Here is a 72,089-nt window from a genome sequence, read left to right on the forward strand (position 1 = left end):
AGGATGCTGGGCGCACAAGGCGCTATTCCATGGTATTCAGCATACTGTTGGCAGGGGTAGGTGTACACACCCAAACAGAAGAGAGGACAATGTGTTCTCGAGACTGACGTTTAGTCACACAGAACTGGATAGCTCACTGGTTAAGATTAATAAACATGTTGACAGAACCTGTGAATGCAGTGACAATCAGGAGACTGTGGAGCATTGTCCAAAAATAGACAACTACTGTCCATTCAGCTGCAGGGGACACAGGTAGACGTCAGCTTATAGAACATACTTAAGCCAGAGTCTGGTGGGATCTGCTTCATTTGCTTTTACGACTATCTAAAGAATACAGGATTACTGATAAGGTACAGGTCGACTGTCACCTTTTTTTTGGGGGGGGGGGGGGGGGGTGTTAGCCGCCTGACTTACACTCCTGTCCAGCTGGTGGCGGGAATGCTCCGTAAGATGGTTGCCAACCGCCATTAAACGACGAAGAAGACGTTGCTGAGTGATGATGTCTTCTCGCGATATTTGCGCTTTTCCAGCGCCGTGCGCGGTGGGTCTGTGTTGGCGCTAGCTCAGAGGCTAGCGGGGCTTCAGCGGAGCGGGAACCCGGCAGAGGACGCATCATGGGCGTGTCGAGGCACAGCCAGGCCGCGGAGCATCAGGCAACGAGCCCGAGCCAGACTGACGGTGAGCCGCCGACCGCTCAGCGGACACAACATTAAAGACAAACGGGCTGTCAGAGGACACTCAACTAACCAGACTAACCCGGTTAGCCCCAGACGACGTTAACTAGCAGAGTTTACCCACTAACTCAAAGTTTATTTCACCAACTCTGCATTTGAACAAATATTAACAAACTATCGGTGTCGGAGGCTCATTCAAACTCACCGAGTGGAGTTAATGAGTTAACTAGGTGACTAACTAAAACCAAACTGCTCTGAGGAAAATGAACAAAATATCAACGCAGGAATTTTTAACAAATTTGAGAGAAGTAATTCACAGCTGAGCGTGTTAGTTGAGGCTGAACTACGTTCTCAGACGGATGTATTAGTTATTAAAGTAACTAGTTGTTGAGCTTAATCAGATGGAGAGCAGCTGATGACGTGGGTTTTTGAGCCTGTGTGATGTCTTTGTGTTGATCATAAACAGAACCTGCTGTCAGTCTCAACCGCCTCCTTTAAAGTCTGCTTTGATGCTGACATCAACAGTGTGCTGGTGTTTGTGGTTAACTGTCCATCACCTGCCTTAAGGAAGATAAACCAAACGAGTCTCATAGGTCCAGCCCCTCCTTTCTGACTCTGTGGGTCTTTATCCACACTTTTTATTGATTATGAGGCAATTGATTTATTAAATTGATCAGGTTCTGATCAGCTGACTGTTCCTACATCATCATCGCAACAGAAATCTGCCCAAGCAGGGCAGTGCCGTTTAAGTAATGATGTAAAATACATATTTATTTTAGCAATAAGTTACACCCTTAATTGGAGTAAGCAGTTGAAGATGAGTGAGTGAGTAAGAAGTTACATGAAATTTTAAACATACATTGTTGATATCAGAAAAAAGCAAATTGCTTATTTCCATTGTTGTCCTTATAAGAAAACAACAAATGGTACAACAAAATATAAAATAATACAAGTAATGCTGTAAAACACTAGTTTACACAGGTGGAATGACTAAGTATAATAATCTTGAAAATACACAGATCAAGCAGAAAATATTTAAAAATATATAAAAATGTTAATAGTATATAAAATGTTTTTGAAAGCATCCTTGCACTAATAGAAGCAGGTGGATCATTCTGTAACTGACCACCAGTATGGTAGAAACTAGGGGTGTCGGAAAAAATTGATTCACGTCCGAATTGCGATTCTTATTTATTACAATTCTGAATCGATCCAAAATGTCCAAGAATCTATTTTTTAAAAGCATTTTTTAAACATAATCTTGCTTACTCGCTGCGTGTACTGTTTGTCAGGCAATGGCTTCCGTACTACAGCGTCCCCGCGAAGGGGGGTGATCCGGCGTGCTTCAAACACTTGTGCGCTGCAGAGTTCAGTGGCTGTAGCTTAGCATGGCGGACGAAGAGCTAATTCAGCCAACACCGTTTTTGCTGAAGGCAAATATTTGGGCGCATTTTGGATTTTATTATTTGCTGTGTAAGAAGGAGCTTGACATGACTTATGTAGTGTGCAGAATCTGCAAAATGAAAGTCAAGTACTTCGGAAACACTTCAAATCCACAAGCCCACATGCTACACTATCACCCAGAGCTAAAAGAGGGGAGCAGCGTTCTCTGCCGACTACTGACCAGCGCTTCGCTAACCTGCCAGCCAACTTCGAACGAGCAAAGCAGATAAGTAAATTTACATCTAGAATCACTTGATTAACCTTGTAAAGCTGCATTTTCTTAAACATAAACATTTTTTAAGTAATATAACTATTTCTCAGAGCTCTTTGAATCGAATTGTCACCCCAAGAATCGGAATTGAATTGAATCATGAGTTCTGGTACGATTCACATCCCTAGTAGAAACTGATTTAACTAAAGGAACCAGTATGTTGAACATAAGAACCAAAACTTGATTTTGAGTCCACGGCTGAAAATTTTATATATTGCGATGTGTTGCTGTTAGAGATATTATACATGATTCAGGTTCAGACATAGTCGTTTGGTAACACACCAGTGTTCTATAATTCTTCCACTTTGACATGATTTCTAGGCGGGAGATTGGGTGTGAACCAGATGGTCTTATTTTGTACCACTTGTGCTCTTGTCTGAGATCTTTTGGTTAACAGTCAAAATGACTGAATCAAAGTAGAAAGCAGCAGTCACTGCAGAGTCATCTGCATACAGCTGTAACTTGTACTGAACTGCCAGCTAACATATTCACATATCAGAAATAAAAGAGGCTCAAGTATCAAGCCTCGAGGTGCACCAAAAGTGATAGGAGGTACATCAGAAATGGTATCTTTGACACCAACAACTTGTTTCAAAATGATGGATATGATTTAAATCATCTTGTATGTCTTATATGCCCATACGCTGGAATAGGCTCCAACCTACCCCCCCTGCATGATATTAAATGCATTAGAAAATGAATGAATGAATGGGTGAGTGTACCTCATGTAATCATTTAGCTTTTCTTAACAAAACAACATGATCAACTGTATCAATGGCCTTTTCTTGGTCTAATGTTGCAATTTCTGTGTAACTACCTGTGTGAGATTTTTGTCTAATCATTTGGTTCAGTCAGACATATTTCTGTTGAATGAGATGAGATTCCTAGATTGTAACTCAAATAGGTTTTATCATTAAATGTCATATTTAAAAAAAATTCTCAGGATTTTCATTAAACATAACTAATTAATGAATTCAGTATTATTTGTAGAGTTCGGACTTTATTTTGAATGTACAACCCCTGGCAAAAATTATGGAATCACCAACCTCGGAGGATGTTCATTCAGTTGTTTAATTTTGTAGAAAAAAAGCAGATCACAGACATGACACAAAACTAAAGTCAGTTCAAATTGCAACTTTCTGGCTTTAAGAAACACTATAAGAAATCAGGAAAAAAAAAATTGTGGCAGTCAGTAATGGTTACTGTTTTAGACCAAGCAGACTATTTGCAGGCCATGACATTGACCCTATGTGTCTTTTTGCAAGGAATGTTTTCACAGTTTTTGCTCTATGGCAAGATGCATTATCGTCTTGAAAAATGATTTCATCATCCCCAAACATCCTTTCAATTGATGGGATAAGAAAAGTGTCCAAAATATCAACATAAACTTGTGCATTTATTGATGATGTAATGACAGCCATCTCCCCAGTGCCTTTACCTGACATGAAGCCCCATATCATCAATGACTGTGGAAATTTACATGTTCTCTTCAGGCAGTCATCTTTATAAATCTCATTGGAACGGCACCAAACAAAAGTTCCAGCATCATCACCTTGCCCAATGCTGATTTGAGATTCATCACTGAATATGACTTTCATCCAGTCATCCACAGTCCACGATTGCTTTTCCTTAGCCCATTGTAACCTTGTTTTTTTCTGTTTAGGTGTTAATAATGGCTTTCATTTAGCTTTTCTGTATGTAAATCCCATTTCCTTTAGGCGGTTTCTTACAGTTTGGTCACAGACGTTGACTCCAGTTTCCTCCCATTCGTTCCTCATTTGTTTTGTTGTGCATTTTTCGATTTTTGAGACATATTGCTTTAAGTTTTCTGTCTTGACGCTTTGATGTCTTCCTTGGTCTACCAGTATGTTTGCCTTTAACAACCTTCCCATGTTTGTATTTGGTCCAGAGTTTAGACACAGCTGACTGTGAACAACCCTCACATTTACCCTCTTTTAAGAGTTTGATAATCCTCTCCTTTGTTTCAATTGACATCTCTCGTGTTGGAGCCATGATGATTCATGTCAGTCTACTTGGTGCAACAGCTGTCCAAGGTGTGATCACTCCTTTTTAGATGCAGACTAATGAGCAGATCTGATTTGATACAGGTGTTAGTTTTGTGGATGAAAATTTACAGGGTGATTCCATAATTTATTCCTCAGAATTGAGTGAGTCCATATTTTTTTCCCCTCTGCTTGGTCTAAAAAAGTAACCGTTACTGACTGCCACAATTGTTTTTCCTTGATTTCTTATAGTGTTTCTTAAAGCCAGAAAGTTGCCATTTGAAATAACTTTAGTTTTGTGTCATGTCTGTGATCTGCTTTTTTTTCTACAAAATTAAACAACTGAATGAACATCCTCTGAGGCCGGTGATTCCATAATTATTGCCAGGGGTTGTAATTTAAGATGCATATCAAAAATCAAGAAATACATTGTGAAAATTGTGACATTCATGGTGTTTTTTTTTTTTGTTGTTGTTTTTTTTGGTAGTTGGGTATGTTTGGTAAACAGTCAGATTAAATCGGCAAACTTCATACCTGTTCCAGTTTTTTCTTTATTGTTCATTGATCCCAAGTGAAGTGATGATTATTCAGCCAACAATAAATGTGACAAAGTCGCAGTGATGCAGAATGAAGAGTTTCCTCTCTGTATTTGGTGGTTGGTTGCTCGTTGATGTGTGTTTATGATGGAGACACAGAGTGTCCTTATTTTATCAAGATAATAACTGTTGCTCCTGATCCATCAGTTTGTTGTTCATGATGTCAATGTTCACACTTCACTGTGTGGGTGTTTAACAGCAGAGATCCGTGTGCTTCTTAACCTGTCAGACACATCCACTGGCACTGAACCAGTCTGTCCACATCCTAGTCTGTGGGACAGAGAGAGTCAGAGCATCCGGTAGCTGAATGTGTAAATGAGCCGCAGTGTCCAACGCATTCTCAGACATACGTTTCCTTCCACTGGACACATGGTCATCACATCTTACATGATTTTGTGCAATGCACAATACATTGTTGTAATGTACACACACACACACCCTGTAAACACAGCGTCCTGAATAAGAATGGGCCTGGTCTGAGTTACATAAGCTCACCTCCAAACCAGTTTATGGATTTAAAGGAATGGGCGTGCACTCTATGAAGACCTGCATCGAGGCACATCAGTCCAACAGATAATTGCAATTTAGGTGTGTGTGTGTGTGTGTGCGCGCACGTGCGCACACACTCTGTTGACATTCAGTTTTGTTTTTTCAGGAGTTACTCCATTTTGTACTCAGTAATTATGTACCATGTGATTTATTTATTGTTTTCCTTCATCTGAATCAGCAGACAAAAGTTATATACACACACACACAACCCCAATTCCAATGAAGTTGGGAAGTTGTGTAAAATGTAAATAATAACAGAATACAATGATTTGCAAATCCTCTTCAACCTATATTCAATTGATTACACCACAGAGACAAGATATTTAATGTTCAAACTGATAAACTTGATTATTTTTGTGCAAATATTTGCTCATTTTGAAATGGATGCCTCCAATACGTTTCAAAAAAGCTGGGACAGTGGTATGTTTACCACTGTGTTACATCACCTTTCCTTCTAACAACACTCAATAAGCGTTTGGGAACTGAGGACACTAATTGTTGAAGCTTTGTAGGTGGAATTCTGTTGTGAAAGTGACGTGACATGGACCCACAACAGGGGGCGTTAATGAACGGACAATGGATAAGCCAAAAGTAACAATTTAATGTTGTGAATCGCACAACGACGTACAGACAATAACAATATGGTGGACTGTCAATCATACACCAGGTGACGTGTGGGCAGGCTCGACGATAGAAGACGCCTGGCGAGAGAAGAGCCGGATCCCCACACAGCTTCCACCACCAACGGAGCTGAAGAACACCGGAGCCACCAAGCCCTGCGCCCCAGGTGGCCGCTGTCTTCAGCAGTCAGACCCGGTACTGCTGGCAGAAAACAGAGACAGTCCTGATGAGTGTGAGTTCGCACACTCAGTATTCCCACAGTCAGTGTTCAGTAAAGGAGAGAGAAGCTCCACCTCCAATCACACACTCGTGCAGCTCCTGTTTAAACCACTTATCTGGTTTGGGGTGTGAGGCGAAGCCGTCGCTGTCACACCAAACGCCAATCCCACAGATAAGGTAGAACACCACAGGATAACGGCTGCAAAAGAAGTTCAGATTATCACTCAACGGTTTGAGTCAACAGAGAAATTACCTGAATGGTAGCTGGTTTCTCGGCGGGGAGGTGGAGTTGCAGTCCGGCCTTTATGGTGGTGGTGATGAGTAGTGGATGAGTGACAGCTGGTACGGATGATGAGTGACAGCTGTCACTCCTGGTTGCTCCGACGCCCTCTCGTGCTTGAAGCCCGCACTTCAAGCAGGGCGCCATCTTGTGGTGGTGGGCCAGCAGTACCTCCTCTTCAGCGGCCCACACAACAGAATTCTTTCCCATTCTTGCTTGTTGTACGACTTAAGTTGTTCAACAGTCCGGGGTCTCCATTGTCATATTTTGCGCTTCGTAATGCGCCACACATTTTCAGTGGGTGACAGGTCTGGACTGCAGGCAGGCCAGTCTGGTACCCGCACTGTTTTACTACGAAGCCACGCTGTTGCAACACGTGCAGAATGTGGCTTGACATTGTCTTGCTGAAATAAACAGGGACATCCCTGAAAAAGACGTTGCTTGGATGGCAGCATGTGTTACTCCAAAACCTGGATGTACCTTTCAGCATTGATGGTGCCATCACAGATGTGTAAGTTGCCCATGCCATGGGCAATAACACGCCCCCATACCATCACAGATGCTGGCTTTTGAACTTTGCGCTGGTAACAATCTAGATGGTCTTTTTCCTCTTGTCCAGAGGACACGATGTCCATGATTTCCAAAAACAATTTGAAATGTGGAATAATCAGACCACAGCACACTTTTCCACTTTGCGTCTGTCCATTTCAAATGAGCTCGGGCCCAGAGAAGGTGGTGGTGTTTCTGGATGTTGATGTTTGACTTTTGCTTTACATAGTAGAGTTTTAACTTGCACTTGTAGATGTAGTGATGAACTGTGTTAACTGACAATGGTTTTCTGAAGTGTTCATGAACCCACGCGGTAAGATCCTTTACACAATGATGTTGGTTTTTAATGCAGTGCCACCTGAGGGATCGAAGGTCACAGGCATTAAATGTTGGTTTTCGGCCTTGCCGCTTACGTGTAGAAAGTTCTCCAGGTTCTCTGAATCTTCTGATTATATTATGGACTGTAGATGATGGAATCCCTAAATTCCTTGCAATTGAACGTGGAGAAACATTGTTCTTAAACTGCTGGACTATTTTTTTCATGCAGTTTTTCACAAAGTGGTTTTCCTCGCTCCATCGCCCCATCTTTGCTTGTGAACGGCTGAGCCTTTTGAGGATGCTCCTTTTATACCCAGTCATGACACTCACCTGTTTCCAGTTAACCTGTTCTCCTGTGGAATGTTCCAAACATTCCAAACAATTTTTGAAACGTGTTGCAGGCATCCATTTCAAAATGAGCAAATCTTTGCACAACAACAATAAAGTTTATCAGTTTGAAGATAAAATATCTTGTCTTTGTGGTGTATTCAATTGAATTTAGGCTGAAGAGGATTTACAAATCATTATATTCTGTTTTTATTTAAATTTCACACATTGGATTTGGGGTTGTAATGCAACTCCAAGTCAGCAATGAGAAATAACCTTAATTTGCAGGTTTTTGGAGAACTTGAACTCAGGCCTTTTTCCTGATTTCTTGATTTAATTTTTTTTTTTTTGTATTGATTTTCTACCAAGGTTTTTGAAATCCCGACAAGGAAAATCATAGTTACTACAACTTTAATGTATTATTATTTTTTTAATGTCAGCTGATCCATGTTGCTTTGTGGAAAAAGTCTTGTATTGCTTCAGGGGCATACACGGTGTACGCCAAAACCCAGAAACTGGTGTAAGCACAAAAATATCCAGACGTATCAAAGTGTGCATAAGTATAGACCACTCACATTCCATTTGTACATCCCAGTCAAAGTAGAATTGAGTGCACACGCATCAAACTCTGCCTTGGTCATGCCCTATTTAAATATGAAAATCCATGTAAATAGGCCCTGTGAGTTGGGATTCTCCACACCGTCACATCAGACAAGATGAGCAGAGGCAGAGAGGAACTTTACTGACTGTGAGCAAGCGACACTGCCCAATGAAGTGGATGTTGGGTATTTTCTCCTCCAAACATTTTTAAAACCTTTAACAAGACAAACAGAGTCAAGAAACACCAGTGAGACAGAAAGTCAAATTTTACGCGCGGAGTGCAGTCAGGCTGTACACCAAGGCTACACTAAAGTCTGGCCTGCTTTTCCGCTCTTTTTATTAAGAGACGCCCTCATCACATAAACAAAAAACTTGTCCTAAGGGTGGGGGTGATGACGCAAGACAAGTTTCTTCCCGTAACATAAACGCATACGTCAATAAGTGCAGCTGTAAGGAAGAACACTTTCTTTTACACAGGTCAGCACATCTCGTTCGTCTGTTGCAGTTATCAGCTGTTCTGCATCTGCCTGAAGTGTCCTGTCCTTCACACTCCTTCACACTAAACACCACATCACAACAGTCAAAACGTTCTCTTACTCCCAGTCGTTAGAGGCTGCGAAAACAAAGTTATATTATAATAATAAGTACATCCAGCCCTTCATTCCCAGCTCAGATTGACCCCAGAGTGCTAAAACAAAATTGAATTCTCAGGCTTGGTTAAGACAGGTGCAAAACAGCACAACACCGTTCTCATGAGAAAGAAGACAAAGCTAAAACAAGGTTGAATAACACGTACATTCTCAGGGTGAAGTGCAAAACAGCACAACACCGTTCTCATGAGAAAGAAGACAAAGCTAAAACAAGGTTGAATAACACGTACATTCTCAGGGTGAAGTGCAAAACAGCACAACACCGTTCTCATGAGAAAGAAGACAAATGTACAAATGTTTAACAGTGATAACATATATACAAAATCTTTAACAGTGGAGACATGCAGGGAGATCCTATTTGGTAGCCTGTCATGAGTGTAACCATGAACCGGAAGAGATGTGAGTGGGAATGTGTGTGATGGCGTGAACGCTGTGTGCTCAGAGCAGCACACACAAAAAAGGTCAGACATTAAGGTGGATGTCAAGTGGAGGATTGCTTCCCACTGCCGAAGTGTGGCCACAACAGGTGTGGGGGACCTCAGACTTAAGATGGTCTGTGGTCTATGTCACAGACCCATGACGTCTGTGGTGTGGAGGTCATTGTACCATCTCTCTTGCTCAGTGTTGGGGCTCGTTAACGGGTTTATCAGCTACGTTCTCAGCAGATAGGCACAGTCCCCTGGGGTCAGATGAAGACAGAATATAATACACCACATAAATTGACCACACAGGTAATGAATGCAGAGGTGCGCTGCGCCTGAATGGCCGGTGACATCCACAACTTTACGCACATGTTCATTGACATATACTGAACACCGCAAACCAGTTGGGGGCATGTTAAGGAGCTTTGCAGTTGTAGCATCACGAAACAAACAAACAACATAGACACAACAAATGATAACACAAACCACGTTAGGCTGCACACATGTACAAATGTGGTCGCACTGGTTCCCGTTCGGGACAATGTAATGAGGGAAATATTCGCCAAGCAGCCACCCATCATGCACTGTGCCATCCTGTAGCCTGTCCACAACCATGCTGTCAGTCAGGACGAATGAATCGTGATGAAACCAGGCCACGAGCCACGATGTTAGTCAGGTGCATTTGCACATCACATATGATTTGAACCTTGATGGAATGAAAATGTTTCCTATTAACACAAACAAATTCATCATGTGATGGCGCCTTTATGGCAATATGTGTGCAGTCAATAGCCAATTACATTAGAGAAACTGGCTCTCGCTGCAAATTGTGCTTTAATGTTGGAATGTGATGTAAATATGCGTCCGATCCAATCCAGTATCCGCTTCCGATACCAACGTAATTCAAGTATCTGAAAATACCGATACAACCTGCAACGTTTTCCGATGCTGGAGAGGAGCCACTGGGAAACCTCTCAACTGCTGTGTGCTCTCTGTTCTGTTTGCTGCTGAGCATGAGGAGGGGAGGGGAAGGTTCCTGAACTGAAGCTGAGTTGTTTGAGAGAGGTCTCTTCCACACATGAGGAGCAGTGTTCTAAGCTACTGGTATTGGCAAATTTCCGCCCGGCTTTTGGGTTCAAATTGTCTGTGCCTCCGAGTGTGGATTTTCTGAGTTGTTGCTGAAAATGTGTGCTGAAAAATCAGTTGCTTCAGCATTCTGTAAGGCTGTGAGAGCAGAACAGAGTTTCTGTCCACTGAAGGGAAAAAAATCTCCATCAAAATCCTTCAGTATTAATCCTGAGTTCCTCGCGTGAGCGTTGCTGATGATACATTTAGAAATTTACGGTTCATTTTACAGTTGAAAGGCTTTGTATTTCCAAAAAGTTCCAAGTTTGCTCAGCAGGAAAACAGTGAGCGAGTGACAGAGTGAGTGAGAGAGAAGACTTAATTTTTACTCTTAACACTTGCTTAGACAATGTAAACATATTTCCCATGTCAATAAAGCTCCATTGAAATTGAAAATTGAGAAGAAGAGACAGAATGCGAGAGCGCCATCTTTTCTCTTTAAGACTATAAAAATAAGACTATAAAAGTATATAAAAAATGAAATGAACTTAATTCTTTCACCAAAACATCAAATGTAGGCTTGCATCTCAGATGTACCTTCTGGCAAATTGTAGCTGAACCTTCAGTTCTTTTTTTAAGAAAATTCTCCTCTATACCACTTCATGCTGTATAACTGGGAATACAAAATATCCTCATATAAAATCAACAATAATGATAATATTAAAGCAAGTAGAGCTCTGGTATTGGTATCAGCAGATATTCAAATTCAGTTGCAGGAATCAGATCGGAAGTGAAAAATTGTGGATTGGTGCATCCCTAATGTGATGTACCTGGATGACATTCAGATGATTGCGTTCCACACAGCTGGCATGGCTCGGCTCGACTCAAGGTTGACTGGCACATTCCTGACTGATCGGCCAGCTTCCACTGGAATGCTCCTGTTGCCAGGAAGCCCAGCATGGTCAGCACTTGCATGGGCACAGACGACCCTTGGCTCCTCGCTGTATAAGCGAAGTGCGAAACACATCTGCGCATGCGTGGGTCAAACGGGGGCAAAAAATTCCAGCTCCCAAACTCACACCGCTCCCATTGAATTTTGTATACAGTAGCATTAGCGGACTGTAAAAGTTATGGCTTTTACAGGGATTGTTTCAAGGGCTTTAAGCCTTAAGCGCCGCATACAATAATGACAGGTGCGCATTGTGCTGTTTTCAAATGCTCAAACGGAATTTATAGGCTTGAAAGTTGGCTGAAAACACACGATTGCAAAGGTCCGCCAAGTCCACACAAAGACGGAAAGAAGAAGAAATGTGGTCGTAAACCTCCGTTCATTCTACACAATTTTCGCCACAGAAAAGAAAGATCCAGACAGACGTAAAAGACGGACTAAAATTGTAAGTTTCTTGCACACATTTACTTTGTCAATATTCTGAAACCGTGCCGCCGTTTTTGTGCATCGGCGTATGACTGTAATGTCGCGCCATGAATGACGTGACACGTAATATTGTAAAATTGACATGTTCTATAAACAAACTGCATGCATGCACATATCATTGTATGTCTGTCAACTTATCAAAACAAACGTGACACCAGAGAGGTTATATGTGAGACTCACCGTCATTGTCGTCATTATGAAGCCAGCGGAGTAGCGATTTCTCATCCCTGCTTAGCAAATATTCTGCAATATCCACAGTTTCAGTCTCTGGACTTCATCTAACCATCCCTCAGTTGCCTTCAAGGGGTCAGAAATTTGTTTGTCTCCAACTAATTTGTTTTTTGTCTCCAACTATCAACAAGGACTGGTCATTTTCGACAGCAGCGCGCTCTTCCTCCTTTGTCGGCACTTCTGTATCAATGCAGCACACGCAAGCACAACCAGCTCTTCTTTCCGCTTCTGTCCACTGCCGTACGTAGTCGTGGTTGTAACAGGCAATCCGCAGAGCTTACAAAAATGCTTTAAATCGCCAACTTTCCAGCGGTTGAAATGATCCAAATCACAGCATTCCTTGCTGCTTTCTGCCGCCATTGCTTGTGGGTTGGTAGTCGAAAAATTTAGCCTACCCATAATGCACTGCACGGCCTGAGATGTGCACTTCGCTTATTGAGCTCTGGGCCGGACGCAGTTCTGTGTGCAACTCCAGTAATGGTGGCCTTGGTAATTGAAATCGGCTTATGAGCCAATTATCATTTGTAAGTAAATCCTTGTGTTCCCTGAATACACGCTCACGTTTGATTGAATCATTTGCAAAGTCCCCTAACAACACTAACGCAGCCACTGTTAGTGGCATTTTATGCATCACTTTGCGCATGTTTTTATATCCACCCATATAACTGCAAACACGTGGGTGTGTTAATCGTTCGTCAGTGTCTCGCTGATGTGCACATCACTCTGATAACTTCACACTGTTAACCGTTCCCAGCATCACCTCTACGTGTCGGCAGAGGAACAATAGCTGTAGAAATGTGCGTACGCCAGCCAGGATTTTTGCATGACGCACTGCACATTTCCACGCTCATTTCACTTTTGATACATCTGAGCGTTGCTGTGGAGACGGGGGTACACCAGGTTTTTTGTTTGTTTGTTTGTTTGTTTGCATATGCATGCTTTGTACATGAGGCACCTGTTCTTTTCATGGATTTGATGTGAGGTCGGGTTTCCTTTGACCTCCTCCTGTTGCCAGATTAAATAAATGTGATGGAACTAAACACATAAATGAAAACACGAGTAGCAGGACAGGCAGAATGACAAAGTAATCCCAGGTAGTTCAGATGCTAAGAGTTTTTAAAAAGAGTTTGATGTGTGGCCGGAGGAGGGAGGTCTTTCCCGAGTTCAAGGTCAGGATCAAAGAAAACTCAGTCACATCCAAAAAGACCATCCAACATGGCCTCAGAAATGTACAGGTGGAGGAGTGACAGGCCGTGTGACTCGTGGGGCAGAGTTTTGACCAGAGTTTTGCTCCAGCAGGGACCCAAACTTCCCTTTTTCCTATCCACAAAATACCAGGAAGTAAAAAATGCTATTCTTGTCAGGTGACAGTATCTCACTAGGCATGCTGACAAAACTCGTAATGTCAACAAAAAGCACAACCTGTTTATTTGATCCTATACCAACAAAACTGTTTAAGGACCTGTGGCCCACTCTTGGGCCGACTGTGCTGGAAATGATTAATCTTTCTTTAACTTCTGGATCTGTTCCTAAATGTTTCAAATCTGCAGTTATTAAACCATTACTTAAGAAACCTAATCTTGACCCTAGTGTATTGACAAACTATCCGCCGATATCAAATCTATCATTTTTCTCTAAAATTCTGGAAAAAGTGGTGTCACGGCAGCTCGTAGACTATCTTACTGAGAATAATCTCTTTGAGCCACTGCAGTCTGCTTTTAGAAAATATATTCCACAGAGACGGCTCTCACTAAAGTAGTGAATGATCTTCTGCTTACAATGGATTCGGACACCACTACGGTTCTGTTGCTGTTAGATCTCAGTGCTGCATTTGATACAGTGGATCATCATATTCTACTTGATAGGCTGGAAAATCATTTTGGGATTACTGGGAGTGCCCTTGCATGGCTGACGTCATACTTGACCAGTCATTCTCATTGTGTTTTGTACAGTAACACTACCTCTAACCTTAGTGACATGAAATTTGGGGTTCCACAGGGGTCTGTCTTAGGCCCCCTGCTTTTCTCCCTTTATATAGCACCCCTTGCGCACATATTGCGGCGTTTTGGGATTACCTTTCACTGCTATGGAGATGATACTCAGTTATACATGCCAATAACGTGTCATACATCACACTGCCAAAGTGAGGAACCTTGGGGTAATTTTTGATCCTTCGTTGTCCTTTAGCCTCCACATTAGAAATATTACTAGGACTGCTTTCTTCCACCTGTGAAATATAGCGAAGATTCATCCCATCAGCTGATGCTGAGACCCTGATCCATGCATTTATCTCTTCTAGATTGGACTACTGCAATGTTCTATTTTCTGGTTTACCACAGTCTAGCATTAGGGGTCTCCAATTGGTTCAAAATGCTGCAGCCAGACTTTTGACACAAAGCAGAAAGTACAACCACATTACACCCATTTTGGCGTCTCTTCACTGGCTTCCTGTCCCAGTGAGATCAGATTTTAAGGTTCTGCTACTAACCTATAAAATTATTCATGGACTGGCACCTCCCTACCTAGCTGACCTAATTAAACCTTACGTACCGGCCCGGGCTTTATGTTCTCAGGGTGCAGGACTACTTTGTGTCCCTAGAGTGAATAAGAAGTCTGCGGGTCACAGAGCTTTCTCTTATCATGCCCCTGTTCTGTGGAATGATCTCCCTGCGCCAATAAAACAGTCAGATTCTGTGGAGACTTTCAAATCCAGACTTAAGACGCACTTATTTTCCCTTTCATATGGCTAGCATATTGGTACAGTTTTGTTTTACGCTTTTTACTCTTTTAATTCATGTATTAGTAATTCGAGCGGGCCGCGGCCTCAACTTTACCTAAATTCTGGGTCTTTTAGTGAAGTTTAGGGCTAGTGGCCGGCGATCATCTTAGTATTTCTCTGTTTTTCTTGTTGTTTAATGCTGGCAAATTATACAGTATTTTTTGTCTTTCTGATGCCTGATTCTGTTTTTTCGCTGTTTAAGGTGCAGCTCCATCCAGAGATGGGAGTTGTATTCGTGTTGGCGATCCTCCTGTCCTGTGCGCCAGTAGCATTTCTTGTATATTCGTCTGTGAATTGTTCTGTAATTTATGTGTGTAGCATGGCCCAAGCAGAGGGTCACCCCTTTGAGTCTGGCCTGCTTGAGGTTTCTTCCTCAAAGGGAGTTTTTCCTTACCACTGTTGAGTGATTCTCATGAAATCAGACTTACTTGGTGGCATGCAGCATTTTGACAAATAAAGTAAATGCTATCACAATTATAAAGATATAGTTATGAACATATCGTTATAGGCTATGTTGCACATGATTTAAAGTGTACATCATTAAAATATTTTTTGTTTTTTCACATTTAATAGTATAACTCTCATTACCGCAATGCGTCCATTACTGAATTTAGGTTCTTCGAAATACTAAGTTTAATATTTAATAAAAATAAACATGATAAACTTTCAGTGCATGTTATAATACAAATAGTTACAGTAAATAAACGTGGTATCTGGTATTAATTTGTAAAAAGGGAAAATTTTAAGAAAAAACTTTGTCCACCACCAATTTTCTCATCCTCCGCAACAATTTTTAATAATCATTTAAGTCCACAAGGAACTTTTATAATCAAGGAATTGAGTGGGGGGACATCATTTCCAGTGACACCCAAGATGGCCACCAGGTAAGCACCTCATTTTATTTCTCTCTAGATAAAATTTGAAAGTTCATTTGTCAGAGTGCCAACACGACTTTTCATGTCTCATTACCGATACGCAAAGTTTTTAACATTAAAATTTTTAAATGTTTAAAAATTCTTGATTAATATTTACCTCATCATGGTCTCAATATAAACAGCTAGCTAAAGTTTAGCTAGGCCTCATAGTGCCTTGAAAGAGGGCAGGAACGTTCAAGGTCACTCATACTCCGCAACATAATTATCATACACCGCAACACTTGAGGACAGGTTGCGGTAGAGAGTCACTGTTTCGGTAATGAGAAATAGATGTATACATGTATAAACTTGTGTGTATTTCTGGTATAACATGATATTTGTCTAAAAAAAAAGTAAAAGGGAACACAAACTCTCCAGCAGTGGTCACTAGTGTTCCCTTTTTATGCAGCACTGGCATTAAATGTGATATAGTATCAGGAATTGATTATATATTATATTTAAATTATTACTGTGTATTGTATTATATACGTAATATATAATTATATAATTATATCGTATTATCAACAATAAACATTATTGTTTATGAAATGTTCAACTGTAATTTATTTCCTTACAGAATGCAAACTGTTGAAGGAAGAAAGGCGTCAGCAAAGGTTAGACTGACAAAGTTCAGGGAGAAAATTTACAATAATCCTGAACTTCTTGAGGAGTACAGACGGAAAGAGAGAGAGGTTAGGGAACAAGGTTATAATAGGGACTCACATATGTACACACAGAAAGTCACAGAAACACAGGGCACAGCCTTTACACACACACACACGCACACACACGGGGCACAGCCTTTGACAACCAAACAGAGCATACAGCAGACGAGCATGTGTGTGCACTCACACTCACACAGTGAGTGAGAGAGAGAGAGAGAGACTCCATAGACTATGAGACTAACAATTGTTCCATTCCATTACTTGCTTCCATTTGTGTAAAGTCTATACGTTCATTAATCTATTCTTTCAGAAATTTGTTTTTCCCTTTAACTTTTCTTTTCAGGTATCACAAACGTAAAGAGGATGGAAAAATAAAGACAGTCCAAAATATGACAAAAAGACAACATGAGAGGAAGAAAGTTCAGTGGAGGAAAAACTGCCAAATATCATCAAAAGAAGAAACAAGCAGAAGTTCTCCTAAACTTGACTCCAGCATCTTCACTAAGTGAGCCAGACAATTTAATGAATGAAGAAGTCCCAAATTCAGAGAATCTTACTGAGTCCCAAACACCAGCAGAAGAAAGGTTGGACCTGACAGGGCCTGTACAATTGTGTACACCTAAAACTACACCTGTAACTAAAAAAAGACGGCATACATCAAAAGTTACAACTAAATTAAGAACAAAACTGAGATATGTTGAAGAACAACTGCAGAAAAAGGTCAAAGAAATACATAATCTCATCTGAAAAATGAAAAGACTCCAGGATCGAAGGGTGACAATGGAGAAGAAAATGGTGAACAGGCTTGCTTCAAAAGCTAAGAACAAACAGGAAAGGAAACGCAACATGGGTCTTCCAAACAACAGCAAGAGGAGGCTCATGTTAAAAGCTGTAAGCGCTTTCCTCCGTCATGACGATGTTTCCAGAGTGGTCAATGGCAAATCTGGAGAGATACGGCGAAGAGGAGTAATCTACAGAAAGCGAGCCTTGACTGATACAATGGCAAATCTTCATCAGAAATTCTGTAATGAAAACCCCCATCTACGTGTCTCCAAAGCTCAATTCTTCAGGTTGAGGCCGTTCTGGATTATCAGGCCCAAAGTCACAGAAAGAGATACATGTGCTTGCAAACTCCATGAAAACTTCATCTTGAAAATAAAAAAACTCCATCATCTTGGGATTACTGAAATGTCAAGCACAGGAGATATTGTGGAGTCCAGTGTGTGCAACACTAACAACATTGCCTGTATGTATAACAGATGTAAATATTGCAAAGGCAAGGCATTTCCTGCAATGCTGGACCCATTAATAAAGGGTAACATTGTTACCTGGCAGGAGTGGGTGACAAGATCTGTGAGCGTTGCAAAGACAGCAAAAGATGGATCGAAAGAAGAGAAGGAAATTAAAAATATCTTCCTTGAAAATAGGAGCTCTTCAATGGAGAAGTTGTTAGCTCTAACAGTTGAACATCTCCCGATTTTTTTTGTGCACGTGTTCAACATCAGACACCAATATTTTACATTGAAATCTTTGAAAGACACCTTCAGTGACACTGATGTTGCTGTGCACATCGACTACAATGAGAATTACAGTTGTAAGTATGCACGCGAGATCAGGGACACACATTTTGGAGGTGGGAACCAGCAGGTGACTCTCCATACTGGGGTACTCTACCTCAGCAGGGGAAGGGTGGAGGCATTTGCATCCATTGCGGCTTGCTTGCAACATGATGCAATTGCAACATGGGCTCATCTTGAGCCAGTTCTCAAAGACATCAGAAAAAAGCATCCAGAGGTCCTCAATATTCACTTCATCTCAGATGGCCCAACCTCTCAGTATAGAAACAAGACTTCCTTCTATCTGGCCTCCACTGTGCCGTTCATGCATGGGTTTCAGTGGATAACATGGAATTTCACAGAGGCATCACATGGAAAAGGTGCACCAGACAGCGTTGGTGGGGCCTTAAAAAAACCTGGCAGATAGAATTGTCTCATATGGAACCAGCATTCCAGATGTCAATTCTCTATTTGACAAACTACAAAATAATTAATCTGTGACTCTTTACAAGGTGTCAGAGGAAAAAATTAAGGAGAACAATGAATTGGTTCCTCCACAAATTAAAGCAGTTCCAAGAACCATGAAAATACATCAAGTAAGTCAAAGGTTGATAAGTTAAATATTACTATAAATAAATAAGTTTGATAAGATAATAAATACACTCAACAAAAATATAAACGCAACACTTTTGGTTTTGCTCCCATTTTGTATGAGATGAACTCAAAGATCTAAAACTTTTTCCACATACAAAATATCACCATTTCTCTCCAATATTGTTCACAAACCAGTCTAAATCTGTGATAGTGAGCACTTCTCCTTTGCTGAGATAATCCATCCCACCTCACAGGTGTGCCATACCAAGATGCTGATTAGACACCATGATTAGTGCACAGGTGTGCCTTAGACTGCCCACAATAAAAGGCCACTCTGAAAGGTGCAGTTTTATCACACAGCACAATGCCACAGATGTCGCAAGATTTGAGGGAGCGTGCAATTGGCATGCTGACAGCAGGAATGTCAACCAGAGCTGTTGCTCGTGTATTGAATGTTCATGTCTCTACCATAAGCCGTCTCCAAAGTCGTTTCAGAGAATTTGGCAGTACATCCAACCGGCCTCACAACCGCAGACCACGTGTAACCACACCAGCCCAGGACCTCCACATCCAGCATGTTCACCTCCAAGATCGTCTGAGACCAGCCACTCGGACAGCTGCTGAAACAATCGGTTTGCATAACCAAAGAATTTCTGCACAAACTGTCAGAAACCGTCTCAGGGAAGCTCATCTGCATGCTAGGCGTCCTCATCGGGGTCTCGACCTGACTCCAGTTCGTCGTCATAACCGACTTGAGTAGGCAAATGCTCACATTTGCTGGTGTTTGGCACGTTGGAGAGGTGTTCTCTTCACGGATGATGCGAAGGAGATGTGTTGCACTGCATGAGGCAAATGGTGGTCACACCAGATACTGACTGGTATCCCCCCCCCAATAAAACAAAACTGCACCTTTCAGAGTGGCCTTTTATTGTGGACAGTCTAAGGCACACCTGTGCACTAATCATGGTGTCTAATCAGCATCTTGGTATGGCACACCTGTGAGGTGGGATGGATTATCTCAGCAAAGGAGAAGTGCTCACTATCACAGATTTCGACTGGTTTGTGAACAATATTTGAGGGAAATGGTGATATTGTGTATGTGGAAAAAGTTTTAGATCTTTGAGTTCATCTCATACAAAATGGGAGCAAAACCAAAAGTGTTGCGTTTATATTTTTGTTGAGTATAAGTTAATTTCCCTTTTAGGACATTCTCACAAAAACATCTTTACCTACTTACATAGCCCTCTACATCCCATTATTATCTAGTGCTAGATTGATAGACTCCCTTTGGAGTTTTGTTCATGGCCTTGCTGTTGTGGCAGGCTCCCTCTTTGCAAAGATAAAGCACTTAAAGTACTGATTGCTGGTCTTTGCTTTATTTTATTGTGATTAATTGTTGTGACAAAATTTCTCTGACATAGTTAAACTGTTCTTTCTTATTTCATGAAACAGCTGACATCCACAACCCCTGGGGTCATTAACACAAGGGAAGTGTCATGTTTTTGTGACAAAAACTGTCCATGCTTCTCTCCACACTGCCATGTCTTCTCTGAAAGAGAGGAGCACCCTGACGCCGAGGCTACCATAGAGGTTGGACAGTGGGTCCTAGTTGAATATGATGCTGAGTTGTTCCCTGGTATAGTTACACAGGTGAATTTCCTTTCAAGATTTCTGTGTCAATGGAAAAATACATCTTAATTCTTGTTAGACTTGCTTAGTCAGTCCAGTTCTAATATTGTGCTGCAAATGCTAGATCAAGCCACTCTTTAAAAAAATGTTTTTGTTTTACTTATAAAAACAGGTCACTGATGGCCAATATGAAGTTGACACCATGAGCTGTGCTGGGGAAGCATAAGATTTCCAGGGGAAAGGGTCTGGTACTACAGTCGGGACATTAGGGACATAATTCCGGAACCACTTCCTGTCACCTCCTCTGCCGGCCATTTCTGTGTTTTACCTGATATATGGGCAAAGCACAAAAAGCGTACATAAATGAATTGGCCTACTATTCCATTAAATCTATAGCTCTATAGTTCTAAATAAAAAATGGGTTAAGATTCATTACTGTTCTATTTTACACTGAATGTTTGTGTTTGTATGACTGTGATACACTGCAATTTCCTTGTTTACTTACTGTTTTTACTTAATTGTATGTTGTATAACTGACTCATAATTGAATATACAATTAAATGAATTGAATGAATGAAATTAATTGAATGGAAATGCTTTTGTTTATAAAAATATATTCTATAAATAGTGACATTGTATGTTAAATATGAATCATTGCTGATCTATGAATGTGTTGCAGTCTCATTTCCGAAACAGTTTCATTTCCGAAACACTGTTGTCATTACCGCAATATGTGTTTATTTGCAAATTATTTAATAATTATAAAATTGTTTTTAGTTTGTAATTCTGTTGATACAATTTATAGGATTACTTTTTTAATCCCTTTAACAAAAACCATTATATTTGTCAGTTGTCAAAGAAATATCCTAAAAAAAGATGATATAAATCATTGGGTATATTGCGGTGAGACAACTTATGATTTTTTTTATTTTTTATTTTTTATTTAGAAATATAACAAAGTAATCTTTCCTGGGACATATATACATCTTAACATAAGTGTTAATAACCTACTTTAAAAATAAAGTATGTAACAATATATTTGATGTGATTTCATGTTGCGGTAATGATATTTTCTCTGCACTAAATATCTAAAATACCTGTAATTTTATACAAAATTCCCAAAACAATGTCTAATAATAATGTTTTTAGTAAGTTCAGACATTAATCTTAGATGCTTAATTGGAAATTTGTCTTCAAATGCCTTTTGAAAATTTTGAAGTTGGAATCATTTTAAATCTGGATTTCGTGAGAATCTGCCTGTTGCTCTGGGGGTTGGTAAGGTTAGACCTTACCTGTGTGAAGCACTTTGAGGCAACTCTATTGTGATTTGGCGCTATATAAATGAAAATAAATTGAAATTGAAATTGAAAAGTCCTTAGAACATGAAGAGGACGGTCTTGAACCAAGTTCTGACCCAGACAGGAAGCCATGGAATGGACAGCAGTCTGGCTGCAGAATTTTGGACAGGCTGAGCGTCTGTTAGGTTTGTCCTGTAGATAACAGTGTATGGGAAGTTGCAGTAACTGAGGTGTCTGGATATAAATGTTTCATTTTTGCAATATGAGGGATTCCAGGAGATGAAGATCTGAGTGTCATCTGCATAAAAAAGTAATGAGGACATTTTTTACTTCCTGGTATTTTGTGGATGGGAAAAAGGGAAGTTTGGGTCCCCTGCTGGAGCTGTTGCCCCCGCGATCCGATCTTGGATAAGCGGTTGAAGATGAGTGAAAACAAAATGGACTTGGGGATGGACACTTGGGATTCTGCAGGAATAAATAATACAATTATAAATGTCTATAATGTAATGAATAAAATGTATGGATTGACGGATCAAATTGGATTGAAGAGTTGGATTGAGAGGTTGTGGCGTTGATGTCAACGCCAGTCTGTAAATGATTAAGCCAGATGTCAGAGGCGGCACAGAGCTCAAGGAACAAAAGAACAATAAAGTGTCAGCAGAGGCAACTCCATGCTGGACTCTAAAACCAGACTGAAGTTTGTCAGCGGGTCTCAGGGCGTCTCAAGAGTTTGTGGTTCTGGTGAAGTGAATCATTTTTGCCAGATTACCAGTTTCTTGGTATCGTTGTGGCCAAGAGCTTTAAATCTGTCCCACTTTCCTGCCTGCCCTCCTGAAGAGAGTCCTAACTAAACTGGAACCGCTCAATGGTTTAGGCGACTGCAAGTGTCGGGGGGGGTTCTGTGTCCATATTGGACTGGCCGTGAAACCAAAGTGACAGACTCACTTTGACCAAGTTTATCAGTGGATGTCCTGACCTGCTGGGTCAGATTAGAAGAGTCACTGACCAAAGGTTTACAACCCACCGAAGACCAGCGTTATGTCTGACAGAGGGATCTGAGACAGAATGCCATGAAAAGACGCTGGTGTTTGTTTTCAGTCTTTCAAATCAAATCAGACTTTATTTGTATAGCACTTTACAACAGTAACCACTCAACCAAAGTGCTTTACATGAATACAGTGCCATGTCAAAAGTAAATAGACACCCCTCATAATGGAGCGCTATCCTGCATAAATAAGGTGTTTTTCTTTACCATCTGACGACTTGAAAATATTGGTAGAACTCCTTGGCAAAGGATGGAAATGTATTTTTCTGTGGCTTTGCAATGGGGATTTTTTTTTCAATGGTCAACTTCACAGACCGATGACACCTCTCAGAAGGTCCTGGTTGACCTGGGCGGGATGATGTTGTCTCTTTGCCTTCGCTTGTGAACTGTACAATCACCCAGTTGCCTGTGGCAAGAGGTATCTTAAGGTTTTGTGAAATGTGACGCTGGCTAAGTCCACCCTGTGATTGACCCACAATCCGCCCTTTTAGAAAATCGGTTAATTCTTATGCTCCCTGCTTCCGCGGCATCGCTATCTGCTTAAATGGAATTATTCACTGTATTCTGAATGAAAAATGACGACATAACAAAATAAATTATGAATTTGATGAAATTACACAGGAAAACTGCATTATGAGAGGTGTCTATTTACTTTTGACGTCTCTGTACATAAAATCAACAACAATACAAACAAAACAACCATCATAAGACTCTACGTACTAAAAGCAATTCTGAACAAATAAGTTTTTAGCTTAACTTTGAACAGACAAAGTTCTGATCGAGCGCAACTCAAGAGGCAAAGAATTCCATAGTCTAGTCCCAGCCACAACAAAAGAGCAGTCACCCCACTGCCTGCTTTTGGTCCGAGGGACCTCCAGCTGATACTGACCAGCGGACAGCAAAGTTCTGGTGGTTGTGTATGCAGTTAACAGTTCACAGAGCTAAGAAGGTGCAAGTCCATGAATAGCTTAAAATCAAATATAAAGAGTTTAAAATCAATCCTAAAATGGACTGGAAGCCAGTGGAGAGTGGACAACACCGGAATGATATGATTATGTTTGCAAGTGTTTGTCAGAAGGCGGGCTGCAGCGTTTTGAACCCTCTGCAGATGTTGAAGAATGCTCTGGTTGACACCCACATACAGTGCTTTACAGTAGTCAATCTGGGAGCTAATAAAGGCATGCAAAGCCTTTTCCAGGTCTGTCTACGAAAGAAAAGGTTTAACTTTAGACAGAAGACAAATCTGAAAAAGCTGTCTTTCACTACACAGTCAAGTTGCTTGTCAAATTTGAAAAACTCATCAAATTTGACACCCAGGTTCCTTACAGTAGACTGACTGTAATGAGCAAGATCACCTAAATCCGGTAACACATCACCTGGTTTGCAGCCAAACAAAATGCATTCAGTCTTGCTCTGATTGAGATGTAAAAATTCTGTGACAGCCAGTGTTTGTCTGACAGTGCATTTTGTATTGACAGCAGTGTACAGGACCCATTTTGTGTGACTGGTAAATAAATTTGCAGATTGTCGGCATAGAAATGAAAGGACAGATTGTTTGGATATTACAGAACTCAATGGCAACATGTATAAGGAGAACAGTAACGGACCAAGAATGGAACCCTGAGGCACACCTGTTGTTAGAGTAACAGTAGAGGATGAAAGATCATTTATCATGACCCTAAAGCTCCTGTCGGTCAAATAGGACTGACACTATTGAAGCACAGTGCACAGTCGTTGACATAAGCACTGCCGCTGGGTCAGTGTTTCGCTAACTGCACTTCACACCTAGAGATGGTTTTTAGGTTTGTGTCCTTTCGGTCTGTGCAGTCAACAGGAAGCTGAAGTACATCAGCTTGGCGGTGTTGGTGGTCCAGAATGCATCGCTCATCCTCAGCATCCGATATGTCCGCACGCTGCCGGGCGACCGCTTTTTCGCAACATCGGCTGTTATCATGGCTGAGATTCTCAAACTGATGACGTGTCTGCTCATCATCCTGCTTCAGAAAAGATGTAAGACAGTCAAAGGACGCAAATTAGTAAAAAAAAAAAAAAACCCTGTTAACACCTGTGTCCTTGTCTCTCTCTCTGTCTCTTTGCCTCTCTCTCTCTCTCTCTCTGTGTATGTCTCTTTGTCTCTGTTTCTTTGTCTCTATCCCTGTGTCTGTCTCTCTTTCTCTCTCTGTGTCTGTCTCTTTGTCATTGTCTCTGTCTCTTTGCCTCTCTCTCTGTGTCTCTTTGTCTTTGTCTCTCTCTCTGTGTCTGTCTCTCCATCTCTGTCTCTTTGTCTCTCTCTCTGTCTCTTGGTCTTTGTCTCTCTCTCTGTGTCTGTCTCTCTCTGTCTCTTTTTGTCTCTCCATCTCTTTCTCTGTCTCTCTCTCTGTGTCTGTCTCTCTCTCTCTGTCTCTCTGTGTCTGTCTCCTTGTCTTTGTCTCTGTCTCTTTGTCTTTCTCTGTCTGTCTCCTTGTCTTTGTCTCTTTGTCTCTCTCTGTGTCTGTCTCTTTGTCTTTGTCTCTCTGTCTCTGTCACCCTCTGTCTCTTTGTCACCCTCTCTCTGTGTCTGTCTCTTTGTCATTGTCTCTGTCTCTTTGTGTCTCTCTGTGTCTCTTTGTCTCTCTCTCTGTGTCTTTGTCTGTCTCTCCATCTCTCCCTCTCTGTCTCTCTTTGCCTCTCTGTCTCTTTTTGTCTCTCTCTCCGTCTCCTTGTCTCTCTCTGTCTCTTTTTGTCTCTCTGTCTCTTTGTCACCCTCTCTCTGTGTCTGTCTCTTTGTCATTGTCTCTGTCTCTGCCTCTCTCTGTCTGACTTTGTCTCTCTCTTTCTCTTTGCCTCTCTGTCTCTTTTTGTCTCTCTGTCTTTTTGTCATTGTCTCTTTTTGTCTCTCTCTGTCTTTTTGTCATTGTCTCTTTGTCTCTCTCTCTGTCTTTGTCTGTCTCTCCATCTCTCCCTTTGTGTCTCTTTGTCATCGTCTCTCTGTGTCTCTGTCTCTTTGTCTCTCTCTCTGTGTCTGTCTCTCCGTCTCTCTCTTTCTGTGTCTCTGTCTCTCTGTCCGTCCCTTTGTCTCTCTCTCTCTTTGCCTCTCTGTCTCTTTTTGTCTCTCTCTCCATCTCTTTGTCTCTCCCTCTCTGTCTCTTTTTGTCTCTCTCTCCATCTCTTTGTCTCTCTCTCTCTGTCTCTTTGTCATTGTCTCTCTGTCTTTCTCCTTGTCTTTGTCTCTCTGTCTCTTTGTCACCCTCTCTCTGTGTCTGTCTTTGTCATTGTCTCTGCCTCTCTCTGTCTGACTTTGTCTCTTTTTCTTTGCCTGTCTGTCTCTTTTTGTCTCTCTCTGTCTTTTTGTCATTGTCTTTGTCTCTCTTTCTCTCTGTCTCTTTGTCTCTGTGTCTGTCTCTTTGTCTCTTTCTCTCCAACTCTTTGTCTCTCTCTCTCTCTCTCGCTCTGTTTCTCTCTCTGTGTCTCTTTGTCTCTCTTTGTCTTTATCTATCTCTGTCTCTTTTTCTCTCTGTCTCACTCTGTCTTAGTGAAGGTGAAGGACACCTTCTTGTTCTTGCTGGACTCCGTCGTGTTTCAGTACAAAGACACGATGAAGCTCGCCGTTCCTTCGCTCATCTACACGCTGCAGAATAACCTTCAGTACGTCGCCATCTCCAACCTTCCTGCTGCGTCCTTCCAGGTTAGACGGACACACTGGAAGGGCTAAAGTTTCGTCCCAATGGTTGACTGCTGTTGGTGAAACCTCCTGTCTGTCGTCTCTGTTTCTCCTCTTCCTCACCTGTCACTCCTCTTGTTTCCCGTCTCCTCTCTGGTCAGGTGACGTACCAACTGAAGATCCTGACCACGGCTCTTTTCAGTGTATTGATGTTGAGGAAGTCTCTTTCAAGGGTTCAGTGGGTCTCTCTGCTGTTGCTGTTCGCCGGCGTCGCCATCGTGCAGGTCAGCCTCACTTAGGCCACTCCCCCTGGGCTTTACGCTGCTGGGGTTGATGTTGATGGACACCTCTGACCTTTGATTTCTGTTTTTAGGTGCAGCAGGAAGGAAACAAGGAAGCATCGGTTTCAGACACTGCCAACCAAAGCTACGTTGTAGGCCTTGTTGCTGTGGTGATCAGCTGTCTTTCGTCCGGGTTTGCTGGTGTTTATTTTGAGAAGATCCTGAAGGGAAGCTCTGCCTCTGTGTGGCTGAGGAACGTCCAGCTGGGCATCTTCGGCTCAATCCTGGGCACGCTGGGATTGTTGTGGAATGATGGAGCCACCGTGGCTGAGCGCGGCTTCCTGTTTGGCTACACCAGCATGGTGTGGTGCGTCATCTTCAACCAAGCCTTTGGCGGGCTGCTGGTGGCCGTGGTGGTGAAGTACGCCGACAACATCCTGAAGGGCTTCGCCACCTCCATCTCCATCATCGTGTCCACGGTGGCGTCTGTCTACCTCTTTGGCTTCTACGTAGACCTGCATTTCACACTGGGGGCGGGGATGGTGATCGGCGCCGTCTACATGTACAGTTTACCCAGACCTGGGGGCGGCAGCTCCTCCTCTTCCTCCTCATCTTCAGTATTGCCGGCGAAGGATGTGGAGACGGAGGCCTTCCTGCCCAAGTCAGTGTTAGTGAAATGAGTCTGTCTCTCTCTGTCTGTGCTGGCGTCTTCTGGTGCTTGCTGGGGTCAGACGTTAAATCGGGCTTCTTTCTGAAGTGATTAGAAAGCAATCAAAGGAAGCCGGTTCTTCTTTCTCATCTGTTTCAGTCTCCAGAGCTAACCTCCTGACCTCCTGGACAACCTGAAGGTGTTAACCTGCATATGATCAATAATTTATCTTGTATCTTGTGGGAGGAGGAGAGAGATGGCGGCTGCAGCTCTTCATCACTCAGATCTCTGACTCGCCTTTGTTCAGGGACGTCTCAGTGACGCCCCTCAGGCCCCCCATGATGACGCTCTGACAAAAATTTTATATTTTTACGTATTTTATTAAATATTTTATTTTTGCTTGTGCAACACAAAAAAGAAAACAAATATCAGTTAAATCACAGCTTTTGTTGTGGTTACCATAGTGACCGTCCACCTTTCTAAGTAGTCACAGAGCATTGACCTGAAAAGTGGCAAAATAATGGAACAAGCTGAAATTTTCAGGTTGGTTCCAGAAAAATGTACAGAGTCACAGTCGAAAAGTTCCTGAAAATCCCGTTTTGGCTTTTTCGACATCCAACATGACATCTAAACTAGCTGACGTTTGAGTGTTTTTATTCTTTAAACATCTCTGTGCCTCTGGAAAGGTTATGAACCCGATTTAAGTGTCTAAATCTACATTTTAGGGGGTGAGAACCTGATTATCTGGGGAGTTGAGTCAGGTGACGCACGTGGATGCAAACACGATGTCTAGTGGTAAGTTGGTTGGTTGGTTTGTCGTCCTGTGTGCAGTAAACACAACGGCCATTTTTGCAACAATATGGCTCTAGTACGAGATGTCAGTGACGGAGACGACTGCGAGTGCCACGGAAACAGCAGCAGAAGATGAAGCGTGCGACTTGGGGTGCAGTCTCACCAGGATGAAGAGTGAAGGAGTTTAGAGGCGAGTGTAGAACTCACCACTGTCTGCCACTAACATGCCACTTGTTTCTCAGCCCTCATCAGGGTGTGGCATGTGATTTTGGTTATGTTCAAAACACTCACCACGCAATCACACACACAGGCTGGAAAACACTGGGATGTTTAGAATCTCAGGCCTGTTTCCCACTGCAGGGTCTGCACCCCTGTGAGGCCCGTGTCCCACTGTAGGGTCTGCACCCCTCTGAGGTCTGTCTCTGGAACAAACAATTCTGAAAAGGGATGTCTCACCCATGGAGTGCTTTGCTGTTGCATCTAGGGCTGAAACGATTAGTCGAGTAACTCAGTTAAATTATAAAAAAATGTTGAGGCAAATTCTGTGCCTCAAAGCTCTGTTTAATGTTGTAGCACATATGCCAGGCCTGTGTGTGGCGCTGTATAATGTCCCCAGAAAAAAACAGAAGACTAGAGCAATTTAGCACCAAAAGCTCCAGCTTTCCAATGCGACACACAGAGTAAAATAAAGCCTTTTAAGAGAATGATCCACGCTGATCATCTGAAATAGACTTACTGCACATTTAAAGTGAAGCAGGGTGTTGGGGAACAACAAAACAAATCAGAAAGCCACATCCCATCACCATTTCAGCAAAATGGCAAGGCTTTGGTGCAGTGACATTGTGCCATTGCTTAGGCAGACCCCTGGACTATTGATGTTTAAAAACGCAGAAGTAGATTTTATCCGATTACTTGATTAATTGCCAGAATAATCATTAGAATAATTGATTACTAAAATAATCAATAGCTGCAGCACTTGTTGTCATTACTTTTCCCCGCCCCTACCTCCTGCCACCTGGTTGGCAAACTTTTTTTAAAAATTTTTAAGCATGTTTTTTGATTATGGGACAGAACCGAAGTAGCAAGCGGAAACCCACTCACTTGGCAAGTGTTGTTTTGGGGGTGAAAATTTTGCCCGATGAGTCATGGGGGATTATTTGGGTGTGTCCTTTGTTTTGGGGGGTAGAGGCTGCAAGCGCCTTTCCAGACGCAAGCAAGTCAAATCAAATCAATTTTATTTATATAGCGCCAAATCACAACAAACAGTTGCCCCAAGGCGCTTTATATTGTAAGGCAAAAGCCATACAATAATTACGGAAAAACCCCAACGGTCAAAACGACCCCCTGTGAGCAAGCACTTGGCGACAGTGGGAAGGAAAAACTCCCTTTTAACAGGAAGAAACCTCCAGCAGAACCAGGCTCAGGGAGGGGCAGTCTTCTGCTGGGACTGGTTGGGGCTGAGGGGAGAGAATCAGGAAAAAGACATGCTGTGGAAGAGAGCAGAGATCAATCACTAATGATTAAATGCAGAGTGGTGCATACAGAGCAAAAAGAGAAAGAAACACTCAGTGCATCATGGGAACCCCCCAGCAGTCTAAGCCTATAGCAGCATAAGTAAGGGATGGTTCAGGGTCACCTGATCCACCCCTAACTATAAGCTTTAGCAAAAAGGAAAGTTTTAAGCCTAATCTTAAAAGTAGAGAGGGTGTCTGTCTTCCCTGATCCGAATTGGGAGCTGGTTCCAGAGGAGAGGAGCCTGAAAGCTGAAGGCTCTGCCTCCCATTCTACTCTTACAAACCCTAGGAACTACAAGTAAGCCTGCAGTCTGAGAGCGAAGCGCTCTATTGGGGTGATATGGTACTATGAGGTCCCTAAGATAAGATGGGACCTGATTATTCAAAACCTTATTTATTTTAAATTTAAATAAATAATTTAAATTTTAAATTCTATTCTAGAATTAACAGGAAGCCAATGAAGAGAGGTCAATATGGGTGAAATATGCTCTCTCCTTCTAGTCCCTGTCAGTACTCTAGCTGCAGCATTTTGAATTAACTGAAGGCTTTTCAGGGAACTTTTAGGACAACCTGATAATAATAAATTACAATAGTCCAGCCTAGAGGAAATAAATGCATGAATTAGTTTTTCAGCATCACTCTGAGACAAGATCTTTCTAATTTTAGAGATATTGCGCAAATGCAAAAAAGCAGTCCTACATATTTGTTTAATATGCGCATTGAATGACATATCCTGATCAAAAATGACTCCAAGATTTCTCACAGTATTACTAGAGGTCAGGGTAATGCCATCCAGAGTAAGGATCTGGTTAGACACCGTGTTTCTAAGATTTGTGGGGCCAAGTACAATAACTTCAGTGGGATAAGTTAAAAGCATAAGTACGTCTTGTACACCATGTTTGATTTTGAAAAAGCCAGAAGGGGGTTTTTCGGGGACTTTTATTTTGTGATTCTACACATTCTTCTGGACCTAAACTGAAAGGTTCAACTTGTTCTGCAGAAAACTTCATGGACTCGGACTCCAGGTTTGTCAGTTTCTTTCAGAGCTGCAGGTTTTAATTGTGACGTTTTTCACAATCAGAATTTGCGTCAGTTACAATCATCGACCTGCTCCGAGTTCAGTAGCGCTGAGTTTAGCTAAAGCACGCCAGCGACACCCGCGGAAGATAAAAGTGGCTCTGCTCTGGGGTTTGACCTGAAGGAGGTGTCGTGGCACAACGACTTGGATGTTGACTGGGCTGTTTTAAGCACAGGTTTGCAGATCCTTTGTAAAATTGCCTAATCGTTTTAATGCAGAGCTTTAAATAGATATAGGGACATATGTGATATAGGGACATATGTAGAATTCCTGAAGTACTGAAAACTCTCCGACGTCTTTCTGATGTTTAGTTTATGTTCACAGCGCCAGGAAAAAATAAGTCATCCGTACATGTTTTCTTGCTTTATGACATTCTTTGTGTCAAAAAAAAGTTGATAAACAGGCTTTAAAATTCAAGCATCATATGTTAATTAAACCGATTTGATGTCACAAAGGATGAAGTCAATCAGATTTCAAAATAAAAGTCATTGAATATATAATACTGCAATTAAAGTCAACCTGTTTCCATTAGAGTGCCTTAATTCAGAGAGTGGCGCCAATTCAGAACATGGCGCCATTTTGGTTCCAGCTGCGCTGAACTACTGAATGGACCTTTTATGTTTTCAACATCTTTTAAATCATTTAACTACATACAGCAACACATCCAGTTACAGGTGCTATCAAAATAAATATAAAAATAGTTAAGCTATCAAACTTATAATTTATAATGATTTTATTTAATTAATTTAAAGCCTGATTCATGCAGCTGCTGCTCTTTAACTCCGTGTCATGCAATGACGTGCGTGACAGTTTTAAAGTTCTCCGTCTCTGGATTATGCTTTATTATGGACTAATTTGACCCTCAAGCTTTTCTTTCTATAATCTAATCATCACCTCCAAATCAAAGGGAAGCTGTAGATTTTCCTCTTTTACCGACTTCGTGCTGTAAATATGCAGACTTTTCTGATCCTATTATAATGATGTAAGACGAAGGATTAAAATCAGAAAAGTGTCAAATCACAGCCTTTTGTGTTTGATTCAACAGGTGCACATCAGGCTGCGGGTCCAAGTCTGAACACGGTGTGAAAAAAACTAAACGGTCGGAGAAATGACTCCGGTCCCACTTTCCACAAATCGGCAAGTGTCAGAGCTGAACTTTAATTTGTACCTCTGTTACTGTGCACGTCCAGACTGCTCTGGGTTTTTAATGGAAATACATTGCAATCGGACGGACATTTTATCCGATGTAAGCGAAAAATCCGTTATACAAATTCTGTTATATATGGTGTTTATTACATGAAAACAATACAAAGCTTTGGGACTGAATATCTGGTTTATACGATGACGGTTTAGGTGAGTTTTACTGTACATGGGACAGAACAGTAAATTTACCTCTCAACGCCTTGACAGTGAAGTCTCTTCCATCCCACACGGCTGACTTTATTTTCCGAAATTTTTCTTCTGTTCGGATCTGAAGGGAATCTGTACATCTTGAAGCCTTTGTTGTGTCTATTTGTGGATCCAAACGCACAACAACCCGTCATTTTCAGAAAATAAATAAATAAAATAGCTGGATTTACATGCAGACACATTAACAGCGAATGCTGTTTTTGATCCAAGATGGCACCACAAGTCATGTGACTTTTTTTTTTCCTTTTTTTTTTTTTTTGATTCGTCATGTTGCCATTCTCTCAATTAAGGCACACTAGTTTCTATTCCACATCAGGGATGAAGTATAAACTGTCAGGTCCTTCTGATTGTGACTGTCAGAATAAAAGTCCTTCAATAAAATGCACAATTTAATGTACAGTAATGTTTTTGACACATCTGATCTAAAAAAAAAAAAGATAAAGAATTTAATCTGGGAAAAAAAAGGTGATAACTGATTAGTTTGTTCAGGAAAATATGAAGAAAAAATCTTGTCTGCAACACTTCAAAATAATTCTGTTGGCATAGTTCACTTAGTTAAAGCTTATATAAGCACTATTTAAGTGCTATATTGAAAATCTCTTGAAACAGTTAAAATGTATAAAAGGTCAGGGGGTGACTTTTTATAGTGACTAGAATTTTGTGTGTAGAAAAAATTTAGTTGTGTATAACAATGTTTAAACTGAAGTTAAATATTTTGAGTCTTTGTATTCATCAGTCGGAATTTTGGGAATTCTTTGGGACTTTGGTGAAATGGTTGCACTGATGAAGGTGGAAGCAGGGAATGTTTTTTGGGTGGTTTCCTGACTGGATGTGTAGCTCCTCCCCTAACAGCTCTGGCTTTGGTCTCCTCTCTAACCTCTCTCTCCTTCTCCTCCACATCAGACATGGAGGAGAGGCTGCGCCTCCTTCTGCTGCTGTCAACATCTCAGACTAACTCAAAGCACAAGAGGAGGAGCAGCTCCATCTGCCACCACATGGGAGAAACCCCTGACCACGTTCCGTCCTCTCTGCCTTAAAACACTTTTTTCTTTTAGAGTAACTTGATGAAAATCAGGAGAAGCCTTACGCTGAATTAGACACGGTTTATGTCCCTACTGGAGGATGTGGAGGTTTGATCTGATGGTGTGCAGAAACCTTCTCCCTGTGCAACACAACACTGTCCTCCTCCTCCTCCTTCTCTAGCCTCAGCTGCAGCCTGGTGTGTGGATTTGTGGCATTAAATTCAGAGCTGGTTGTTAATTCACTCATTTTTTTTTTTTTTCTGCATCGTCTCAGCTGAATGTCTTGCTGACAGATGAGAAGGTCAAAAATGTGTTAAAAGGTTCCTGTTTTTCTGGCAGAGGTCGGGCATATTTTTGGAGAGACGTGGCTGCACAGTGAAAAGGTTTCTGGTGGAATGTGGCTGTTGGCGTGACGATGGCGGTAACTGGTGCCTTTTGCTCTCATCTGTACAGAAGCCATACGATCCCGTGGGCGGTGTTCATGGAGTCTGACCACGGACTCAAACACGGATCTTTGTACAGTCTGTAAACTCTGTGAATGTACATTTTAAAAAAGACTTTATTTTTAAGTGCTCAGAGATGGCTCCCATCACATCACGCCACTGCTCACGATGACGTCCAAAATAATGAATCCTTTAAAACAAGGCTTCTTGTCAGAAACTTCAGGATTGAGGCGAAACATTTTTTTTCTTCAGGAATAACTTATTTGTAAGAAGTTGTAACGTTTCCAGCTTTAAAAAAATGAAGTTTGAAAATTAACTCTAAGTTTGCGATGTTTAATTGGAATAAAGTAACATTTTGAGGGAAAGATGAGAGATTTAAAGGAAAAATGTCATATTTTAAGGGATGGAGGGAGGTTTAATAATCCTATAGATTTGTGTGATATTATTCTGTGCAGGTGGAAAGCTAAAGCCAGATAATTATTTGAAGGGAAAATTAAAAATTACACAAAAAAGGATGAATGATAACTTCACTCGGCGAAGATAAATTAAAGTTTGCAGTGTTTTGAGAGACGATAAAATGTACAGTTAAGCTAACGTCTTGTGTTTTGTAGCAAATCTGGGAAAATACAATATCCAACATGTTTACCTATCCCAGCAGGGACGTCCACGTCTCTGGGTCCTCAGCCTTTAAGATCCAGAGACAGTCATGGGGTCAAAGGTCAGAGGTGTTTGTTGAGGCTTGGATTCTGTCTTCAGGTGATGACTGGATGTCTTTGGGGCCTCATGTACAAAGCGTGGATACGCATAAAAACGTGGCGTACGTCCGTCTTCACGCTAACGTTCAGATGTATCAAAACTGAAATGACCGTGGAAAAATCCTGGCTGGCGTACGCACGTTTCTACAGTTATTGTTTCGCTGCCGACACGTGGAAGTGATGCTGGGAACTGTTAAGTGTGAAAACATGAAGTCCATTAGAGTGATGTGCACTTCAGAGACACACTGATGAACAATTAACACACCCACATGTTGGGTGTGTTGATGGATGGATGTAAAAGCACACGCAAAGTGATGCGGAAAATGCCACTAACAGCGGCCACGTTAGTGTTGTTAGAGGACCTGGTAAATGGTGCAATCTGACGTGAGCGTGTATTCAGGGGATGCAAGGATTTACTTATAAATGATGATAATTGGCTCATAAGCCAATATCGATTACCAAGGCCACTGTTAACTGGAGTTGCGCACAGAACTGCAGCAGAACACAATACAGCGAGGAGCCAGGGTGTCTGTGCCCACGCAGGTGTTGACCACGCTGGGCTTCCTGGCAACAGGGGCATTCCAGTGGAAGCTGGCTGATCGGTCAGGAATGTGCCAGTCAACCTTGAGCCGAGCCGCAATCATCCAAATGTCATCAGGTACATTCAAACATTACAGCGTGTTTTGCAGCGAGAGCCGTTTTTCCAAATGTAATCAGAGCCACAAAGTGCACACATTTTGCTATGAAGGTGCCATCACATGATGAATAGGTTTTTGTTAATAGGAAACATCAGTGTTCAAATGTTGTGTGATGTGCAAATGCATCTAACTAACATGGTGACTAGGTGGCCTGGTTCAATGCATGACTCATTCACCCTGACTAACAACGTGGTTGGAGCAACCCAGTCTTGCACTTTTTTTACTTGCTCCCGTCATGAGATGAGTGACATTTCGGTGATGCAGTTTTTATTTTACTATTTCTAACCACCCCCAGAACCCTAACCATAACTCATGCCCTGTCTGGCATGTGCGCAATGAGTAAATAGTTTATTTGCGTAATTGTTATGAATGAACCAGCGCTGGCACATTTGGGCATGTGCGTATTCAGATATGTATAGTGTTATTTATACATTTTTTGTTTGTTTCTTGATGGTGGAACTACAGCTTCTTGACAGGCCCCCAATTGTCTCCCTGTGTTCAGTATTTGTCAATCAGTGCGTCCGTATAATTGTGATGTTACACACTGTCAGCCACACTTCATTCTCTTTAACGTCAGTGTGTGCACTGCTTCCATTTTGTTTACTCTGGGTGACAGGCTACCAAATTAAAATATTCCCGTCTGTCTCCACTTCAATTACTTCATTTACTCCACTTCAACTCTAGTGCACTCGGTTAATTTCGTTTAATTACCGTGATCATTCCTGACAGAGAGGGGAATCCCCATGGCCTATTTAAATACATGTGCATATTTAAATAGGGGTGTGGAAAGGGAGGAGCTTGGTGCATCTGCATTAGGCATGTGAATCTCATCACTGGCAATGATTCAATACACACCTCAATACACTAGCAGCTATACGTATGACGATACGATGCAGTTCAATTTACCCCGTTCACGATTTGATGCAATTAGGTATGTATTTGATGACCATTCTGTTCCTGACAATGCGATACGATTAGGGATGTGTATTAATATTTTATTGATATCGATGCCATCATCGATTCTGCTTATCGATCCCATTCTTTATCGATTCCCTTAATACCTCTTGTGAATTTTCTGTGTACTAAAAGTAGGCTTTACAGGTTTTCTATGTCAACAGCATTTTATTGAGTCTTAAAGTAAATAAATATGAAATTGGTCACTGGATCTCTGGACATACATTAGTGTTCAGAATAATAGTAGTGCTATGTGACTAAAAAGATTAATCCAGGTTTTGAGTATACTACTTATTGTTACATGGGAAACAAGGTACCAGTAGATTCTCACAAATCCAACAAGACCAAGCATTCATGATATGCACACTCTTAAGGCTATGAAATTGGGCTATTAGTAAAAAAAAAAAAAAAAAAAAAAAAAAACAGTAGAAAAGGGGGTGTTCACAATAATAGTAGTGTGGCATTCAGTCAGTGAGTTTGTCAATTTTGTGGAACAAACAGGTGTGAATCAGGTGTCCCCTATTTAAGAATGAAGCCAGCACCTGTCGAACATGCTTTTCCTCTTTGAAAGCCTGAGGAAAATGGGACATTCAAGACATTGTTCAGAAGAACAGCGTAGTTTGATTAAAAAGTTGATTGGAGAGGGGAAAACGTATACGCAGGTGCAAAAAATTATAGGCTGTTCATCTACAATGATCTTCAATGCTTTAAAATGGACAAAAAAACCAGAGACGCGTGGAAGAAAACGGACAACAACCATCAAAATGGATAGAAGAATAACCAGAATGGCAAAGGCTCACCCATTGATCAGCTCCAGGATGATCAAGACAGTCTGGAGTTACTTGTAAGTGCTGTGACAGTTAGAAAACGGCTGTGTGAAGCCTGCAAAGTCCCTCTGTTAAATAAAAGACGTGCAGAAGAGGTTACAATTTGCCAAAGAACACATCAACTGGCCTAAAGAGAAATGGAGGAATATTTGTGGACTGATGAGAGTAAAACTGTTCTTTTTGGGTCCAAGGGCCAGTTTGTGAAGATGACCCCCAAACTCTGACTTCAAGCCACAGTTCACAGTGAAGACAGTGAAGCATGGTGGTGCAAGCATCATGATATGGGCATGTTTCTCCTACTATGGTGTTGGGCCTATATATCGCATACCAGGTATCATGGATCAGTTTGGATATGTCAGAATACTTGAAGAGGGTCATGTTGCCTTATGCTGAAGAGAACATGCCCTTGAAATGGGTGTTCAACAAGACAATGACCCCCAAGCACACTAGTAAATGAGCAAAATCTTGGTTCCAAACCAACAAAATTAATGTCTCGCAGATATGAAGAAATCATGAAAAACTGTGGTTATACAACTAAATACTAGTTTAGTGATTCACAGGATTGCTAAAAAAGCAGTTGAACATAATAGTTTTGAGTTTGTAGCGTCAACAGCAGATGCTACTATTATTGTGAACACCCCCTTTTCTACTATTTTTTTATAATAGCCAAATTTCATAGCCTTAAGAGTGTGCATATCATGAATGCGTGGTCTTGTTGGATTTGTGAGAATCTACTGAATCTACTGGTACCTTGTTTCCCATGTAACATAAGAAATATACTCAAAACCTGGATTAATCTTTTTAGTCACATAGCACTACTGTTATTCTGAACACTATTGTAAATAAAAATCTAAATCTGTACATGGTCACTAGATCCTTGATGTACATGATGGATTCTTAATCTCTGGACATAAATAGAAATAAACAAAATCTGTAGTTTTTTGTCAAAAGCATTCCTTTCAGATATTAATGGCGCAATGTAATGCCATAGACTCTGAGCTGAGCTCTGCAGCCTGCTGTTGCACGTCAGGAATGTAATTTATAAAAAACACAGGATGTCTCATTTTGGGGAAAAACTCCGGTTTTGGTCGGTTGTAGTTTATTCTATGTATTATAATGTTTGAATGTTTGGAATGAGGTGTCATTTGATTTAAACAGCAATTCACTCTGAAGTTATTAATTCTGACTGCGCACTTAGTCCCACAAAACAGGAATATTATTATTTCCTTTACCTCATGGACAACTTCTTTTAATACCGGCTGGTGCTCATGCCAGAGAAGCATCATGTAAAACTGGTGTGGAACGGAGGATATTCTCGTTTCTTGCCCACAAGAAGACAAGAGTCTCAGTTTGTGACTTTAATCCACACAAAGGTGACTCACGATTGACATCTTTAAATGGCTTTGAGAGGGTTAATGAAGAAATTGCGGACCTGCGCTTCTGAAAACCAGTGAAGTGGAGAACCAGCGAACAGCAGATCGAACCGCTGCTTCGTTGCTTCAAGCAGACGGCAGACCCGCAGCACTCTGCAATTGATGTAGAAAAATCATTTTCTCGATAAATGCCCTCAAACAACGGCCGCTCCGGTGTCCCGAACCGTCTGTGGTGCATTTAGTGTGCCTCGGAAAAAATTGACGCAAGCAGGCAGCAAGTGAGCAACACGATTTCACCCCATCAATTAACTCATGCACTCGTATCGCACGTTTGTATCTAGACACTGATTTATATCGATTAATCTCCACATGCCTAGTCTGCATGTGGGCTCAGTTCCTCATTCAGTGGGATGTACAAACGGAATGTGCTTGGATCCATGCGTACTCACACTTTGATACATCTCAGCTCAACTCAAAGTTTATTTATAAAGCACATTTAAAACAACTGAGGTTGACCAAACTGCTGTACTATTCCAATCACCAAAATCAATAAAAGATACAGTACTATGAATAGAACATGAAAGTAAATGTACATAAATTTAAAAATTTGCCAAGTGAGCCTCTTAGCCAGGGAGAATAGATGTGTCTATGAAGATGATTTAAAAAGCTCCTTTGATCCGGCAGAGCTGATGTGGCAGGACAAATTGTTCCAGAGCCTTGGGGCCGTAGCCATAAAGGCCCCGTCACCTTTAGGGTTTAATCTCATCTTAAACCAGTTACAAATTGATTGGCAGATCTCAGTGTTCAAGCAGGGGCATAGACTCAGAGATGCTAAGACAAGTACCGAGGGGCTAAAAACAAATGATACATTTTTAAAATTGATTCTAAAAGCAGCTGGAAGCCAGTACAGCGAGGCCAGGATGGGATATATGGTCCCGATTGCACCTGCCAGTAACAAGACAGGCAGCTGTGTTTTGCACCAGCTGCAGGCAGTGCAAGAGCGACTGATCAAGGCTGTAGTACAATGAGCTACAGTAATCCAGCTGTGTAGTAACAAAAACATGGATCACAGTCTCAGCCTTTGTATGACAAGTACCCTTTAACTTTCGCTTAAGTCCACAAATGGAAAAAAAAACTTTTTCACAACCGAGTTCACTTGACCATCAAGTTTCAACCTGTCGTCAGACATTACGCCAAGATTTTTCACAGAAGACCGAATGTTCGAAGTCAAAGGGCCCAGAATCCAGCAGAACAATCTGATGGACAACAACCAAACATAATGATTTCATTATTGTTTTCATTAAAATTAAAAAGAAATGAAGTTGAACATCCGAATATTTTTGTACATACACCAGTTTCTGGGTTTTGCGTACGGCATGTTCCAGGAAATCCACGCAAGTCTTTGTACATGAGGCCCAGGTCTCTGTGGAGAATCTTGGTGTCCAGTGACTTAGTGAAACTCGAATGAGGAGGATCACTGACACTTTGAGGGAACATCAGACACCACATTTAGTCCATGTGGGGAGTTTCTCTGGACATGATCCAGGACACAGGTGTCTCAGTGTGGAGGAGCCCAGAGACTGGAGAAGATCATGTTTTTCACCTGGCTGTGGCAGATAGTTTTCTTTGGAAGGGTGGTGTCAGACCTTTTGTCTGTCTGCATAGTTGCCATCCTGGACTTGAGGTGGTTCCATAAATGCAGCATCAGCACCTGCTTCCAGGTGTGGCTTTATGTCCCTCGAACAAAGGTTTGGGGTTACAGAAGAATCAGTCTTGTAACTCCTCATTAACTGGTTTATGGGTGAAGATGTGACTGAAGGAAATAATTGTGGTCCAACATCTTCAGGAGGAGATCACTGGACTTTAGCTGGTGTTTTTAAGACATTAAAGTGCAGAGTACTTATTTAAATAAGTCCAGAGATCGACCGGGAGCTGTCATACTCGAGGCTGTTGATCACAGATCTGGAGTTGAGGCTGGTGATGTCACTTTGTTCTCTTCATGTGCAGCGTCTTTACACTTTATTTGATTTATGAAATTGGGTTTCTGTCTGTTACAATTGAACCCAAATTAAAACTCTAGAAAGGCCAGCTATGAAAGAAACTATAATATCCTGCTGTTCTTGAAAGAGTCGTGATGCGTTCAGAGGTGTGATGGGAGCTCAGTAATCTGTGCTCGTTAGAGTGCATTTTATAAATCATTATAATTAAATATTTTTGTGATACCAGAATGGTCCTGCAGGGTGCATTTGGTGTTTAACGATGTGTTCACAGTCGTCAGCAACTTGTTTATTCTGAGCTGAACCAAAGAACTGTTAACTAGCCGGTGACGCATCACAACACCTTTAATTGTCTCACAGCCATAAAAACAATCATCTTTGCTTGTTTTATTGATGGCCAGGCTCTGATCAGTAAAATGCTCAAAAGAACAGAACATAACTGTCAAAACATGTTTAGTGATTTGACGTGTGGGCGGAGCCTCACTAAACCCGCACCAGTTTAAAAAGTTCAAAAGGATTTGAATCAGGTCTCATTTGTGTTCATCACTGAGCACATTGAACATAGACAGACTGACTGACTGACTGACTGAGTGATTAGGGGAGGTGATGGTCTAGTGGTTAAGCATTGGGCTTGAGACCAGAGGATCCTCTGTTCAAATCCCAGCCTGACTGGAAAATCACCAAGGGCCCTTGGGCAAGGTCTTTAATCCCCTAGTTGCTCTCGGTGTGTAGTGAGTACCTTGTATGGCAGCACCCTCACATCGGGCTGAATGTGAGGAATTATTGTAAAGCGCTTTGAGCGTCTGTTGCAGATGGAAAAGCGTTATATACATGCAGTCCATTTATTTATTTTATTGAGGGACTGACTGACTGAGGGAGTGGCTGACGGACGGACTGGTTGACTGAGGGAGTGGCTGACGGACTGATTCCATTGCACGTTGCTGTGGTGCTGAACCAGTTTTCAAAACTCTGTTTTACAGTGACTATGAGACAGTTCTGTCTCCAGAGACTGATCTTTGTTTGTTGGGTGCTTGGTGCTGGACATAATTCAGGTTTATATATAGATGGGCAAATCATAAGTCATCTGACAGCGTTCTCATGTTTAAGGTCGACATGGATCAGATTCAGATAGTTTTAAAGACCAATTATTCAAAACAACAGAGCCTGAGAGAAAGTTGCTGACTGCCCATAAAACTGGATATTTATATGGTTATTAAAAGTCGAAAGTGAAATCTGTTGGCAGAAACACTCTGTTCCAGTTTTTAATGTTGGAGATGAAAACAAACTTTCAGATCTCAAACTGTGAATAAAGTTAATTTAAAAACATGCTAATTAGTTTAAATGCATTTAGAAATTATCTTACATGCAAAAATATGAACACTTTTTTAGTGTTGGATAGTTTCTTCTTTGGATGTCTGTGATTTTATTTTTATGTAATTTTTTAATCTTATTTTGGGGATTTTGTGGCGTCATCACTAAGGTGACCATGCACCTAAGTGCGAGTCAGCCATTAAATAATTTACAGCAAGAAGAAAAAAGATTTAGATTAAAAATAAAATGATTTTTAGAAATCATTTTATGAATAACAGTGATCAGCCACATGGGGTGTGCAGCCAGTACATTCTGAGTGCCAGTCCCCAGCCTGATAAATGAGGAGGGTCGTTGTCAGGAAGAGCCACAATCAGATATGCATGCAGAAATCGAAATTCCGTACTGGATTGGTCGAGGCCTGGTTGGCAAATTGAAATTGTCCAATTTCTGCTGGATTTCTGCAGAAATGGACAATTTGAGAATTTCTGCTGATACAAGCATCAGATTTGGACAAATTGTCCAATTTCTGCTGGGTGAAGAGGAGGAGAACGTGTCCACAGAGGGAGAAGAGGAAAACTAGAAGGGTGGAAGTGGGAGTCTGGACTTTGAATGCTAGCTGATATGATGGGGATGTAGACATTGTGTGTGCAAGAGACAAAGTGGAAGGGAAGTAAGAGCAGGAGCATAGGAGGTGGGTTCAAGTTGTTGTATCATGATGAGGATAGGAAGAGAAATGGTGCTGGGGTCATTTTAAAGGAAGATTCTGTTCAGAGTGTGTTGGAGGTTAAGCGAGTGTCCAACAAGGTGATGAGTGTGAAGTTGGAAATTGAAGGGGTGGTGATGAATATCATCAGTGCTTATGCCCCTCAGGTAGGTTGTGAGATGAAGGATAAAGAAGATTTCTGGAGTGAGTTAGATGAGGTGGTGGAGAGTGAACCCAAGAGTGAAAGAGTGATGATAGGAGCGGACTTCAATGTGCATGTTTGAAGGGAACAGAGGTGATGAGGAAGTAATGGGTAGATCTGATATCAAGGACAGGAATGTGGAAGGACAGATGGTAGTTGATTTTGCAATAAGGATGGAATGGCTGTAGTGAACACCTACTTTAAGAAAAGGGAGGAGCACAGGGTGACATAAGAGTGGAGGAAGGTGCACACAGGTGGACTACATTCTGTGTAGGAAATGCAAACTAAAGGAAAGGAGACTAAGGTGGTGGCAGGAGAGAGTGTAGCTAGACAACATAAGGTGGTGGTTTGTAGGATGACTTTAGAGGTAAATAAGAAGAGTGAGAGCTCAACAAAGGATCAGATGGAAGCTGAAGGAGGAAGACTTGTGTGTGAAATTCAGTGAGCAGGTGAAAGACACTGGATGGAGGGGAAGCAATTTTGGACAACTGGAAAAGTACTTCATATGTGGTGATGTGCACGGACAGGAAGGTACTGGGTGATACAAACATCAGCTTTGGCATGAATGTTGTGGTGTCTGGTACCATATCGTCCTGTATCAACAACCCCTTCGACATGGCTAAGAGTCACATCCAAGGCCCCCAACCCGTGCCTGGAGAGATCAAGTATCGCACCTGTTTCCAGACCATGACGCTGGTGTACCAGGAGGACAGGTACTTTGCACTGGAGAAGCGTTAGGTAATGAGGCTTGGACCAGTGGGGCGGTGATGATGCTGGTATATGAATATGTGTCCAAAATCTCACAATACATGACCTCATCCATCCTCCCTTCAATACGGTGCAGTCGTCCTGTCCCCTTTGCAGAAGAGCACCCCCAGAGTATGATGTTTCCACCCCCATGCTTCACGGTTGGGATGGTTTTCTTGGGGTTGTTCTCATCCTCTAAACATGGTAAGTGGAGTTGATTCCAAAAAGCTCTATTCTGGTCTCATCTGACCACACGACCTTCTCCCATGCCTTCTATGGATCATCCAGATGGTCACTGGTGAACTTCAAACGGGCCTGGACATGCTGGCTTGAGCAGGGGGACCTTGCTCCCCTGCAGGATTTTAAACCATGACAGCATCATGTGTTACTAATGTAATCTTTGTAACTGTGGTCCCAGCTCTCTTCAGGTCATTGACCAGGTCCTCCTGTGTAGTTCTGAGTTTTTTTTTCACAATCATCCTTACGCCGCAAAGTGAGATCTTGCATGGAATCCCAGACCGAGGGAGATTGACAGTCATCTTGTGTTTCTTCCACTTTCTAATAAATAATCATAACAGTTGTTGTCTTCTACCAAGCTACTTGCCTGTAGTCCATCCCAGCCTTGTGCAGGTCTATAGTTTTGTCCCTGGTGTCCTTAGACAGCTCTTTGGTCTTGGCTATGGTGGACAGGTTGGAGTGTGATTGATTGAACAGGTGTCTTTTATACAGGTAACAAGTTCAAACAGCTGCAATTAATACAGGCAAAGAGTGCAGAATAAGAGGGCTTTTAAAGAAAATTAACAGGTCTGTGTGAGCCAGAATTCTGCTGGTTGGTAGGTGTTCAAATACTTATTTGCAGCAGTAACATACAAATAAATTATTAAAAAAATCATACATTGTGATTTCCAGATTTTTTTTTTATTTTTTTTTTAGATTGTCTCTCACAGTGGACATGCACCTAAGATGAAAATTTCAGACCCCTCCATGATTTCTAGGTGGGAGAACTTGCAAAACCGCAGGGTGTTCAAATTAGAATAGCCGAATAAGATGATCAGAGTGCTTACGTAGTTCGTAGAGAAGCCTAACCAGCCTAATGATGCACTCAGTGGATGGTAATCTTCATCAGAAATTCTGTAATGAAAACCCCCATCTACGTGTCTCCAAAGCTCAATTCTTCAGGTTGAGGCCGTTCTGGATTATCAGGCCAAAGTCCAGAAGAGATACATGTGCTTGCAAACTCCATGAAAACTTCATCTTGAAAATAAAAAAACTCCATCATCTTGGGATTACTGAAATGTCAAGCACAGGAGATATTGTGGAGTCCAGTGTGTGCAACACTAACAACATTGCCTGTATGTATAACAGATGTAAATATTGCAAAGGCAAGGCATTTCCTGCAATGCTGGACCCATTAATAAAGGGTAACATTGTTACCTGGCAGGAGTGGGTGACAAGATCTGTGAGCGTTGCAAAGACAGCAAAAGATGGATCGAAAGAAGAGAAGGAAATTAAAAATATCTTCCTTGAAAATAGGAGCTCTTCAATGGAGAAGTTGTTAGCTCTAACAGTTGAACATCTCCCGATTTTTTTTGTGCACGTGTTCAACATCAGACACCAATATTTTACATTGAAATCTTTGAAAGACACCTTCAGTGACACTGATGTTGCTGTGCACATCGACTACAATGAGAATTACAGTTGTAAGTATGCACGCGAGATCAGGGACACACATTTTGGAGGTGGGAACCAGCAGGTGACTCTCCATACTGGGGTACTCTACCTCAGCAGGGGAAGGGTGGAGGCATTTGCATCCATTGCGGCTTGCTTGCAACATGATGCAATTGCAACATGGGCTCATCTTGAGCCAGTTCTCAAAGACATCAGAAAAAAGCATCCAGAGGTCCTCAATATTCACTTCATCTCAGATGGCCCAACCTCTCAGTATAGAACAAGACTTCCTTCTATCTGGCCTCCACTGTGCCGTTCATGCATGGGTTTCAGTGGATAACATGGAATTTCACAGAGGCATCACATGGAAAAGGTGCACCAGACAGCGTTGGTGGGGCCTTAAAAAACCTGGCAGATAGAATTGTCTCATATGGAACCAGCATTCCAGATGTCAATTCTCTATTTGACAAACTACAAAATAATTAATCTGTGACTCTTTACAAGGTGTCAGAGGAAAAAATTAAGGAGAACAATGAATTGGTTCCTCCACAAATTAAAGCAGTTCCAAGAACCATGAAAATACATCAAGTAAGTCAAAGGTTGATAAGTTAAATATTACTATAAATAAATTTGATAAGATAATAAATACACTCAACAAAAATATAAACGCAACACTTTTGGTTTTGCTCCCATTTTGTATGAGATGAACTCAAAGATCTAAAACTTTTTCCACATACAAAATATCACCATTTCTCTCCAATATTGTTCACAAACCAGTCTAAATCTGTGATAGTGAGCACTTCTCCTTTGCTGAGATAATCCATCCCACCTCACAGGTGTGCCATACCAAGATGCTGATTAGACACCATGATTAGTGCACAGGTGCCTTAGACTGCCCACAATAAAAGGCCACTCTGAAAGGTGCAGTTTTATCACACAGCACAATGCCACAGATGTCGCAAGATTTGAGGGAGCGTGCAATTGGCATGCTGACGCAGGAATGTCAACCAGAGCTGTTGCTCGTGTATTGATGTCATGTCTCTACCATAAGCCGTCTCCAAAGTCGTTTCAGAGAATTTGGCAGTACATCCAAAACCGGCCTCAACAACCGCAGACCAACGTGTAACCACACCAGCCCAGGACCTCCACATCCAGCATGTTCACCTCCAAGATCGTCTGAGACCAGCCACTCGGACAGCTGCTGAAACAATCGTTTGCATAACCAAAGAATTTCTGCACAAACTGTCAGAAACCGTCTCAGGGAAGCTCATCTGCATGCTAGGCGTCCTCATCGGGGTCTCGACCTGACTCCAGTTCGTCGTCATAACCGACTTGAGTAGGCAAATGCTCACATTTGCTGGTGTTGGCACGTTGGAGAGGTGTTCTCTTCACGGATGATGCGAAGGAGATGTTGTTGCACTGCATGAGGCAAATGGTGGTCACACCAGATACTGACTGGTATCCCCCCCCCAATAAAACAAAACTGCAACTTTCAGAGTGGCCTTTTATTGTGGACAGTCTAAGGCACACCTGTGCACTAATCATGGTGTCTAATCAGCATCTTGGTATGGCACACCTGTGAGGTGGGATGGATTATCTCAGCAAAGGAGAAGTGCTCACTATCACAGATTTCGACTGGTTTGTGAACAATATTTGGGGAAATGGTGATATTGTGTATGTGGAAAAAGTTTTAGATCTTTGAGTTCATCTCATACAAAATGGGAGCAAAACCAAAGTGTTGCGTTTATATTTTGTTGAGTATAAGTTAATTCCCTTTTAGGACATTCTCACAAAAAACATCTTTACTACTTACATAGCCCTCTACATCCCATTATTATCTAGTGCTAGATTGATAGACTCCCTTTGGAGTTTTGTTCATGGCCTTGCTGTTGTGGCAGGCTCCCTCTTTGCAAAGATAAAGCACTTAAAGTACTGATTGCTGGTCTTTGCTTTATTTTATTGTGATTAATTGGTTGTGACAAAATTTCTCTGACATAGTTAAACTGTTCTTTCTTATTCATGAAACAGCTGACATCCACAACCCCTGGGGTCATTAACACAAGGGAAGTGTCATGTTTTTGTGACAAAAACTGTCCATGCTTCTCTCCACACTGCCATGTCTTCTCTGAAAGAGAGGAGCACCCTGACGCCGAGGCTACCATAGAGGTTGGACAGTGGGTCCTAGTTGAATATGATGCTGAGTTGTTCCCTGGTATAGTTACACAGGTGAATTTCCTTTCAAGATTTCTGTGTCAATGGAAAAATACATCTTAATTCTTGTTAGACTTGCTTAGTCAGTCCAGTTCTAATATTGTGCTGCAAATGCTAGATCAGCCACTCTTTAAAAAAATGTTTTTGTTTTACTTATAAAAACAGGTCACTGATGGCCAATATGAAGTTGACACCATGAGCTGTGCTGGGGAAGCATAAGATTTCCAGGGGAAAGGGTCTGGTACTACAGTCGGGGACATTAGGGACATAATTCCGGAACCACTTCCTGTCACCCTCCTCTGCCGGCCATTTCTGTGTTTTAACCTGATATATGGGCAAAGCACAAAAGCGTACATAAATGAATTGGCCTACTATTCCATTAAATCTATAGCTCTATAGTTCTAAATAAAAAATGGGGTTAAGATTCATTACTGTTCTATTTTACCACTGAATGTTTGTGTTTGTATGACTGTGATACACTGCAATTTCCTTGTTTACTTACTGTTTTTACTTAATTGTATGTTGTATAACTGACTCATAATTGAATATACAATTAAATGAAGTGAATGAATGAAATTAAGTTGAATGGAAATGCTTTGTTTATAAAAATATATTCTATAAATAGTGACATTGTATGTTAAATATGAATCATTGCTGATCTATGAATGTGTTGCAGTCTCATTTCCGAAACAGTTTCATTTCCGAAACACTGTTGTCATTACCGCAATATGTGTTTATTTGCAAATTATTTAATAATTATAAAATTGTTTTAGTTTGTAATTCTGTTGATACAATTTATAGGATTACTTTTTAATCCCTTTAACAAAAACCATTATATTTGTCAGTTGTCAAGAAATATCCTAAAAAAAAGATGATATAATCATTGGGTATATTGCGGTGAGACAACTTATGATTTTTTTTATTTTTTATTTTTTATTTAGAAATATAACAAAGTAATCTTTCCTGGGACATATATACATCTTAACATAAGTGTTAATAACCTACTTTAAAAATAAAGTATGTAACAATATATTTGATGTGATTTCATGTTGCGGTAATGATATTTTCTCTGCACTAAATATCTAAAATACCTGTAATTTTATACAAAATTCCCAAAACAATGTCTAATAATAATGTTTTTAGTAAGTTCAGACATTAATCTTAGATGCTTAATTGGAAATTTGTCTTCAAATGCCTTTTGAAAATTTTGAAGTTGGAATCATTTTAAATCTGGATTTCGTGAGAATCTGCCTGTTGCTCTGGGGGTTGGTAAGGTTAGACCTTACCTGTGTGAAGCACTTTGAGGCAACTCTATTGTGATTTGGCGCTATATAAATGAAAATAAATTGAAATTGAAATTGAAAAGTCCTTAGAACATGAGAGGACGGTCTTGAACCAAGTTCTGACCCAGACAGGAAGCCATGGAATGGACAGCAGTCTGGCTGCAGAATTTGGACAGGCTGAGCGTCTGTTAGGTTTGTCCTGTAGATAACAGTGTATGGGAAGTTGCAGTAACTGAGGTGTCTGGATATAAATGTTTCATTTTTGCAATATGAGGGATTCCAGGAGATGAAGATCTGAGTGTCATCTGCATAAAAAAGTAATGAGGACATTTTTACTTCCTGGTATTTTGTGGATGGGAAAAAGGGAAGTTTGGGTCCCCTGCTGGAGCTGTTGCCCCCGCGATCCGATCTTGGATAAGCGGTTGAAGATGAGTGAAAAACAAAATGGACTTGGGGATGGACACTTGGGATTCTGCAGGAATAAATAATACAATTATAAATGTCTATAATGTAATGAATAAAATGTATGGATTGACGGATCAAATTGGATTGAAGAGTTGGATTGAGAGGTTGTGGCGTTGACATCAACGCCAGTCTGTAAATGATTAAGCCAGATGTCAGAGGCGGCACAGAGCTCAAGGAACAAAAGAACAATAAAGTGTCAGCAGAGGCAACTCCATGCTGGACTCTAAAACCAGACTGAAGTTTGTCAGCGGGTCCTCAGGGCGTCTCAAGAGTTTGTGGTTCTGGTGAAGTGAATCATTTTTGCCAGATTACCAGTTTCTTGGTATCGTTGTGGCCAAGAGCTTTAAATCTGTCCCACTTTCCTGCCTGCCCTCCTGAAGAGAGTCCTAACTAAACTGGAAACCGCTCAATGGTTTAGGCGACTGCAAGTGTCGGGGGGGGTTCTGTGTCCATATTGGACTGGCCGTGAAACCAAAGTGACAGACTCACTTTGACCAAGTTTATCAGTGGATGTCCTGACCTGCTGGGTCAGATTAGAAGAGTCACTGACCAAAGGTTTACAACCCACCGAAGACCAGCGTTATGTCTGACAGAGGGATCTGAGACAGAATGCCATGAAAAGACGCTGGTGTTTGTTTCAGTCTTTCAAATCAAATCAGACTTTATTTGTATAGCACTTTACAACAGTAACCACTCAACCAAAGTGCTTTACATGAATACAGTGCCATGTCAAAAGTAAATAGACACCCCTCATAATGGAGCTCTATCCTGCATAAATAAGGTGTTTTCTTTACCATCTGACGACTTGAAAATATGGTAGAACTCCTTGGCAAAGGATGGAAATGTATTTTTCTGTGGCTTTGCAATGGGGATTTTTTTTCAATGGTCAACTTCACAGACCGATGACACCTCTCAGAAGGTCCTGGTTGACCTGGGCGGGATGATGTTGTCTCTTTGCCTTCGCTTGTGAACTGTACAATCACCCAGTTTGCCTGTGGCAAGAGGTATCTTAAGGTTTTGTGAAATGTGACGCTGGCTAAGTCCACCCTGTGATTGACCCACAATCCGCCCTTTTAGAAAATCGGTTAATTCTTATGCTCCCTGCTTCCGCGGCATCGCTATCTGCTTAAATGGAATTATTCACTGTATTCTGAATGAAAAATGACGACATAACAAAATAAATTATGAATTTGATGAAATTACACAGGAAAACTGCATTATGAGAGGTGTCTATTTACTTTTGACGTCTCTGTACATAAAATCAACAACATACAAACAAAACAACCATCATAAGACTCTACGTACTAAAAGCAATTCTGAACAAATAAGTTTTTAGCTTAACTTGAACAGACAAAGTTCTGATCGAGCGCAACTCAAGAGGCAAGAATTCCATAGTCTAGTCCCAGCCACAACAAAAGAGCAGTCACCCCACTGCCTGCTTTTGGTCCGAGGGACCTCCAGCTGATACTGACCAGCGGACAGCAAAGTTCTGGTGGTTGTGTATGCAGTTAACAGGTTCACAGAGCTAAGAAGGTGCAAGTCCATGAATAGCTTAAAATCAAATATAAAGATTTTAAAATCAATCCTAAAATGACTGGAAGCCAGTGGAGAGTGGGACAACACCGGAATGATATGATTATGTTTGCAAGTGTTTGTCAGAAGGCGGGCTGCAGCGTTTTGAACCCCTCTGCAGATGTTGAAGAATGCTCTGGTTGACACCCACATACAGTGCTTTACAGTAGTCAATCTGGGGAGCTAATAAAGGCATGCAAAGCCTTTTCCAGGTCTGTCTACGAAAGAAAAGGTTTAACTTTAGACAGAAGACAAATCTGAAAAAAGCTGTCTTTCACTACACAGTCAAGTTGCTTGTCAAATTTGAAAAACTCATCAAATTTGACACCCAGGTTCCTTACAGTAGACTGACTGTAATGAGCAAGATCACCTAAATCCGGTAACACATCACCTGGTTTGCAGCCAAACAAAATGCATTCAGTCTTGCTCTGATTGAGATGTAAAAATTCTGTGACAGCCAGTGTTTGTCTGACAGTGCATTTTGTATTGACAGCAGTGTACAGGACCCATTTTGTGTGACTGGTAAATAAATTTGCAGATTGTCGGCATAGAATGAAAGGACAGATTGTTTGGATATTACAGAACTCAATGGCACATGTATAAGGAGAACAGTAACGGACCAAGAATGGAACCCTGAGGCACACCTGTTGTTAGAGTAACAGTAGAGGATGAAAGATCATTTATCATGACCCTAAAGCTCCTGTCGGTCAAATAGGACTGACACTATTGAAGCACAGTGCACAGTCGTTGACATAAGCACTGCCGCTGGGTCAGTGTTTCGCTAACTGCACTTCACACCTAGAGGTTTTTAGGTTTGTGTCCTTTCGGTCTTGTGCAGTCAACAGGAAGCTGAAGTACATCAGCTTGGCGGTGTTGGTGGTCCAGAATGCATCGCTCATCCTCAGCATCCGATATGTCCGCACGCTGCCGGGCGACCGCTTTTTCGCAACATCGGCTGTTATCATGGCTGAGATTCTCAAACTGATGACGTGTCTGCTCATCATCCTGCTTCAGAAAAGATGTAAGACAGCAAAGGACGCAAATTAGTAAAAAAAAAAAAAAAACCCTGTTAACACCTGTGTCCTTGTCTCTCTCGCTGTCTCTTTGCCTCTCTCTCTCTCTCTCTCTGTGTATGTCTCTTTGTCTCTGTTTCTTTGTCTCTATCCCTGTGTCTGTCTCTCTTTCTCTCTCTGTGTCTGTCTCTTTGTCATTGTCTCTGTCTCTTTGCCTCTCTCTCTGTGTCTCTTTGTCTTTGTCTCTCTCTCTGTGTCTGTCTCTCCATCTCTGTCTCTTTGTCTCTCTCTCTGTCTCTTGGTCTTTGTCTCTCTCTCTGTGTCTGTCTCTCTCTGTCTCTTTTTGTCTCTCCATCTCTTTCTCTGTCTCTCTCTCTGTGTCTGTCTCTCTCTCTCTGTCTCTCTGTGTCTGTCTCTTTGTCATTGTCTCTGTCTCTTTGTCTCTCTCTCTCTGTCTCCTTGTCTTTGTCTCTTTGTCTCTCTCTGTGTCTGTCTCTTTGTCTTTGTCTCTCTGTCTCTGTCACCCTCTGTCTCTTTGTCACCCTCTCTCTGTGTCTGTCTCTTTGTCATTGTCTCTGTCTCTTTGTGTCTCTCTGTGTCTCTTTGTCTCTCTCTCTGTGTCTTTGTCTGTCTCTCCATCTCTCCCTCTCTGTCTCTCTTTGCCTCTCTGTCTCTTTTTGTCTCTCTCTCCGTCTCCTTGTCTCTCTCTGTCTCTTTTTGTCTCTCTGTCTCTTTGTCACCCTCTCTCTGTGTCTGTCTCTTTGTCATTGTCTCTGTCTCTGCCTCTCTCTGTCTGACTTTGTCTCTCTCTTTCTCTTTGCCTCTCTGTCTCTTTTTGTCTCTCTGTCTTTTTGTCATTGTCTCTTTTTGTCTCTCTCTGTCTTTTTGTCATTGTCTCTTTGTCTCTCTCTCTGTCTTTGTCTGTCTCTCCATCTCTCCCTTTGTGTCTCTTTGTCATCGTCTCTCTGTGTCTCTGTCTCTTTGTCTCTCTCTCTGTGTCTGTCTCTCCGTCTCTCTCTTTCTGTGTCTCTGTCTCTCTGTCCGTCCCTTTGTCTCTCTCTCTCTTTGCCTCTCTGTCTCTTTTTGTCTCTCTCTCCATCTCTTTGTCTCTCCCTCTCTGTGTCTCTGTCTCTTTGTCTCTCTCTCCATCTCTTTGTCTCTCTCTCTCTCTCCTCTCTGTCTCTTTGTCATTGTCTCTCTGTCTTTCTCCTTGTCTTTGTCTCTCTGTCTCTTTGTCACCCTCTCTCTGTGTCTGTCTTTGTCATTGTCTCTGCCTCTCTCTGTCTGACTTTGTCTCTTTTTCTTTGCCTGTCTGTCTCTTTTTGTCTCTCTCTGTCTTTTGTCATTGTCTTTGTCTCTCTTTCTCCTCTGTCTCTTTGTCTCTGTGTCTGTCTCTTTGTCTCTTTCTCTCCAACTCTTTGTCTCTCTCTCTCTCTCTCGCTCTGTGTTCTCTCCTCTGTGTCTCTTTGTCTCTCTTTGTCTTTATCTATCTCTGTCTCTTTTTCTCTCTGTCTCACTACTGTCTTAGTGAAGGTGAAGGACACCTTCTTGTTCTTGCTGGACTCCGTCGTGTTTCAGTACAAAGACACGATGAAGCTCGCCGTTCCTTCGCTCATCTACACGCTGCAGAATAACCTCAGTACGTCGCCATCTCCAACCTTCCTGCTGCGTCCTTCCAGGTTAGACGGACACACTGGAAGGGCTAAAGTTTCGTCCCAATGGTTGACTGCTGTTGGTGAAACCTCCTGTCTGTCGTCTCTGTTTCTCCTCTTCCTCACCTGTCACTCCTCTTGTTTCCCGTCTCCTCTCTGGTCAGGTGACGTACCAACTGAAGATCCTGACCACGGCTCTTTTCAGTGATTGATGTTGAGGAAGTCTCTTTCAAGGGTTCAGTGGGTCTCTCTGCTGTTGCTGTTCGCCGGCGTCGCCATCGTGCAGGTCAGCCTCACTTAGGCCACTCCCCCTGGGCTTTACGCTGCTGGGGTTGATGTTGATGGACACCTCTGACCTTTGATTTCTGTTTTTTAGGTGCAGCAGGAAGGAAACAAGGAAGGCATCGGTTTCAGACACTGCCAACCAAAGCTACGTTGTAGGCCTTGTTGCTGTGGTGATCAGCTGTCTTTCGTCCGGGTTTGCTGGTGTTTATTTTGAGAAGATCCTGAAGGGAAGCTCTGCCTCTGTGTGGCTGAGGAACGTCCAGCTGGGCATCTTCGGCTCAATCCTGGGCACGCTGGGATTGTTGTGGAATGATGGAGCCGCCGTGGCTGAGCGCGGCTTCCTGTTTGGCTACACCAGCATGGTGTGGTGCGTCATCTTCAACCAAGCCTTTGCGGGCTGCTGGTGGCCGTGGTGGTGAAGTACGCCGACAACATCCTGAAGGGCTTCGCCACCTCCATCTCCATCATCGTGTCCACGTGGCGTCTGTCTACCTCTTTGGCTTCTACGTAGACCTGCATTTCACACTGGGGGCGGGGATGGTGATCGGCGCCGTCTACATGTACAGTTTACCCAGACCTGGGGGCGGCAGCTCCTCCTCTTCCTCCTCATCTTCAGTATTGCCGGCGAAGGATGTGGAGACGGAGGCCTTCCTGCCCAAGTCAGTGTTAGTGAAATGAGTCTGTCTCTCTCTGTCTGTGCTGGCGTCTTCTGGTGCTTGCTGGGGTCAGACGTTAAATCGGGCTTCTTTCTGAAGTGATTAGAAAGCAATCAAAGGAAGCCGGTTCTTCTTTCTCATCTGTTTCAGTCTCCAGAGCTAACCTCCTGACCTCCTGGACAACCTGAAGGTGTTAACCTGCATATGATCAATAATTTATCTTGTATCTTGTGGGAGGAGGAGAGAGATGGCGGCTGCAGCTCTTCATCACTCAGATCTCTGACTCGCCTTTGTTCAGGGACGTCTCAGTGACGCCCCTCAGGCCCCCCATGATGACGCTCTGACAAAAATTTTATATTTTTACGTATTTTATTAAATATTTATTTTTGCTTGTGCAACACAAAAAAGAAAACAAATATCAGTTAAATCACAGCTTTTGTTGTGGTTACCATAGTGACCGTCCACCTTTCTAAGTAGTCACAGAGCATTGACCTGAAAAGTGGCAAAATAATGGAACAAGCTGAAATTTTCAGGTTGGTTCCAGAAAAATGTACAGAGTCACAGTCGAAAAGTTCCTGAAAATCCCGTTTGGCTTTTTCGACATCCAACATGACATCTAAACTAGCTGACGTTTGAGTGTTTTTATTCTTTAAACATCTCTGTGCCTCTGGAAAGGTTATGAACCCGATTTAAGTGTCTAAATCTACATTTTAGGGGGTGAGAACCTGATTATCTGGGGAGTTGAGTCAGGTGACGCACGTGGATGCAAACACGATGTCTAGTGGTAAGTTGGTTGGTTGGTTTGTCGCCTGTGTGCAGTAAACACAACGGCCATTTTTGCAACAATATGGCTCTAGTACGAGATGTCAGTGACGGAGACGACTGCGAGTGCCACGGAAAACAGCAGCAGAGATGAAGCGTGCGACTTGGGGTGCAGGGTCTCACCAGATGAAGAGTGAAGGGAGTTTAGAGGCGAGTGTGAACTCACCACTGTCTGCACTAACATGCCACGTGTTTCTCAGCCCTCATCAGGGTGTGGCATGTGATTTTGGTTATGTTCAAAACACTCACCACGCAAGCACACACACAGGCTGGAAAACACTGGGATGTTTAGAATCTCAGGCCTGTTTCCCACTGCAGGGTCTGCACCCCTGTGAGGCCCGTGTCCCACTGTAGGGTCTTGCACCCCTCTGAGGTCTGTCTCTGGAACAAACAATTCTGAAAAGGGATGTCTCACCCATGGAGTGCTTTGCTGTTGCATCTAGGGCTGAAACGATTAGTCGAGTAACTCAGTTAAATTATAAAAAAATGTTGAGGGCAAATTCTGTGCCTCAAAGCTCTGTTTAATGTTGTAGCACATATGCCAGCCTGTGTGTGGCGCTGTATAATGTCCCCAGAAAAAAAACAGAAAGACTAGAGCAATTTAGCACCAAAAGCTCCAGCTTTCCAATGCGACACACAGAGTAAACATAAAGCCTTTTAAGAGAATGATCCACGCTGATCATCTGAATAGACTTACTGTCACATTTAAAAGTGAAGCAGGGTGTTTGGGGAACAACAAAACAAATCAGAAAGCCACATCCCATCACCATTTCAGCAAAATGGCAAGGCTTTGGTGCAGTGACATTGTGCCATTGCTTAGGCAGACCCCTGGACTATTGATGTTTAAAAACGCAGAAGTGATTTTATCCGATTACTAGTGAGTAATTGCCAGAATAATCATTAGAATAATTGATTACTAAAATAATCAATAGCTGCAGCACTTGTTTGTCATTACTTTTCCCCGCCCTACCTCCTGCCACCCTGGTTGGCAAACTTTTTTTAAAAATTTTAAGCATGTTTTTTTGATTATGGGACAGAACCGAAGTAGCAAGCGGAAACCCACTCACTTGGCAGTGTTGTTTTGGGGGTGAAAATTTTGCCCGATGAGTCATGGGGATTATTTGGGTGTGTCCTTTGTTTTGGGGGGTAGAGGCTGCAAGCGCCTTTCCAGACGCAAGCAAGTCAAATCAAATCAATTTTATTTATATAGCGCCAAATCACAAACAAACAGTTGCCCCAAGGCGCTTTATATTGTAAGGCAAAAGCCATACAATAATTACGGAAAAACCCCAACGGTCAAAACGACCCCCTGTGAGCAAGCACTTGGCGACAGTGGGAAGGAAAAACTCCCTTTTTAACAGGAAGAAACCTCCAGCAGAACCAGGCTCAGGGAGGGGCAGTCTTCTGCTTGGGACTGGTTGGGTGCTGAGGGGAGAGAATCAGGAAAAAGACATGCTGTGGAAGAGAGCAGAGATCAATCACTAATGATTAAATGCAGAGTGGTGCATACAGAGCAAAAAGAGAAAGAAACACTCAGTGCATCATGGGAACCCCCCAGCAGTCTAAGCCTATAGCAGCATAAGTAAGGGATGGTTCAGGGTCCACCTGATCCACCCCTAACTATAAGCTTAGCAAAAAGGAAAGTTTTAAGCCTAATCTTAAAAGTAGAGAGGGTGTCTGTCTTCCCTGATCCGAATTGGGAGCTGGTTCCATAGGAGAGGAGCCTGAAAGCTGAAGGCTCTGCCTCCATTCTACTCTTACAAACCCTAGGAACTACAAGTAAGCCTGCAGTCTGAGAGCGAAGCGCTCCTATTGGGGTGATATGTACTATGAGGTCCCTAAGATAAGATGGGACCTGATTAGTCAAAACCTTATTTATTTTAAATTTAAATAAATAATTTAAATTTTAAATTCTATTCTAGAATTAACAGGAAGCCAATGAAGAGAGGTCAATATGGGTGAAATATGCTCTCTCCTTCTAGTCCCTGTCAGTACTCTAGCTGCAGCATTTTGAATTAACTGAAGGCTTTTCAGGGAACTTTTAGGACAACCTGATAATAATAAATTACAATAGTCCAGCCTAGAGGAAATAAATGCATGAATTAGTTTTTCAGCATCACTCTGAGACAAGATCTTTCTAATTTTAGAGATATTGCGCAAATGCAAAAAAGCAGTCCTACATATTTGTTTAATATGCGCATTGAATGACATATCCTGATCAAAAATGACTCCAAGATTTCTCACAGTATTACTAGAGGTCAGGGTAATGCCATCCAGAGTAAGGATCTGGTTAGACACCGTGTTTCTAAGATTTGTGGGGCCAAGTACAATAACTTCAGTGGGATAGTTAAAGCATAAGTACGTCTTGTACACCATGTTTGATTTTGAAAAAGCCAGAAGGGGGTTTTTCGGGGACTTTTATTTTGTGATTCTACACATTCTTCTGGACCTAAACTGAAAGGTTCAACTTGTTCTGCAGAAAACTTCATGGACTCGGACTCCAGGTTTGTCAGTTTCTTTCAGAGCTGCAGGTTTTAATTGTGACGTTTTTCACAATCAGAATTTGCGTCAGTTACAATCATCGACCTGCCTCCGAGTTCAGTAGCGCTGAGTTTAGCTAAAGCACGCCAGCGACACCCGCGGAAGATAAAAGTGGCTCTGCTCTGGGGTTTGACCTGAAGGAGGTGTCGTGGCACAACGACTTGGATGTTGACTGGGCTGTTTTAAGCACAGGTTTGCAGATCCTTTGTAAAATTGCCTAATCGTTTTAATGCAGAGCTTTAAATAGATATAGGGACATATGTGATATAGGGACATATGTAGAATTCCTGAAGTACTGAAAACTCTCCGACGTCTTTCTGATGTTTAGTTTATGTTCACAGCGCCAGGAAAAAAATAAGTCATCCGTACATGTTTTCTTGCTTTATGACATTCTTTGTGTCAAAAAAAAGTTGATAAACAGGCTTTAAAATTCAAGCATCATATGTTAATTTAAACCGATTTGATGTCACAAAGGATGAAGTCAATCAGATTTCAAAATAAAAGTCATTGAATATATAATACTGCAATTAAAGTCAACCTGTTTCCATTAGAGTGCCTTAATTCAGAGAGTGGCGCCAATTCAGAACATGGCGCCATTTTGGTTCCAGCTGCGCTGAACTACTGAATGGACCTTTTATGTTTTCAACATCTTTTAAATCATTTAACTACATACAGCAACACATCCAGTTACAGGTGCTATCAAAATAAATATAAAAATAGTTAAGCTATCAAACTTATAATTTATAATGATTTTATTTAATTAATTTAAAGCCTGATTCATGCAGCTGCTGCTCTTTAACTCCGTGTCATGCAATGACGTGCGTGACAGTTTTAAAGTTCTCCGTCTCTGGATTATGCTTTATTATGGACTAATTTGACCCTCAAGCTTTTCTTTCTATAATCTAATCATCACCTCCAAATCAAAGGGAAGCTGTAGATTTTCCTCTTTTACCGACTTCGTGCTGTAAATATGCAGACTTTTCTGATCCTATTATAATGATGTAAGACGAAGGATTAAAATCAGAAAAGTGTCAATCACAGCCTTTTGTGTTTGATTCAACAGGTGCACATCAGGCTGCGGGTCCAAGTCTGAACACGGTGTGAAAAAAACTAAACGGTCGGAGAAATGACTCCGGTCCCACTTTCCACAAATCGGCAAGTGTCAGAGCTGAACTTTAATTTGTACCTCTGTTACTGTGCACGTCCAGACTGCTCTGGGTTTTTAATGGAAATACATTGCAATCGGACGGACATTTTATCCGATGTAAGCGAAAAATCCGTTATACAAATTCTGTTATATATGGTGTTTATTACATGAAAACAATACAAAGCTTTGGGACTGAATATCTGGTTTATACGATGACGGTTTAGGTGAGTTTTACTGTACATGGGACAGAACAGTAAATTTACCTCTCAACGCCTTGACAGTGAAGTCTCTTCCATCCCACACCGCTGACTTTATTTTCCGAAAATTTTTCTTCTGTTCGGATCTGAAGGGAATCTGTACATCTTGAAGCCTTTGTTGTGTCTATTTGTGGATCCAAACGCACAACAACCCGTCATTTTCAGAAAATAAATAAATAAAATAGCTGGATTTACATGCAGACACATTAACAGCGAATGCTGTTTTTGATCCAAGATGGCACCACAAGTCATGTGACTTTTTTTTTTCCTTTTTTTTTTTTTTTTGATTCGTCATGTTGCCATTCTCTCAATTAAGGCACACTAGTTTCTATTCCACATCAGGGATGAAGTATAAACTGTCAGGTCCTTCTGATTGTGACTGTCAGAATAAAAGTCCTTCAATAAAATGCACAATTTAATGTACAGTAATGTTTTTGACACATCTGATCTAAAAAAAAAAAGATAAAGAATTTAATCTGGGAAAAAAAAGGTGATAACTGATTAGTTTGTTCAGGAAAATATGAAGAAAAAATCTTGTCTGCAACACTTCAAAATAATTCTGTTGGCATAGTTCACTTAGTTAAAGCTTATATAAGCACTATTTAAGTGCTATATTGAAAATCTCTTGAAACAGTTAAAATGTATAAAAGGTCAGGGGGTGACTTTTATAGTGACTAGAATTTTGTGTGTAGAAAAATTTAGTTGTGTATAACAATGTTTAAACTGAAGTTAAATATTTTGAGTCTTTGTATTCATCAGTCGGAATTTTGGGAATTCTTTGGGACTTTGGTGAAATGGTTGCACTGATGAAGGTGGAAGCAGGGAATGTTTTTTGGGTGGTTTCCTGACTGGATGTGTAGCTCCTCCCCTAACAGCTCTGGCTTGGTCTCCTCTCTAACCTCTCTCTCCTTCTCCTCCACATCAGACATGGAGGAGAGGCTGCGCCTCCTTCTGCTGCTGTCAACATCTCAGACTAACTCAAAGCACAAGAGGAGGAGCAGCTCCATCTGCCACCACATGGGAGAAACCCCTGACCACGTTCCGTCCTCTCTGCCTTAAAACACTTTTTTCTTTTAGAGTAACTTGATGAAATCAGGAGAAGCCTTACGCTGAATTAGACACGGTTTATGTCCCTACTGGAGGATGTGGAGGTTTGATCTGATGGTGTGCAGAAACCTTCTCCCTGTGCAACACAACACTGTCCTCCTCCTCCTCCTTCTCTAGCCTCAGCTGCAGCCTGGTGTGTGGATTTGTGGCATTAAATTCAGAGCTGGTTGTTAATTCACTCATTTTTTTTTTTTTCTGCATCGTCTCAGCTGAATGTCTTGCTGACAGATGAGAAGGTCAAAAATGTGTTAAAAGGTTCCTGTTTTTCTGGCAGAGGTCGGGCATATTTTTGGAGAGACGTGGCTGCACAGTGAAAAGGTTTCTGGTGGAATGTGGCTGTTGGCGTGACGATGGCGGTAACTGGTGCCTTTTGCTCTCATCTGTACAGAAGCCATACGATCCCGTGGGCGGTGTTCATGGAGTCTGACCACGGACTCAAACACGGATCTTTGTACAGTCTGTAAACTCTGTGAATGTACATTTTAAAAAAGACTTTATTTTTAAGTGCTCAGAGATGGCTCCCATCACATCACGCCACTGCTCACGATGACGTCCAAAATAATGAATCCTTTAAAACAAGGCTTCTTGTCAGAAACTTCAGGATTGAGGCGAAACATTTTTTTTCTTCAGGAATAACTTTATTTGTAAGAAGTTGTAACGTTTCCAGCTTTAAAAAATGAAGTTTGAAAATTAACTCTAAGTTTGCGATGTTTAATTGGAATAAAGTAACATTTTGAGGGAAAGATGAGAGATTTAAAGGAAAAATGTCATATTTTAAGGGATGGAGGGAGGTTTAATAATCCTATAGATTTGTGTGATATTATTCTGTGCAGGTGGAAAGCTAAAGCCAGATAATTATTTGAAGGGAAAATTAAAAATTACACAAAAAAGGATGAATGATAACTTCACTCGGCGAAGATAAATTAAAGTTTGCAGTGTTTTGAGAGACGATAAAATGTACAGTTAAGCTAACGTCTTGTGTTTTGTAGCAAATCTGGGAAAATACAATATCCAACATGTTTACCTATCCCAGCAGGGACGTCCACGTCTCTGGGTCCTCAGCCTTTAAGATCCAGAGACAGTCATGGGGTCAAAGGTCAGAGGTGTTTGTTGAGGCTTGGATTCTGTCTTCAGGTGATGACTGGATGTCTTTGGGGCCTCATGTACAAAGCGTGGATACGCATAAAAACGTGGCGTACGTCCGTCTTCACGCTAACGTTCAGATGTATCAAAACTGAAATGACCGTGGAAAAATCCTGGCTGGCGTACGCACGTTTCTACAGTTATTGTTTCGCTGCCGACACGTGGAAGTGATGCTGGGAACTGTTAAGTGTGAAAACATGAAGTCCATTAGAGTGATGTGCACTTCAGAGGACACACTGATGAACAATTAACACACCCAACATGTGGGTGTGTTGATGGATGGATGTAAAAGCACACGCAAAGTGATGCGGAAAATGCCACTAACAGCGGCCACGTTAGTGTTGTTAGAGGACCTGGTAAATGGTGCAATCTGACGTGAGCGTGTATTCAGGGGATGCAAGGATTTACTTATAAATGATGATAATTGGCTCATAAGCCAATATCGATTACCAAGGCCACTGTTAACTGGAGTTGCGCACAGAACTGCAGCAGAACACAATACAGCGAGGAGCCAGGGTGTCTGTGCCCACGCAGGTGTTGACCACGCTGGGCTTCCTGGCAACAGGGGCATTCCAGTGGAAGCTGGCTGATCGGTCAGGAATGTGCCAGTCAACCTTGAGCCGAGCCGCAATCATCCAAATGTCATCAGGTACATTCAAACATTACAGCGTGTTTTGCAGCGAGAGCCGTTTTTTCCAATGTAATCAGAGCCACAAAGTGCACACATTTTGCTATGAAGGTGCCATCACATGATGAATAGGTTTTTGTTAATAGGAAACATCAGTGTTCAAATGTTGTGTGATGTGCAAATGCATCTAACTAACATGGTGACTAGGTGGCCTGGTTCAATGCATGACTCATTCACCCTGACTAACAACGTGGTTGGAGCAACCCAGTCTTGCACTTTTTTTACTTGCTCCCGTCATGAGATGAGTGACATTTCGGTGATGCAGTTTTTATTTTACTATTTCTAACCACCCCCAGAACCCTAACCATAACTCATGCCCTGTCTGGCATGTGCGCAATGAGTAAATAGTTTATTTGCGTAATTGTTATGAATGAAACCAGCGCTGGCACATTTGGGCATGTGCGTATTCAGATATGTATAGTGTTATTTTATACATTTTTTGTTTGTTTCTTGATGGTGGAACTACAGCTTCTTGACAGGCCCCCAATTGTCTCCCTGTGTTCAGTATTTGTCAATCAGTGCGTCCGTATAATTGTGATGTTACACACTGTCAGCCACACTTCATTCTCTTTAACGTCAGTGTGTGCACTGCTTCCATTTTGTTTACTCTGGGTGACAGGCTACCAAATTAAAATATTCCCGTCTGTCTCCACTTCAATTACTTCATTTACTCCACTTCAACTCTAGTGCACTCGGTTAATTTCGTTTAATTACCGTGATCATTCCTGACAGAGAGGGGAATCCCCATGGCCTATTTAAATACATGTGCATATTTAAATAGGGGTGTGGAAAGGGAGGAGCTTGGTGCATCTGCATTAGGCATGTGAATCTCATCACTGGCAATGATTCAATACACACCTCAATACACTAGCAGCTATACGTATGACGATACGATGCAGTTCAATTTACCCCGTTCACGATTTGATGCAATTAGGTATGTATTTGATGACCATTCTGTTCCTGACAATGCGATACGATTAGGGATGTGTATTAATATTTTATTGATATCGATGCCATCATCGATTCTGCTTATCGATCCCATTCTTTATCGATTCCCTTAATACCTCTTGTGAATTTTCTGTGTACTAAAAGTAGGCTTTACAGGTTTTCTATGTCAACAGCATTTTATTGAGTCTTAAAGTAAATAAATATGAAATTGGTCACTGGATCTCTGGACATACATTAGTGTTCAGAATAATAGTAGTGCTATGTGACTAAAAAGATTAATCCAGGTTTTGAGTATACTACTTATTGTTACATGGGAAACAAGGTACCAGTAGATTCTCACAAATCCAACAAGACCAAGCATTCATGATATGCACACTCTTAAGGCTATGAAATTGGGCTATTAGTAAAAAAAAAAAAAAAAAAAAAAAAAACAGTAGAAAAGGGGGTGTTCACAATAATAGTAGTGTGGCATTCAGTCAGTGAGTTTGTCAATTTTGTGGAACAAACAGGTGTGAATCAGGTGTCCCCTATTTAAGAATGAAGCCAGCACCTGTCGAACATGCTTTTCTCTTTGAAAGCCTGAGGAAAATGGGACATTCAAGACATTGTTCAGAAGAACAGCGTAGTTTGATTAAAAAGTTGATTGGAGAGGGGAAAACGTATACGCAGGTGCAAAAAATTATAGGCTGTTCATCTACAATGATCTTCAATGCTTTAAAATGGACAAAAAAACCAGAGACGCGTGGAAGAAAACGGACAACAACCATCAAAATGGATAGAAGAATAACCAGAATGGCAAAGGCTCACCCATTGATCAGCTCCAGGATGATCAAAGACAGTCTGGAGTTACTTGTAAGTGCTGTGACAGTTAGAAAACGGCTGTGTGAAGCCTGCAAAGTCCCTCTGTTAAATAAAAGACGTGCAGAAGAGGTTACAATTTGCCAAAGAACACATCAACTGGCCTAAAGAGAAATGGAGGAATATTTTGTGGACTGATGAGAGTAAAACTGTTCTTTTTGGGTCCAAGGGCCAGTTTGTGAGATGACCCCCAAACTCTGACTTCAAGCCACAGTTCACAGTGAAGACAGTGAAGCATGGTGGTGCAAGCATCATGATATGGGCATGTTTCTCCTACTATGGTGTTGGGCCTATATATCGCATACCAGGTATCATGGATCAGTTTGGATATGTCAGAATACTTGAAGAGGTCATGTTGCCTTATGCTGAAGAGAACATGCCCTTGAAATGGGTGTTTCAACAAGACAATGACCCCAAGCACACTAGTAAATGAGCAAAATCTTGGTTCCAAACCAACAAAATTAATGTCTCGCAGATATGAAGAAATCATGAAAAACTGTGGTTATACAACTAAATACTAGTTTAGTGATTCACAGGATTGCTAAAAAAGCAGTTTGAACATAATAGTTTTGAGTTTGTAGCGTCAACAGCAGATGCTACTATTATTGTGAACACCCCCTTTTCTACTATTTTTTTTATAATAGCCAAATTTCATAGCCTTAAGAGTGTGCATATCATGAATGCGTGGTCTTGTTGGATTTGTGAGAATCTACTGAATCTACTGGTACCTTGTTTCCCATGTAACAATAAGAAATATACTCAAAACCTGGATTAATCTTTTTAGTCACATAGCACTACTGTTATTCTGAACACTATTGTAAATAAAAATCTAAATCTGTACATGGTCACTAGATCCTTGATGTACATGATGGATTCTTAATCTCTGGACATAAATAGAAATAAACAAAATCTGTAGTTTTTGTCAAAAGCATTTCCTTTCAGATATTAATGGCGCAATGTAATGCCATAGACTCTGAGCTGAGCTCTGCAGCCTGCTGTTGCACGTCAGGATGTAATTTATAAAAAACACAGGATGTCTCATTTTGGGGAAAAACTCCGGTTTTGGTCGGTTGTAGTTTATTCTATGTATTATAATGTTTGAATGTTTGGAATGAGGTGTCATTTGATTTAAAACAGCAATTCACTCTGAAGTTATTAATTCTGACTGCGCACTTAGTCCCACAAAACAGGATATTATTATTTCCTTTACCTCATGGACAACTTCTTTTAATACCGGCTGGTGCTCATGCCAGAGAAGCATCATGTAAAACTGGTGTGGAACGGAGGATGATTCTCGTTTCTTGCCCACAAGAAGACAAGAGTCTCAGTTTGTGACTTTAATCCACACAAAGGTGACTCACGATTGACATCTTTAAATGGCTTTGAGAGGGTTAATGAAGAAATTGCGGACCTGCGCTTCTGAAAACCAGTGAAGTGGAGAACCAGCGAACAGCAGATCGAACCGCTGCTTCGTTGCTTCAAGCAGACGGCAGACCCGCAGCACTCTGCAATTGATGTAGAAAAATCATTTTCTCGATAAATGCCCTCAAACAACGGCCGCTCCGGTGTCCCGAACCGTCTGTGGTGCATTTAGTGTGCCTCGGAAAAAATTGACGCAAGCAGGCAGCAAGTGATGCAACACGATTTCACCCATCAATTAACTCAATGCACTCGTATCGCACGTTTGTATCTAGACACTGATTTATATCGATTAATCTCCACATGCCTAGTCTGCATGTGTGCTCAGTTCCTCATTCAGTGGGATGTACAAACGGAATGTGCTTGGATCCATGCGTACTCACACTTTGATACATCTCAGCTCAACTCAAAGTTTATTTATAAAGCACATTTAAAACAACTGAGGTTGACCAAACTGCTGTACATATTCCAATCACCAAAATCAATAAAAGATACAGTACTATGAATAGAACATGAAAGTAAATGTACATAATTTAAAAATTTGCCAAGTGAGCCTCTTAGCCAGGGAGAATAGATGTGTCTATGAAGATGATTTAAAAAGCTCCTTTGATCCGGCAGAGCTGATGTGGCAGGACAAATTGTTCCAGAGCCTTGGGGCCGTAGCCATAAAGGCCCCGTCACCTTTAGGGTTTAATCTCATCTTAAACCAGTTACAATTGATTGGCAGATCTCAGTGTTCAAGCAGGGGCATAGACTCAGAGATGCTAAGACAAGTACCGAGGGGCTAAAAACAAATGATACATTTTTAAAATTGATTCTAAAAGCAGCTGGAAGCCAGTACAGCGAGGCCAGGATGGGATATATGGTCCCGATTGCACCTGCCAGTAACAAGACAGGCAGCTGTGTTTTGCACCAGCTGCAGGCAGTGCAAGAGCGACTGATCAAGGCTGTAGTACAATGAGCTACAGTAATCCAGCTGTGTAGTAACAAAAACATGGATCACAGTCTCAGCCTTTGTATGACAAGTACCCTTTAACTTTCGCTTAAGTCCACAAATGGAAAAAAAAAACTTTTTCACAACCGAGTTCACTTGACCATCAAGTTTCAACCTGTCGTCAGACATTACGCCAAGATTTTTCACAGAAGACCGAATGTTCGAAGTCAAAGGGCCCAGAATCCAGCAGAACAATCTGATGGACAACAACCAAACATAATGATTTCATTATTGTTTTCATTAAAATTAAAAAGAAATGAAGTTGAACATCCGAATATTTTTGTACATACACCAGTTTCTGGGTTTTGCGTACGGCATGTTCCAGGAAATCCACGCAAGTCTTTGTACATGAGGCCCAGGTCTCTGTGGAGAATCTTGGTGTCCAGTGACTTAGTGAAACTCGAATGAGGAGGATCACTGACACTTTGAGGGAACATCAGACACCACATTTAGTCCATGTGGGGAGTTTCTCTGGACATGATCCAGGACACAGGTGTCTCAGTGTGGAGGAGCCCAGAGACTGGAGAAGATCATGTTTTTCACCTGGCTGTGGCAGATAGTTTCTTTGGAAGGGTGGTGTCAGACCTTTTGTCTGTCTGCATAGTTGCCATCCTGGACTTGAGGTGGTTCCATAAATGCAGCATCAGCACCTGCTTCCAGGTGTGGCTTTATGTCCCTCGAACAAAGGTTTGGGGTTACAGAAGAATCAGTCTTGTAACTCCTCATTAACTGGTTTATGGGTGAAGATGTGACTGAAGGAAATAATTGTGGTCCAACATCTTCAGGAGGAGATCACTGGACTTTAGCTGGTGTTTTTAAGACATTAAAGTGCAGAGTACTTATTTAAATAAGTCCAGAGATCGACCGGGAGCTGTCATACTCGAGGCTGTTGATCACAGATCTGGAGTTGAGGCTGGTGATGTCACTTTGTTCTCTTCATGTTGCAGCGTCTTTACACTTTATTTGATTTATGAAATTGGGTTTCTGTCTGTTACAATTGAACCCAAATTAAAACTCTAGAAAGGCCAGCTATGAAAGAAACTATAATATCCTGCTGTTCTTGAAAGAGTCGTGATGCGTTCAGAGGTGTGATGGGAGCTCAGTAATCTGTGCTCGTTAGAGTGCATTTTATAAAATCATTATAATTAAATATTTTTGTGATACCAGAATGGTCCTGCAGGGTGCATTTGGTGTTTAACGATGTGTTCACAGTCGTCAGCAAACTTGTTTATTCTGAGCTGAACCAAAGAACTGTTAACTAGCCGGTGACGCATCACAACACCTTTAATTGTCTCACAGCCATAAAAACAATCATCTTTGCTTGTTTTATTGATGGCCAGGCTCTGATCAGTAAAATGCTCAAAAGAACAGAACATAACTGTCAAAACATGTTTAGTGATTTGACGTGTGGGCGGAGCCTCACTAACCCGCACCAGTTTAAAAAGTTCAAAAGGATTTGAATCAGGTCTCATTTGTGTTCATCACTGAGCACATTGAACATAGACAGACTGACTGACTGACTGACTGAGTGATTAGGGGAGGTGATGGTCTAGTGGTTAAGCATTGGGCTTGAGACCAGAGGATCCTCTGTTCAAATCCCAGCCTGACTGGAAAATCACCAAGGGCCCTTGGGCAAGGTCTTTAATCCCCTAGTTGCTCTCGGTGTGTAGTGAGTACCTTGTATGGCAGCACCCTCACATCGGGCTGAATGTGAGGAATTATTGTAAAGCGCTTTGAGCGTCTGTTGCAGATGGAAAAGCGTTATATACATGCAGTCCATTTATTTATTTTATTGAGGGACTGACTGAGGGAGTGGCTGACGGACGGACTGGTTGACTGAGGGAGTGGCTGACGGACTGATTCCATTGCACGTTGCTGTGGTGCTGAACCAGTTTTCAAAACTCTGTTTTTACAGTGACTATGAGACAGTTCTGTCTCCAGAGACTGATCTTTGTTTGTTGGGTGCTTGGTGCTGGACATAATTCAGTTTATATATAGATGGGCAAATCATAAGTCATCTGACAGCGTTCTCATGTTTAAGGTCGACATGGATCAGATTCAGATAGTTTTAAAGACCAAATTATTCAAAACAACAGAGCCTGAGAGAAAGTTGCTGACTGCCCATAAAACTGGATATTTATATGGTTATTAAAAGTCGAAAGTGAAATCTGTTGGCAGAAACACTCTGTTCCAGTTTTTAATGTTGGAGATGAAAACAAACTTTCAGATCTCAAACTGTGAATAAAGTTAATTTAAAAACATGCTAATTAGTTTAAATTGCATTTAGAAATATATCTTACATGCAAAAATATGAACACTTTTTTAGTGTTGGATAGTTTCTTCTTTGATGTCTGTGATTTTATTTTTATTGTAATTTTTTTAATCTTTATTTTGGGAGATTTTGTGGCGTCATCACTAAGGTGACCATGCACCTAAGTGCAGAGTCAGCCATTAAATAATTTACAGCAAGAAGAAAAAAGATTTAGATTAAAAATAAAATGATTTTTAAGAAATATTTTATGAATAACAGTGGATCAGCCACATGGGGTGTGCAGCCAGTACATTCTGAGTGCCAGTCCCCAGCCTGAATAAATGAGGAGGGTCGTGTCAGGAAGAGCCACAATCAATATGCATGCCAGAAATCGAAATTCCGTACTGGATTGGTCGAGGCCTGGGTTGGCAAATTGAAATTGTCCAATTTCTGCTGGATTTCTGCAGAAATTGGACAATTTGAGAATTTCTGCTGATACAAGCATCAGATTTGGACAAATTGTCCAATTTCTGCTGGGTGAAGAGGAGGAGAACGTGTCCACAGAGGGAGAAGAGGAAAACTAGAAGGGTGGAAGTGGGAGTCTGGACTTTGAATGCTAGCTGATATGATGGGGATGTAGACATTGTGTGTGCAAGAGACAAAGTGGAAGGGAAGTAAGAGCAGGAGCATAGGAGGTGGGTTCAAGTTGTTGTATCATGATGAGGATAGGAAGAGAAATGGTGCTGGGGTCATTTTAAAGGAAGATTCTGTTCAGAGTGTGTTGGAGGTTAAGCGAGTGTCCAACAAGGTGATGAGTGTGAAGTTGGAAATTGAAGGGGTGGTGATGAATATCATCAGTGCTTATGCCCCTCAGGTAGGTTGTGAGATGAAGGATAAAGAAGATTTCTGGAGTGAGTTAGATGAGGTGGTGGAGAGTGAACCCAAGAGTGAAAGAGTGATGATAGGAGCGGACTTCAATGTGCATGTTGGTGAAGGGAACAGAGGTGATGAGGAAGTAATGGGTAGATCTGATATCAAGGACAGGAATGTGGAAGGACAGATGGTAGTTGATTTTGCAATAAGGATGGAAATGGCTGTAGTGAACACCTACTTTAAGAAAAGGGAGGAGCACAGGGTGACATAAGAGTGGAGGAAGGTGCACACAGGTGGACTACATTCTGTGTAGGAAATGCAAACTAAAGGAAAGGAGACTAAGGTGGTGGCAGGAGAGAGTGTAGCTAGACAACATAAGGTGGTGGTTTGTAGGATGACTTTAGAGGTAAATAAGAAGAGTGAGAGCTCAACAAAGGATCAGATGGAAGCTGAAGGAGGAAGACTTGTGTGTGAAATTCAGTGAGCAGGTGAAAGACACTGGATGGAGGGGAAGCAATTTTGGACAACTGGAAAAGTACTTCATATGTGGTGATGTGCACGGACAGGAAGGTACTGGGTGATACAAACATCAGCTTTGGCATGAATGTTGTGGTGTCTGGTACCATATCGTCCTGTATCAACAACCCCTTCGACATGGCTAAGAGTCACATCCAAGGCCCCCAACCCGTGCCTGGAGAGATCAAGTATCGCACCTGTTTCCAGACCATGACGCTGGTGTACCAGGAGGACAGGTACTTTGCACTGGAGAAGCGTTAGGTAATGAGGCTTGGACCAGGTGGGGCGGTGATGATGCTGGTATATGAATATGTGTCCAAAATCTCACAATACATGACCTCATCCATCCTCCCTTCAATACGGTGCAGTCGTCCTGTCCCCTTTGCAGAAGAGCACCCCCAGAGTATGATGTTTCCACCCCCATGCTTCACGGTTGGGATGGTTTTCTTGGGGTTGTTCTCATCCTCTAAACATGGTAAGTGGAGTTGATTCCAAAAAGCTCTATTCTGGTCTCATCTGACCACACGACCTTCTCCCATGCCTTCTATGGATCATCCAGATGGTCACTGGTGAACTTCAAACGGGCCTGGACATGCTGGCTTGAGCAGGGGGACCTTGCTCCCCTGCAGGATTTTAAACCATGACAGCATCATGTGTTACTAATGTAATCTTTGTAACTGTGGTCCCAGCTCTCTTCAGGTCATTGACCAGGTCCTCCTGTGTAGTTCTGAGTTTTTTTTTCACAATCATCCTTACGCCGCAAAGTGAGATCTTGCATGGAATCCCAGACCGAGGGAGATTGACAGTCATCTTGTGTTTCTTCCACTTTCTAATAAATAATCATAACAGTTGTTGTCTTCTACCAAGCTACTTGCCTGTAGTCCATCCCAGCCTTGTGCAGGTCTATAGTTTTGTCCCTGGTGTCCTTAGACAGCTCTTTGGTCTTGGCTATGGTGGACAGGTTGGAGTGTGATTGATTGAACAGGTGTCTTTTATACAGGTAACAAGTTCAAACAGCTGCAATTAATACAGGCAAAGAGTGCAGAATAAGAGGGCTTTTAAAAGAAAAATTAACAGGTCTGTGTGAGCCAGAATTCTTGCTGGTTGGTAGGTGTTCAAATACTTATTTGCAGCAGTAACATACAAATAAATTATTAAAAAAATCATACATTGTGATTTCCAGATTTTTTTTTTATTTTTTTTTTTAGATTGTCTCTCACAGTGGACATGCACCTAAGATGAAAATTTCAGACCCCTCCATGATTTCTAGGTGGGAGAACTTGCAAAACCGCAGGGTGTTCAAATTAGAATAGCCGAATAAGATGATCAGAGTGCTTACGTAGTTCGTAGAGAAGCCTAACCAGCCTAATGATGCACTCAGTGGATGGTTCACCACTAAAATATCAGCTGTGTCTCAAAGTAAACTCATTACAGAGCAACCTTTGAAGTTAGCTGCAGTTTACACCTGCTACAATAGCAGGATGGTGCACATCGGTTTGTATGCACACACATACTGTACATAGTGTCTGTGCTATATGATGGATCACATCCATAAACCTGAAGCTGTCTTCTTCAACCAGATGGCATCGCTTAATTCATATATATTGATATTTTTAGGCATATTATTTTACATTTTTGTAATGAATTTTCATGTGTGATATATGACGTGTATAAAACTAATATAGGCGAGGTGATTGTCTAGTGGTCATTGAGTTTCACACCAGAGGATCCTCAGTTCAAGCTCCAGCCTGACCGGAAAATCACTAAGGGCCCTTGGGCAAGGTCCTTAATCCCCTAGTTGCGCCCGGTCTGTAGTGGGTGCCTTGTATGGCAGCACCCTGACATCGGGGTGAATGTGAGGCATTATTGTAAAGCGCTTTGAGCGTCTGATGCAGATGGAAAAGCGCTGTATAAATGCAATCCATTTAATGTGAATGTTCTTCATAAATCAGTGAGAAAAAAAGTACTGATCACTTGAAAATCCACCGTTCTGATTGTTTTGACCCCATAACATTCAGTCACAGATAGTCCAAACTATACCTTTTTGGAATCTTTGTGATCAGACACATAATGTGTTATAGCAATCACTATGATTGGAGCATTTTTAAATTTTGACCCCTGTGTAATTGTTCATTGACCCCTATCTGGCCACCATATTGGTTTTTCAAGTGACCAGCACTTTTTTCTCAAACACTGATTTATTGTGAAGAACATTCATGCCCACTCTGATGCTTGTATCACCATGTGGAGGATTGTTTCAGTTATCTGCTGCACGAGGTGGAGTGAATATTTTGAGGAGCTGATGAATGAAGAAAATGAGTGAGAAAAGGCTGGATGATGTGGAAAGAGTAAATCAGGGTTAGGATGAAGAGTGGAAAGGCAGTTGGTCCAGATGACATTCCAGTGGAGGCATGGAAATTTCTAGGAGAGATGGCAGTGGAATTTCTAACCAGATAGTTTAATAAAATCTTGGGAAGTAAGAGGATGCCTGAGGAGTGGAGACCAAGTGTGCTGGTTCCTATTTTTAAGAACAAGGGTGATGTGCAGAGCTGCAGTAAGAACAGAGGTATAAAGTTATGGGAAAGAGCAGT

General features: G+C 41.6%; 1 protein-coding gene and 1 pseudogene across 2 annotated transcripts; both read left to right on the top strand.

The window, feature by feature from the left end:
- The first annotated feature begins 486 nt into the window (after positions 1–486).
- Positions 487–33,674, top strand: LOC117511929 (UDP-galactose translocator-like). 2 transcript variants are annotated; one of them, XM_034171868.1, is made up of 6 exons: positions 487–678; positions 24,561–24,743; positions 26,246–26,397; positions 26,535–26,657; positions 26,747–27,315; positions 33,001–33,674. In XM_034171868.1, exons 1-6 carry the CDS (start codon positions 615–617, stop codon positions 33,050–33,052), a joined length of 1,143 nt encoding a protein of 380 aa, XP_034027759.1. In that variant the 5' UTR covers positions 487–614; the 3' UTR covers positions 33,053–33,674. The 2 variants fall into 2 exon arrangements, with proteins under 2 accessions (XP_034027759.1, XP_034027760.1); XM_034171869.1 differs by having other exon boundaries at positions 33,459–33,674.
- Positions 33,675–42,997: 9,323 nt separating this feature from the next.
- Positions 42,998–53,956, top strand: LOC117511421 (annotated as a pseudogene).
- Positions 53,957–72,089: the final 18,133 nt, after the last annotated feature.

The sequence above is a fragment of the Thalassophryne amazonica genome, chromosome 6, assembly GCF_902500255.1.
Source record: "Thalassophryne amazonica chromosome 6, fThaAma1.1, whole genome shotgun sequence".
Taxonomy (NCBI): Eukaryota; Metazoa; Chordata; class Actinopteri; order Batrachoidiformes; family Batrachoididae; genus Thalassophryne; species Thalassophryne amazonica.

Excerpts from the sequence above, each read along its gene's own strand:
- LOC117511929 (XM_034171868.1), top strand. The coding sequence starts at position 615 with ATGGGCGTGTCGAGGCACAGCCAGGCCGCGGAGCATCAGGCAACGAGC. Across the intron at positions 26,398-26,534 it reads TTCCTGCTGCGTCCTTCCAG|GTGACGTACCAACTGAAGAT; the intron begins GTTAGACGGACA and ends CTCTCTGGTCAG. Across the intron at positions 27,316-33,000 it reads ACGGAGGCCTTCCTGCCCAA|ACATGGAGGAGAGGCTGCGC; the intron begins GTCAGTGTTAGT and ends CCTCCACATCAG.